This window comes from Chelon labrosus (assembly GCF_963514085.1).
Source record: "Chelon labrosus genome assembly, chromosome: 11".
Lineage (NCBI taxonomy): Eukaryota > Metazoa > Chordata > Actinopteri > Mugiliformes > Mugilidae > Chelon > Chelon labrosus.
The window spans coordinates 12,549,551-12,610,402 of NC_140344.1; the positions used below are offsets into that span (position 1 = coordinate 12,549,551).

The following is a 60,852-nucleotide window of genomic DNA, read 5'->3' on the forward strand; positions in this document are numbered from 1 at the left end:
CTCAGAAACTGGGGGAAACTCTGACAGGAAGAGGTCTGGCAGACCCAAAGCCACAACTGAATCAGAGGACAAGTTTCTGAGAGTTAACAGCTTGCATGATAGGCGGCTCACAGGACACAGCTTCAAGCACAGCTTAATAGTGGTCGTAGTAAGCAAGTCTCAGTTTCAACTGTGAAGAGAAGACTTCGAGCTGCAGGTTTGACAGGACGAGTTGCAGCAAGAAAGCCATTGCTAAGATGTCAGAATAAGACAAAGAGGCTCGCCTGGGCCATGAAACACCGCCATTGGACTACTGAAGACTGGAAGAGGGTATTATGGACTGATGAATCAAATCTTTGGTTCATCACGCAGAATCTTTGTACGCTGTGAAGTAGACGAGTCGATGGTTCCACAGTGTGTGACATCATCTGTCAAACGTGAAGGAGGAAGTGTGATGGTCTGGGGCTGTTTTGCTGGATCCAGGGTCGGTGACTTGTACAGAGTGAGAGGCACCCTGAACCAAAATGGCTACCATAGCATTCTGCAGCGCCATGCAATACCCTCTGGTATGTGCCTAGTTGGTCAGAGGTTCATCCTACAGCAAGATAATGACCCAAAACACAAGTCCAAGCTATGCCAGAACTACCTCAGGAAAAAAGAACAAGATGGTAAGCTTGAAAACATGGAGTGGCCAGCACAGTCTCCAGACTTAAATCCCATCGAGCTGGTTTGGGATGAACTGGACAGAAGAGGGAAAGCCAAGCAACCTACAAGTGCCACACGTTTATGGGAACTTCTGCAACAGACTTGGGAAGAACTTTCTGAAGAATATTTGATTTCTATTGTAGAAAGAATGCCATGAGTGTGTTCAGCTGTTATATCTGCCAAAGGTGGCTACTTTGATGAGTCAAAAGTTTAGAATACATTTTGGTCTATAAATTGATTCCATGATTTCTTTTTCAACTCAAATTTCTTATTTGTTCTATGCTTTCATTTCAGAGTGCAATGAGACACTAAACTGAATAATAATTTTCAGTAAAAAACTGGAAAAAGTGTGGTGTTCTAAAACTTTTGACCGGTAGTGTACACTCTAAGAAACATCATTTGACTTATGAATGCAACAGCACTGAAGTATTGACACAAAAAAAAAAAAAAACAGCAGTTTTTTCCACAGCACACAAGATTGTTTTATTCCTTATGGCTACATATCCAAGAAATACATTATTCGAAGACCAGAACAGACTTGAAAGACAGCTTTTTTTTTTTTCCAGTCGTCAAGTTCACAGTGGCATCTGTTTGCAATGATATTTCTACTTGATTGTCCACATAGAGGGTTTATTTCAGCAGATGGCTAAAGGAAAACATGCTGCTCTGAACATTGCATATTTATCTAGAAGAGTGAGGTAGCACTGTTTCAGTGTTCACTTGTCCAAAGCTTGAGGTCACTAACGATACATTCTCTGCATTTATACAAATATAACACAGCAATATATTATGAGATATAGTATAACAGCTATCAGTCCAGAGGGACATTCCTGAGAAATTACTTTGAGAAACTTTCCAACGTGGGAAGTCAGTTGAGGTAATTGTTGTATACAATATAGCACATAATGTCTCTCACATTCTGCCTTTTGATTCATAGCTGACATGAAATAGATGCGTAGTTTCAAGGCAAAGCCAAAAGATTAAATATAGAAGTGAAAGAAAGCCCAATATTAAAGATTCCAAACAACCTGCATCCAGTTTCTTTTCACTTCCATTGGATTCTTAAAAAAGCTGCAGCATTTCTGTGCAATCTGATGGTGTGGATATTCCCAGAAAGCTGCTACTGAAAGGTATAAACCAAATGTTTACCAAGAGGGACGCAGAATGGTTTCAGCAAACAGTTACAGACAGGATCTACCATACTGAGCTAAGGCTTTTTGGTCTTCATTAGCTCCACTTTGGCAACTACATTGTTCTACTCATGGCTATGTGAAAAGGCAGCTACTGAACTGTTTGATAATCACATATAACTGTAGCCGACACCCAAACTGGTGTAGCACTGATTCTCAGCACGCAATATTCTGCTCTAAAGACACTTAAACAAGCCTTGTAAAGGCCTTTAGACAAGAATGTCACTACATTAGAGAAAGTCTTCTAACAGGCACTAAGGTAAACTGGTCTGAAACTACACTATAGTCAGTGTGGAAGATTTGATGTAAAACATGAACAAGAATAGTTTCAAGCACATTATGCTGTCAATGCAATAGAAAGACAATGCTGAAGAAGAAGAGTGGCTAGCTTCCTGTGTTTCCCTGGATGTCACCACAGTTATGGTATGGTATGTGAGGTATGTCGTGTAATCATTTTGCTCAGAACAGATTTGGAAGCCAGTGCAACCTAATTTGGTCCTTTGGAGGAGGTGGAGGATGAAGAGGAGGGACTGTGTGAGGAGGAGAGGGCACTGAAAGCACTTGTTCCCGCCAGGGTTACGGTCTGTGACGACACGGGAGGAGTCGACTTCTGAGCAAACAGCGTTCCTACAGCACAGAAATCAGAGAAGAGGACGAAATTAAATGAAGTGCAGCTATCGCAAAGGCATCTTACACTATGTTGACATAAATTATACAAAAGAAGGATTGACCTGAATCATGAATCCTGCTTCTGAACCAACTATTGTCAGTGTACATATTACTGTGAACTTTGTTTGACGTGCACCACAAAGGAACGTCTTGCACCAAACAAAATCACAAAAAGACCAGAAGCAGCTTTCTCTTGAGAAACTTCGAGACTCACCAGAGTAAACGGTGCCATTGACCTCCACAGATACACTGATGCTGGCTGGTCCATTAGTAGAGATACTGAGTGACAAATCCTGTTTGTTTTCTGCAAGAGGCAATCACAAGATCCTGTTAATGGACCGTCCTAAACATAGCACATAATTAGCATCCCTTAAAGTTCAGTGGGGATGAGGTACCAGCAGCTCACCGTGCCCATTGTTGAGTTTGAGGTTCATGGGATTAAAGTGAGAGGCCATAGCCAGGAAGTTTTGCTGGAGGGCCTGCTGCATGAGGCGCTGCTGCTCCTCCGCGAGCCGCATCATTTTCTTCTCTGGACCGTCGGCTGCAGCTCCGCCCACTCCTCCTCGCTCCAGCCTCTCGCGAAGATGCTCTAATGTGGCAGCTTGTGTCAGCTGCTGCTGCTGCTGTCCCATGGTCAGAGCCATGGGCAGCCTGGGAATTACAGGGGTGGAGGTCTCATCTGATTGGGATAAGAAAAGAAAATTAAATATATAATGAAATCTGAAGGGCGCAGAGCAAAAGAGTTCAGGGATATTACGCTTTCTGTTTAAATAAAATAACAGATCTTCATGATATGCATAAAAAATAGTCTTTTGTAACTTACATTAATACTGAAATGAACAAAATAAGCATATAATTAATTATGATTATATATTGCAAGGAGATTTAAACTCCGAGAAGCAACATGTATCCTATGATGCCTTGCAGAAAGTTGAGGCTGGGTTGAGGTAGGTTTTCTGACTCACTATGACTCAAAGAGAGTTCAACAGTAATATTGTTGATGTTAACGGACAAAACAGATTTTTAAAGTACAATTCTTAGAGGCACATAAACACATAAACAAACTCCGGCATACCTGCGCTTCTCTTTAGGTTTGGACTAGCGGATGAATTCATGCCATTGTGTGTGGTCGGCGTGGTTTGCATCGTGGGTGAAGACATGAGTGCGTGTGGAGCAGAGCTCGGGGAGGGAGAGTAGCGGTACAGGCTGTTGGTGTAGCTGGGACGTCGACCCTCCCTGCGGTTACTGTCGATGGCGGCCTGCAGCTCGCCTGGAGAGCTCAGACCTTTCTTCTCACACTCAAACGGGTACAGATACTTCATGTACCTGAAAAGGAAACGTTTGATATGAGTCAGTCACGCAAACTTGCAGATTAGTTTTTTTAGAAATCCATACAGTATTCTGGTTAATGATGGTGGAGGTGTACTTTGTGTCATGCGTCTGAAAGGTGATGTGCATTTACAGAGGACTTCTGTGGATTTCTTAGTAAATTCATTTTAGACCCATCTAGTAAACGTATAATTCTTGGTCTGGTCTCCTAGAAAGGCTTTCCACAAGTCCTATGTGATTTTTCCACATCAAACTGAGATTAGTGAATATACGAAAGAAAGAAAGTTACGTGTGTCCCATTCCTAAAAAAAATTGCAATACTGTACCGCTGTTATTTACTCTTGTAGTGGTCTGTTCAGACTACTGGTGAAAGTGTCAACCTGTCGTGTGTTTTACCAGTTCATTTTTAAACTAATGTCTTCTTAACAAAGTAGCACACCGATATACACAGATTAAAATAATTTATATAGAGAATGTGCTGATGCATTACATCTTTTCTTGGTTCTAGTTAGAGGAGTTTCATTTATCCTAGATTTCACCCAACTAGTCTTTGCATTGTCTCCGTTTAGTTCACATCCATTTCCCCAATGAGATCACCTAGGGTGGTGTATTCAATGCTCCCGGATTTGGCACAGTAATCTAATTAGTCTGATGCAGTGTTTGCAAGTTTGGGATTAGAGAGGTCGACATCCGTGAAGTTTATATTCAAATGTGTGGGATAAATTAAAGGATTATCTTATCTTAACCTAATTTCAAAATTAATTTGTTGTTAAGATTTAAAACCTCTTTACTTTGTCTTGTTATACTGGTCGATGTGTCACCTGGATAAGCCCAGTTCATCTAGCTTTCCTCTGCTAAGTTCACCTCTACGACACATAAAAAAATCTTGACATTTTATTTAGTTTGGAATGACAACGCTTATTAAAACGTCACCGTCAGATTCATTCATATAAACCTGGACTAATGTTAATAAAATTACAACTGCTGTGTCGCGATTTAAAAAAAAAAAAAAAAAAAGATTTAGTTTGTTTTCATGCACAGCTGATTTTAATATTATGCAACAGGTACGAGGGAGAGAAGCTCTTTGTACGCGGGCCTGTGCTGACTCAAGATATGCAAACATTTACTTGAGGTTTTTGAACTCTTTTTTCCATTCTGGGCCAATGATTTACAGACATGTGAAGAAAAGCCTGAATATCTGGAAACAGCTCCACTCTCTGTAATACATCCACACCTGTGTAAGTGTCACCATATCCTCCCCCTCCCTCTGACGTTCAATAGTTACGTTCTGTTCTGTCGCATTAGAATATCTGTTTTGAATATTGAAATAAGCAGGGCTTGGAACTAAACATACATTGAGAGGAACCAGGTGTGGCCCAGACAGAAAGCAGGACAAATCTGGCAGCTGTGCCCCTTCAGAGGTATAAAAGAGCTTCTCACAATATGATGACCGAGTTGTATCCAATTATCAGCATCTTCATTATGCATTTTATTCTTATGGTCGTCAGCTTTACGACTGGCAATGTGAGAGGCACTTACTGTGTGCGGAGGGTGAAGGCTGCACTGGTGATAGATGTGGGCAGGTTGAGACCTTTGGTGATCTCCCTCCAGATCTTCTTGTTAATAACCTCCACCAGGCCTCCCTTCTCCGTCACAAGCTTATAAAGCCTGTACAAGTCCAGCACCTGTTTTGCCATGATGGGGATTCGGTTCACAGGAGTTCCTGGATAAATAAAAGTATAAATGTAAGCACAATGTAGCAATATCTGTTCATTTGTACTACTGAAAGATAATTACAAAGCAAGACTGGCCCTGTTAATGCTCTATTAAAGAGAGACAATGACTAAGGGGAGGACAGAACACACCTGGTGGCCTGAGGTTAATGTCAGGTAATGTGGCTTAGCATGTATAATCTGCGCGGACAGACTTGTCCAATGAAGCTTATTTCGAATGGAAGGGGGGTGGGGATAATTCCACAACAGCAGCTTTGCTGCTGCATTGATTTGTACATAAGGGGTAGGTGGGATTGACTGCCAGTCCCAGGATTGACAGCTCAACCTTCCATCCTGATTTGGAGAAAAGCCAATTAATGAAGGAGGCTAACATGCAGTCGTAGAAATAAGATTACTGTGGGCTTAAGATAAACGTATGCCACACACACAGATTTGGACATGAGGAAACATGAGGAAAGACGATGTCCTGCTGCATCTCCTTCACTTGCGCTGGGATTTATTTTAATTGGACCTAACTAATCTGAATGTCTGTCTCCAAGATACAGGAGCAAACAACTCAAGGACTGACAGTATAGACTGTGTAAAGCGCATGGTACTACAATCACACATTTGAAGTTAAGTTGAAATAATTCAATCATTTAAAAAAATAAATCTGATTTCCATGGATGTGAAAAATATGTGGTGTATAATGTAGGTTTACACTAAAATGACAACCATTATAATTTTATCACTGGCATTCAAACTAACTTTGTCACCATGTTACTGTCTATCCCTTTCTGTAAACAGATAATATAGTATGCCTTCCCAGCTTTTAATCCATACTGATGAAGTATTACAATATTTATTAAGACACATTATTCATAACTGCATGTCTGTGATGACATTCCTGAAATAAATGCTGTATTAAGTTACTGCTAACGTAATTTCTGTAAACCCTTATCTGAACATGAGAAATGCTAAATCATCTGTAATCTGGCAGTAGCTGACACATTTAGAGATTGCTGCTAAAGCAAACAGAAGATTTCATGCAGCTTTAACTGGCAAACATGATGAAACCTTTATTATGAAGTAGTCACAGCCAGTGCAATGTCAGGGAGCTTAGCGCATACTGCTATTGTGTCCACAAAACAATACAACTGTGGATTTTTGGCATTATTTGACAGTTGATCAGTAATGGGAATAAGAAGTGTAGGGGAAGGGGAACATGAATGACAAAACTCAAAGTTCAGCAAAGCCGGAAGAATCTGAAACTCACCTCGTTTCTGCATAAAGACAAAGAGTTGATCAAGAAACTCCTTCCGCTGCGGGTCACTGTCCAGCTCATAAAGCTGCAAGTTGAGACGAGAAAACATCAGCAAACAAGCACGTCAACTGCCACTCTGTAATGGTTTCAGGCATTTTAAAATCATGTTTACATGTTGTTGTCTACAAAACCTACTGACCTTGGCGAAGTCCCTAGATGGTTCTCCTTTTACTTTGCCTCCATCGTTGTCCTCCGCCCAGATGCCACTTCCTCTCTGTACATAAAACCACACACACACAGAGACAGCAGTCAACAGGTTGTCAACCAACAACACAACATTAGGAGTTAATATCCAAATAAAATAAGAGAAACATTGGTTCACATTTTGCTAAAGGGCTCTGGGTTTTGCATTTCCTCCTCCTAGTTGCTAACATTGCTTTGTTTGCAGTAAACAGCCGGTCACTGTAAACATCTGCTGGCGCTGCTGTGCTTTGTATACATTACCAAATGTTTTTACATTATTAATGTATACACAACACAGCAGAAGATGTTTTAACTGTGTGAAAGAGGAGAGTAGTGAAATGAGCCGTGCTCTTTAGGTAACTTTGTGTGACACGTTATTCCTTCTTTACCCGTCCTCCCCCTCCTCCCCGTCCTCCTTAACGCGACTGTTAAAGGTTAAAAATGTGAGTCGAGGGCAGTGTGTGTGCAACTGCGTGGAAAAGCCTGCTGAGAGGTTATTGTCCTGCTAACGACGTGATGACACAAGGATGAAAATGAAAGTTGAATGGTCTCTTTGCAATTCATTAGATTATGGTTGTTTTCTTTTCTAATACCTTCTGATCTCGCAAATCCTCCGTTTCATGTCTGGTGATCTTGTTGCAGTTTATAAATTGCCATTACTGGTTTGTATTCTGTCGACATTTGGGGGTCAGTGCTTGTGTTTTGTATCAACACATAAAACAAACGGTTATTTTTTATTTATAAGAATACCAATAACTTTCCTTTTTATCAATCCATCTATCCATCTGCACATTTTATTTTTTTGCTTTAAACGCATGTCGCCCTTCATTAAACTCTTGATCGTGCGTCATGATCTGATTCAGGGGTTATTAACGATAACATTTCATCCACTGCAAACTGATCATCGCCATTTGGCTGCTGGCCAACCGTCCCTGTGTTTACAGTAAAACACAACTCAAACTGCCAAAGCGGACACATAATGAACAGCTACACAAACGCGCAACCGCGGCGCCTTTTGTTGGAAGACGTAGCCCACAGAACTATCGGAGTTCATTAGAACTGATTTCAATCTGGACGTCATTTATCATCGATAACCGTATCAGCGCGTTCACACTGAGATAAGTGCTTACACTGGTTTGCAAGTGTACTACTGGCACTGATAGTGGGAGACGCTGCACATCTTCACCATTTATTTATCTCTGAACTAACACGTTAGCTATTCCAACTTTTATCCATTATAAGATTGTTAGCTAAAACTAATTCTGTCTCTCTATCTGGTTGTTCTAACCCTTTATGGAAAGCAAAATATATTTTAACCATTTATCTATTACCAGCTTTACTGACAGGGGTTAAAAACCACCCACCTAATGGAAATCTATGTGCTAAAGCTCAATTATCATCACGATATCCAGCTTTTTTTTTTTTTAACGCCACAATCATTTCACATAAAGTATGCACGTAAGCCACATCTTGGGAGATGTTGAATCATCCTCGCCTGTGAATCACTGTAATGGACCCCTGCTTCCTATAGACGACTACTCTGTGTTTCTCAGTTTTCAGTGGTTAAACTGGTTATTGAATGTATTCACTTGACACACAGCTCGCCCCCCAGTCGCAGCAAAGCTGTTGACACGTCTAATGGCTTCAGCTTAGAGCTTCTAATAAAGGATTTCTGCTCTTCCTGCAGAAAGCCTATTGAAGGTAGATAAACATCTCAGTCTTTTCACCATCGAAACGAAATAAAACCCTTCCCCCCTTATTGATGAGCAAGTGAGACCTACTGTGGATCTATTAACAAAGAGCTCTCAGTTAATTGCTCACAGAGCTTTCACACATCCAGGCCTGGGAATCCTGATAGCATTCAGTATGTAGGTCAGGAAAAGGTTTCTATTGTTTTGTTAAAAGGGCGACTTTTTACAATGTGATTTTATATATTTAAATTTAAGACATTATCAGGTTGATGCATATATACAAACAAATCATGGAAATCTCTTATTTTAAGCATTCATGATAAGAGATAAATCTGACATTAGAATATCATGTTATAGTAACAAAGTACGTTTAATAATGAGCTTCATCAGAACCACCCAGTAGCTCCAGCAGGGCAAAAGTGAAACCGTAACCCTCTCCAAATTTCAATGTAACGGCAGGGGGGAGGAAAATTTAAATTAAAATTAAATTATTGGGGCCTGAATCACACAGCAGCAAGTCAAGATAATTTATCCGGCCCCTTGCTGTGCGGTGAACTTGGATGAACAGAGGCTCTTTATCCCTACACATGCCACATTTAAAGGCTTACAGTGACCGCACACAGCCATCGAACAATGGCTGCCCAGCAAGGCGAGGTTTGAAAAGCTTGTCAAGACCTTCAGCGATGTTTCCTTGATGAACCAGACAAAAGAAAAAAAAGCTGAAGACGTTGCAGGAGGAGGAAACACTTTTGGGTGGGAACGAGTAAGGATTTCAACAAGGCACAGATGAAACTCTCATATCAAAGTTCTACATTTTAAAAAAAAGAGAAACCTTACAAGCTGCACTCCAATTCCACAGTAACGTGTTAAGATAATAATGTCACACAATCCAGGACTTCCCAAATCTTGACACAACCGGGTCACAGCAAACACCCCACGCGCATTTGTTCTATTAATACCAAAACATTTTACACACAGCGTTATTTCCCCCAACATATCTCACAACCCACTACTGTGCTTTAATTAAAAACAGAAATGTTCTTCACTGCTCTACGTTCCGTGAGCCGGCTCGAGAAAAGGAAACACTCTCGCTGCAGTGGCCATAAAATGTATTGATTACGCGCTGTGGAATGAAGCTGCCATTTAGCGTTGCCAGGCAACGGTTAAATTATGCAAAGCTACCCAGAGAGCTACAGTAACGCCAGCACCCAGGTGTCGTAAGCTTGTCAAGATTTAAAGAATATTCAACTTTTTCTCTTCTTGAACGTGTGAAGTGCAGCCACTTTTCCAAAAAGTGAGACAAAGTGGAGAAAGAAAAGCAGACGGAAACAAAAAAAAGCACCTCCTAAATAATAAACAAGAGGTGTGTAAAACCCCTGATAACCATACCAAAGACCCATTCAGCTCCAGTGAAACTACTGTATGTAGTAGTAACTTTATGGGTAGCTGTTTGCATGCTGGGAGGCACTAACCCAGCTGTCCCTCCACCCACAGGCCTCATTAATCATAATGTACTGTATTGACATGGAGCCCTTTCAAGGGAAACATGCACACAGAGGAACCAATCAGATCGGCCTCCACAAAGAAGCAAACAAATCCATAAGGAGCGCCTTGATTCTTAAACCTCTGCACAAGAACATTATTATTAACGCTGGGTTTGGATCTGTTCTTTACGACTATATTCATTCATGTTCAAATGGAGAGTGGTGGATAGAGGCTTACAGTAGTTAACCTCTGAAGCCAACCATGTCCATAAATATACACTGCAAGCTAGTTCATCAAGCCGCTGGTCTCATTTTAACACAATCCTCTCTCAGGCCTGAACCGGCTTCTTTGAAGAATGAGAATTGGATCACAGCCAAGACCAATTAGCTTGACCAGTGGCACGAAAGGGTTTTTTTTCTATAATATGAGACGTGTGGTGAAGGATGGCTAGAGGAAAGGCCTGCCCAGTAATTAAATGCTACCGAGTTTGGGCATCTTGCCAAAAGGGACACGCTCCTTCCTCCCAGTGTGAGAAAATAGGAGGAAAACCGGGAAGCGGAGAGCATGACACTCAGCAGGAAGAAGCCAGCGATTAATGAATAAGAGGCAGAACACACACACAAGCTGTAGCGGACAGTCACAGATGTTTGCGTTCTCTCTGTGAAGAGGAAGTAATGCGCCGACACCCGTAAATCTGTGTTAGGTTCATTATAAAAGGTCATGGAGCCAAAAGAGATACAGAGGATTTGAACATATTCAAAAAAAAATAATAAAAAAAACTCACAGGAAACTAAACTAAACTAAAAATGGCCTTTGATTTTGAAATCAAAAATAACATACCTGTTTCAATGGCTCATCATAGCCCCAGTCAGCAAAGCCATTTGGTGATGTGAAGGCGAGTTGACCCGCAGGAGACATCAGGTTCTTCTCCTCGTGCTCTTGTTTTACTGCTGAAGGTGGAGATTCAGACATTTGCTCCACAGCAGCTGATGGAGACGTGGGGTAAGGCTGGAAGGGGAAGCGTGAAACCTGTTGGAGTCCAGGCTTCTTTGCCTGATGATGAGACCCATTCTCCTCCTCCTCCTCCTCCTCTTCTTCTTCTTCCTCGTCTTCCTCCAACATCTCCTGTCCCTCCTCGTCAGAGTCTTCATCCTCCTCTTCTGGGTCCATTCTGCTAAGATGGCTGCTCAAAGCTTGTTGGACCGCTTGGTAAGCCTGCACGTCCGCTTTCCCGAACAAAGCCGAGTCTAGTTTGGAAGCAGAGGCTCTCGCCGCAGCGGCCTGTTGGGCAAACAGGAGCTGGGCTTGAAGAAGGTGTTTCTGTTGAAGGTTCATCTCCATTTTGGCTTCCTGTTGTCTCTGCAGCTGCTCCATCACCGCCTCCAGCTTCACACCAGCAGGACTGGACTGTGGACAGCCGGCTGAATTTCCTTCCTCTGATAAGCTCGACTATGGACAAAAAACAACAACAACACCACACAAATCACCAAAGGTTTAGAGATACATTGCAATATTCTACTTCACCAGAAACATAGTGATTGAGTGATTTTATTTTAAATTCTTGCAGAAAACAATCCAATAAACAACAGAAACTGAACTCAACAAACACAAAAGGGCTCAGAGAAGTAAAGTGAACTTGTTGTTTAAACAGCTGGTGTAGTGTCTGAATAAAGTAATACATATTTGTTTTTGGATTAGAGTTGAACCTTTTAAAGGGCAGTCTGAGTCGGTCCCTGCGGGCGCATTTAAGGTGGACAAAGTTTGTTGGTCTGAAGCAGTGATAAAGGAACAATAAATTAATCCAGACTACAATAAAGTAGATATGTTAAACAAATTTCTTTCAGTAAAATTCATTCCTTAGCCTAGATTTGTTCAAATCTGCTCCAACATGGAAGAACCTATCAGTAGGTTATTTCACAAGAATCTTTGGTTTCGTACGTGGAAAATGATCTTTATTTCACAGAGCGGATAAATGCACACCTCAAGCTTGCATTACCTTTGAAATGTTCAAAAACTACATTCAAAACTTTTAAAATAATCGCAAACGCGCAAACGCTCTCCGTGTCCACATTAATCGCCACTTGCTTTGTTACTGTAACGAACACGAGTGGGAGCGCCACCAAAGAGTCGTCGACACTCACCATTTGCGCCTTCGAGTAATTCATCATCGCCAACAGGTCTTATCTAGTTTTTCCTGCTTTCCTACGGCAGAAGCAAATCGCATCGCATGACCAGTGCCTCTTTCTGAACGGAAAATGAGTCTTCTTTTGATCAAATGTGACTTAAAAACCCCTGCAGTGTGGAGGCCGGAGGGATCGGAGCTGGAGGAGGGGTAATGACGCTCTGCGCTCTACCTCCCTGGTCACTGCGCATGGAAACTCAAACATCTTTGATTGTCTTTGGCCCACACCCCCCAACTTGGGTGAATGAAAGCACCGCCCCGTGCGTAAAGATGGTAAAGTGTTTTTGAGCTCACATTTCTGTGGAACTTCCCACCTACCTCAGAAGGAAACCCCTCCCCAAAGTCAGAACCCATTTCCACAGCTATTATCTTTACAGAGGTGACATGACCGCTAGTATAAAAATAACGCACAATCTTGACAAGAGCTGCTTAATTGCGGTTAAATAAGTTGCCGCAGCAGAAACAGAAATGCTCTTCTATTTAAATGTAAATAAATAATCAGGTCAATCATCTGGTTCAGTGAATCACTCAAAATTTCCAAGATCCGTAGATCAAGGTGGCAGCAACATACGAATATCACTAACTTGTCATTTTGCAACACTCGGTATGAGCTGGTTTCCAAGAACCAATTCAACACAGTTTTTTGTGAATAGAAGGACAGACCCAGGCAGTTCAAGCAGGAGAAGTAAGTTCCCCCACTGGGAAGCTAAGACGCCGGACTCTAGCACCATCTGCCCCCTTGGTGAACATCTAATGTGCTTCTATTCTGAGAAGCAACATTCTCCGTGTGATAACTCCGCTTTCCTGGGAATCAGTGGAATCAGTGGCCACAGGTCCTCCCACTAATCTATTAAAAGCCAAAGACGCACGCTGTCGACACGAGCTGCTTGATGACAGGATGTGAGCAAAAATCTGTCAAGAATTTGTTCTCACTTGGTGTAGATTGAGAGAGTTCAAGGGGTAAACTAAATTAGGACAAGAATCACAAATGAAAGAAAGAATGCTCCCAAAAAAATCCTCTTGTAAAATACACAGATAAGCCACACTATTATGACCACCTTCCTAATATTGTGCCTCCAGAACAGCTGTTACTTATCAGAGAATGGACATGGCCCCTCTGAGGGTGTCCTGGGGTCTCTGACAACAGAGTGTTGTTATTTGGGGCCTTTGGATCCTATGGGTTGAAGGGAGGGGCCTCTGTGGATCAGGCTTGTTCCAGTGCATCCCACAGATACTTTATCAGTTTCGGATCTAGTGAATTTGAAGGCCAGGTCAACACCTTATGTGTTCGTGCATGTGTCTGTCTGTCTGCATCCTGCTGGGGATGGCTGCTGCCATCAAGGAGTGTTATTGCTATGAGGTGGAGGTGCCTGGTCTGGTCTAGGTGGATGCTACATGTCTAAGTAACATCCACATGAATGCCAGGTCCAAAAGTTTCTCAGCAGAACATTGTATTGGCACAAGCTGGCCAAAGTTATTTACTTCACCTGTCAGTGGTTTTAATGTTGTGGCTGATGGTTGTAAGATGATGCAAACTGTCTTTGGCATTCTAAAAATGATTCTTCTCATAAAAACACAGCTAAATCTTTACAGACAGAAATGTCCAGCTGACAGGTATCAGCAGTCATCTGAGTCTGCTAGAAAGTGATTTATTACTGTAACAGGTGTCTTCCCTATAATTTACAGCCATTAAGACGTAGAAAGAATCTAAATTAACTGAAGCATGTTCTATCATGTCGGCCCATTCCATGAAAAAGTCTTTGTACATTAGTTTGTCTCTTTTCTCAACCAAGATACTGAAAAGGGACAAAAGAGCACTTGAACACTTGAAATATGACTTGTTGATTTTGTGTAACTGGTGAGGTTTGGATCCAAATCTATAAATAATCTGGGATTAGCTATTTTAGGTTACAGTATCCTACAATTTAACACAATTTAATAACATTACGCATGACTGAAAATACTATAAGCACTCTGAAATTACTGTGGCACTACTGATTACATTTTCACCAGAGAAGTTTTCTGCTTGTGTTTATAATGAAGCTAGTTCTAACTTCAAATGCCGTAATGCATACAGGTAGTAGATTATTTTAAAATTACAATATTATATTCGCAACAATTCTCTGCAAAAAATGTCCATTGATTTCAATAGCTTCATGATCCAGTCTATAAAAGAAAAATCTCTGAACCCAACAAGTCAAATGAGCTTCAGGTAATAGTTCACATATGTGTTATAACAGAATTACACCAGTCGCCATTTGAACAAGTTTATTTTACCATCACGTAAAGTTTCCCTGAAATGAAAACAGATGTAATGCAGACTGAGTACAGTATAATGAGCTTTACATTCATGCGACAACGCTGCTCCCTGGTGGCAGAATGTGAGTCTTACAAGAAGATCTGAACACAATAGGACATGTACCATTTGGTGATGCTGCTCTTGGTTAAAGCAACCTGTAATGATGTATTGCCTCAATAGGTACTTGAACTAATAGAATATTCCAATATACTTGTGACACTCAAAGATATATTCTCCTTTATTATGTTCATCAATATTTTACAAGCAAAAGAACTTAATAAAGGACAAATTAAATATCACACGCATAATGAGGAAAACATGTAAGTACAAGGGCTGTATGTCCTGGGTGTATCCACTGTGGTTAGATCTGAAACAAACAAACAATATTTCTATTAGACTTCCATTTATTATACAGTGAAGAGAACAAAACATAACTGATGAGAATTTTAGTACCTACTTGTCTACACTTTGTCAATGCCAAGCTCTTCGGGTGTAGAGATGCCAAGCTCGTTCAATACAGGCCGCAGCTCCTGGATCACGTACGGGTAGATGTCTTTATGAGGGCCGGATTTGTCCTGAGGAAATAAATGGTAAATCCCATCAATTGTTCACTTCTTACTACCAGCTATAAAGATCCTGGCTGGCAATAGTCCTCAAGGTCCTTTTCTTCTCACCTTGACAGCTTCCAAAATTCGGATGGCGCTGGCCAAGTCGTTTAATCTCCGACAGGCTCTCAGTGCAGCCTCAAGGATCTTTGGCTCAGGTACCAGGTCATACCCGATCAATGTGTTCATCCCTGAAACACAGAATTAACATTTTAGAAACTGGAAAGTAGAGACAGAAGTCTGCACTTTACAACAAGGCACCTTTTATTTGAAGGATGGGTAAAATACCTTAATAAGACCAAAAACAAAAGCAAACCAGTCTCACTAAAAAGCAGCCTGACATAATGAATCCCATCCTTCTGTAACACAGACCTCTCTACATGAGGCACACAGTTACATGTTCTGCTGTCTATCTTGAGTTGGTCCCACACAAATCATCCTGGGGGGGAAAAATAACCGCCAGTGTGCTTTTTAAATGCAAAACTATATTTGTAACCCTCGTTTCAAAGTCTTTAGATTTCCAGTAGAAGCCGGTGGACCCAGAGAGGCATGCGGATTGAAAAATCATAAATTAATGAGAGAAGGAAGAAAACGCATAGAATAACCCTTTAGTTTTTCTCATGATATAAGCTGACCTAACAAACATAATAGCAAACCAACAACACCTGCTGCACCTACACATGTAACAATGACTGAAACTCTAATCATATCCTCTGTTGTGCTCATTTCCTCGTACGTGCTCAGACTGAAAACAGCCCTGTGTAAATAAAAAAAAAAAAAAGTGTGCTGCTTAAGTTAGCAGTGACCTGACGAAATACAACCCCAGAGGAATTTACAACGCGGTCAGACTGAATTTCATTACTAAGGTATCACGGCATTGATCATTATGACTGAGACTGGCCTCAACCATCAACTAAATGGCTCTTCTGACTATGGCTGTGCATAAACCACCGACCTAAAAAGTGTCTGAAACATTAATTACCGGAAGAAGACACTGACTGGTTACCCAGACGAGTACTTTTGTTTTATATGCTTATTCCTTGATTAGACTGTTTCTGTTTTGAATGACATACTGTGTTGAGGTAAAGCATATGATGCCTCCATAAAATAAGGTATTTTATGTATAATACAAAAGTACTGTTTTGGTATCTACACCAAAACTCAGGTAAAAATCATGTAACAGAATAAAGCTGGTATTTAAACTTGGTCTTGGCAGTGTGTGTCCACCTCAGAACGGTCCCTTTACATTGCCATGGTACACTGTCCAGTAAACGTCCTCCAGTAACATAGTTAGTCCACACCAAGCTTTTGATCTATAATGGAACAATGTACGCTGCAGCAAACTTTCACAGCGTCCGTTAGAAGTGCATGTTTTCCACATATTCTCGATCGTAACTTCAGTTAGCTTGCATTTATTAGTCACACGTCACATGTCACACCAAAATAGCTCTAATCTCTTTTGATTTGACACCTCTTTTGACCCAATAGATGACTGTTCACGGCAGGGGTGCCCAATACGTCGATCGACCGGTAGATCAGGAAGGCAATGCGAGTAGATTGTGTGCCAAATGTTTTAGATTGTAGTCTTATCATTTATCTGTTGGACCTCTTTTTTTTTTTATTGCAACATACCCTCAGTTCAGCAGTTCACATCCGCAGCCATGCACAACTTCGACAACAACAACTCAAGACTACTGCACAGCAAAAACAAATATATATAGACACACACTTTTTTGTAAAAGTAGCTCGCAAGCCAAAAAAGCGCGTTCACTCCTGGTTTTCAGTGTCTACAGTCACACAATAGCCAGCGTTTGGCTGGTGCACAAAAGGTACCTGCTCTCATTCTGTCGTATGAAGCTCGAGCCAATTGCACCACACTCGACTGTTGAGTGGCGCATTGAATAAAAAAAATGAATGAATGAAAACAATGATATGTGGGTCGAAAGGTGGTGTTTCTTCCCAGAACGACAAGTCATGTGCGCTTACAGTACCGCGGCACTAAACGGGCGTAGCTATGGCGCAGGGGGTTACGACATCGAAAGCATTTATGCCTGTGCACTGCTGTGTCCGTATTGTTATGTATTTACGCCACAGAAACAATAGGCGTGTAAGTGTAAGCCTGGTGCTGTACTTGGGGAAAAAAACTGTAAAATACTAATGTTCTGTAGTATTATTGTCAAATTTGAAACCGGACTAGGTAAGACTTCAACCTGTGATCACATTGTGTTTTCCAGTCCCCACCACCAAACTACAGTCTTTTTGATGGCAAATATTATTGGAAAAAAATATGGCAGCTAGGTTAGTATTAATATAAATTCTAACAAGTTAACAAATCAAACTGTTTATGCACTATACAGCAGCAATACCATAATTTGTTTAAACTTGCCATAAGGAAATCACACCTCACTGACTTGCTCCAAATCGCAAGTCAAACCAAACCTCTAATAACTGACAAACCTATGTTGACTCAAGATAAACGCGTATGCCACAGCTTTTACTTACTGAACTAGTGAAATCAACTTCCTTATGCCAAGCCCTAGAACTATTGTTCGACGTGACGTATTAAGCCGATTAAGCCTCAGTTTTTATGTGTATCTCCCCAGTTAGTCAGCATTATTGTAATCCATAGAAGTACCTTTTCTCAGCTCCCATGCGTCAATGTCTTGCTTGTTGAAATAAGTGACCCATCGGGCGTCAAACTCCTCGTCCGTCTCCTGCTTCCCATGAGAGTAACACCTCGAGGCCAAGACGGCTGCAAAAACAAATTTTTTATATCAACTCATCAGCAGTAAAAAAAAAAAAAAAAAAACAGTACCTACAGTGGCGCCTAGTGTTGAATAATGTTGAAGGACAAGTACAGACAAGGATATATCTCCATTGAGAGAAGTAGTAAAGGACAAACAGTGTCTGGTAATGTAGTTGGATGACTGCCAGAGTCCTGACACCACCAACATTACCTCCTGCACGTAGCAGGTTGAAACACTCTGACATTACATAGAAGACACTTGGGTCAAATATGCTTAGGTTATACTTAAATGTTTGTGTGAATCAGAACATTTGACCAATTTAGACAGGGATCATTTAAATGGACCCTGTAATACTTGATATGCTTTAATTTAATTTCACTTCCTTACACTTAAAAACAGATGCTAACGCAGCAAAAATAAGATCTGAGGCCTGTTATTGTCACTGTTTTCGCCAGACATTCAAGACTAGTTGGCTGAACACTGCTTCAGTCAACCAAACCTTATTAGCATGTTAGCGAGTAGCATCAGCGGGACAATCATAGGGCCCCGGACTAAGCCTTCCAACCGGGTCACGGCAAGGACACAAACGCCACCGAGCGATATACCGGGGCATTTTAGGAGCACTAGACACTCAGGTTAACTAGGTAATAGCTGCATTGAATGAACGTATATAGAACATGACTTAAACGTTAAAATGACTGACTGTGCGCAATGTATTAATAAATGAAAGCTACACCGGCTAACCTAGCTAGCTTAGCCTGTGCGGCACCGCAATGTGCCGACAGTCACGTTAGATTTCCGTTAGAACTTAGCTCTGCCGGTTTCATAAGCTATTATAAAAAAAAATACATTTTAAAATGCGACAATAGAATCAACACATACCTTGGCACCCTGGTTGCGTGCGGGTTAAACTCCGGACACCGGAGACCGAGAGTCGGACGGCGGCTCTGAACATGATGCGGGACAGCCAGCTACACAGACCGGTAAGAGATTTGGCAGGAGGAAGCTAGTGCTAGCTGGGTTAGCCCGTCACGTACGCTATCTCCTACTGCGCATGTGCAAACTGCAACTCATTGATATCATTTCCTAACCTTGACCTACAGGTTCAGTAACTTGAAGTGTCATTCCTTTTGTTTATGGCTGTCTTCATTTTACGACAAGTTAAACTTAATGCATAAATTATTATTGTCAGTAAGACCTTTAGTAATCACAAGATATAGTCGTTTGGAATGTTATAGAACCTGATGATTAACTGCTTAAATACATAAATGTGAACTATCCTGTGTATGAAACCATTGTTTTCCCCTTTCACTGTCTTCCACAAATTCCCACCAAAACTAACACCTTGGTTCAATATGAATTGGCGTCCAATTCTGTTCGTTAGTTAGCCAATTCGCCAATTAAAAATGTATGTAAGTTAGAGGTTTGAACTGGCCCTTTTATTCACGATTTAAATTAAAGATGCACACATACTTTTCAACACAGCACAACACTGAAAAATCATAGTTGCGATACATTTCTATGACAACTTTATTTTAAGTAATTATTATACATGTATATATACGTTATTTCCCAAAGTAGAAAGCAGAGTAAATATCTATATGCAGACCCTCGTGTTGATTATTACAGTGACTGTGACCAACCTTGTGTAATATAGTAATTTTTCAGATATTTGATATCAGAACAACCTCTCATATTATTAATATAAATGTGCAACAACACATGTATTAAATGGAGGCGGCACAGTGGCATGGTGGTTAGCGCTGATGCCTCACAGGGGGGTGAAGCGTCAGTGCGTCAGCGTTCTCGCTCTCCGGGTACTCCGGCTTTGTCCCACCGCCCAAAGACATGCTTGTTAGGTTAACTGGTGATTCTAAATCGGCCGTAGGCGTGCATGTGAGTGTGAATGGTCGTCTGTTTCTCTGTGTTAGCCCTGCGATAAACTGGCGTCACAGGACAAGCAGTTACAGAAGATGAATGAATGAATGAATGTATTAAATGTACAATATTGTAGGTTATGAATTAAGGGAATGTTGATATATTTTGTTTACTTCAGTAGTAAAAAAAGGTAAAATATAGATGTATTGCTTCCTTTTGTAAATCAAAATGCTGTTAAAATACACAATAAACTCATCTATTAGCAAGCCTCATGTAAAAGTTCTGATATTTCCCATGAAGTAGTCAGACATTCAGTGAGGACATACACTCCAGTCATCCAGACAGAGTCTCTTGGCTGTGTGCTGTGAGGAGGGAGCTGTCCTGAACAGACCTCTGCGTCTCTCTGCATCCTCTGTGGGAACACTGAGGATTTGTGGGGGCTGGTATCCAGGCTCGTGGGGATCCAGAGGGTCTTTAGAGAGCAGAATGCAGATGGCAGCGACTGTCCTATCCATGCTTATGCCTGGTGCTCCCTGTTGGGGACTCTCCCACACCTCATTCACTGTCTTGTAGTAGAGCTTGGACACCTGGTACAGCCCGTCCACTTTACGTTTCAGGATCTCCACGCAGGTGATGGTCTTTGTGACTGCCCTACCTGAGCCAGAGAAGATCACCTGTCTCGATGACGTCTCATTGTTGTCTCTTCCCTCCCCTTGCATGCGGGCCGTGGCAAACCGCAGTAAATTGCGGATCTTGCTTCCTTCTTTTACTCGCATATGCAGGATGTCCGCTGCAAGGCCCGGAATCGGATAGGGGCTGCTGTCCTCTGTGCGGCTGATTCTCCTCAAGTTGCTCTGGCCAGGTTTTGGAGTTGAAGAATGGAAAGAAGGAGCGAATGAAGTAGGCTGATGTTCCATTATAGCGCTGTCAGCAGCATTTGAACTCTTCATGTGACCCCTGGGTTAAGTCATTGCCTAGAAAGCAATAAAATAACAGTAGAGACAACTATTTCTGAGTCTGGAGCCTGGGATTATTTGCATATCTCTGATCTGACGCACGTTTCTTCTTTATTTTGTTGAAGAGACCAAAGATTGCTCAGCTTTGTAATCCAAACTTGTCTTCAATGCTGCATTTCCATTTTATCTTCTGAGCACTGAGATGACAGCCAGCAGAATGAAGGGGCATTTTCTTCCTCTAATCCCACTGATGTGAAGGAAAAGATGTCCTTGCTCTATTCAGCACTGAGGACAGCTGATGCCAACAAACACATATGAGGCTCAGAGAGATCCATGTAGAGTGGGACATAGAGCTCTTAAAGGCACATGCAACATTTTGCCTCATTTAATAATGTCTGTCACACTCTCTAGTTGTTGTATTGTTAAAGGCTTAAGGGCTAAGCATTTGATTTTGTGTGGTTGCTTGAGTCATTTGGATGAATTAGCATGAGTGAAGGAGATTTAACACGGCATGCAGCTGAAGTAATTATTTACAGAATTACACTTTTGGACATTTTCTTGACTTTCTTAACAGGCCATTTTACAGACATTTGACCAAACAACAAGCTCACTGTGATAAAAGTACAAAGAAATATTAGAAATAACTATCACAACATACACTATCACGGGTTTCAAGCCAATCTCCCCTCCACGCTATCATCACAGAGCCATATGGTGCCCAGAAATGTCTTCCTTTGGGCTATTACAGCAACTTCACAGTTCTCCTCCCTTCAGTACACAGCCTGCTGGGCTGACCCAGAAAATGCTTCTCAAGTTGTGCCTCCTTGGAAGAAATGACACGTACAAGGACAGTCATAGCTTGAAGCTGCTAATATTTGCAAGACCTGCACAAAACCGCAAAACCAGAACTCTGTATCCAGACTGAAACACTGTTGTTGTTTTTGATCTCTTTGGAGAAAGAAACTCGTCCAGAGGAGGAGGTCAGGAGGCAGCTGTGGGGCCCATATGGAACCAGTATACTGTTAAAATGATGCACTTCTGCCTCACAGGATGATATGCACCCCTTGTTATTCACTGTGAACAATGAGCACAAACATGTGGATCTCAGCGGGATTAGCATTGTTCACAGCATATGATGTTGTTGACATGAAGGTTATCTGTTGTCCATGTATGTTTATTAGTTACATATTTAGACAGTGGCTGTAATCCACTGAAAGCTGGCAGACGCCTGTACTAAAATAACTCTCTTTTTCTTCTTTGGGAGAGGTTTTTTCCAAAGTGTGATCACGTGATTATTTTTGTGTATGACTGCAGTGACACATCTGGTATGTCTTGTGATCATGAGAAGAGACTGCAACACTGTTTCGTGTGCATTTACTCAGGTCCTGTGCTTAAGTAAAATTTTGGGTTCTTATTCTTTAACTGAGCCATTTTCCTTCCACACATCAAAAAGGGAAGTATTGTACTTTTTACTTCACTTTATTTATCTTTTGAACAACATCTTTTGTTCCTTTACAAATGACAGAAAATTATTTCTGCTCATGAAACATATAAAGAACTTAAGAGTAACGTATTCTGTTATGAATTAAATTAATAAACTGTTTATATGTGGTATATAATATATTGCTGAAACAATTAGTTGATGAATCCGTTTTTCAGTTGACAGAAATTAAGCTATTTTGATAATCATGTAGAGCATTTGTGATGGTGTTTTTAACTCTTTTAGAATTTGTAGAAAGGTAAATCAAAATAAATCGAAGATAATCTGCAGAAATAATGATGATTAAGATGTTGGTTGTATCCAAAACAGTTCAAAATGAGGTCCACCTCAACAACTAGAGCATATAAGGAATAATAATTGAATATGTTGTGTGACAGTGTAACAGTCTCAGAAGACTTTTACTTCTAAAACTTTATTTTCTAGATATAACTGAAATCCCTTGAATAACATTTTCAATACAGGACTTTTACTTACAACAGAGTACTTTTACAGCATGGCACATTAGCTCTCCGCTGTGTGTCAGTACTGAGAAGGCCCCTCGTTATGTCCCCATCTTGTGGTAGAACACACATGTCATACAAATGATAGAGAGATTTTAGTTTCAGGAAATTCGCATTAACGTGTTCAAGGAAAACAAGTGAAAATTCAGTCGAACTATAGAACAAGATTAGTGAATATGGCACAAATTTATTTAAAAATTACAAAACAGTTACAAAATATATGCGTGTAGCACAGATTTATGACGCCGGGTGGACACAGATTAAGAGTGCAACAGACTGTAAAATAGGGCATAAGGCACAGAAGCTTTTACATGATGCAGCAAACCAGCTTTATAATACTGCCCCCCCCCCCCCCCCCCCACACACACACACACACAAACAGAACGGTCTTTTCTTTCATTTGAGTGAGTGTGTTTCACTCGAACAAAAGCTTATGAATTTAATATCAGGCATTGTTTCATGTTGTCAAACCAGTAGATGCCTAATTTAATATATTTCAGCATAAAAAAAACAAAAACCTATTCTCAGTCAGTGCTTTTTTATAATATAAATAGTTAAAGAACGGTATGAGTATATTGGTTTTCTCAGCATGCCTTTGAAGCAATGACTTGTAAAATTTCCCTCTGGATATTCTCTTCCTGAGTGTTAATGTCGACATCTCCCACCTGACCATTTTCATACCTGAGGAAAACAAAAGCAGACGGCTGCAGACAACTGAAATATATTGTATTGCATTGCATTGAGAAGAAGGAAATGCTTCATGTGTTACTTACACAAAGAGGAAACGTGTGCACACATGGTCGGATACTGGACATACCCAAATGTTTCCATGTTTTTGAAGGTCTTTGGAAGTGATCACTGTTAACACACACGCAGACATCTTTTTATGCAAACCTCACACTCTACATCGTGAAATAACGACACTTTGTGACTCTTTGCTATCTCATATTTACCCTCACACAGTGCAATGCAATTTAGGTTGCTGCTTTGCAGAAACCTGGCTTCCCCCGGCTGTTCCTAAAACAATAAGAGAATGTAGAGGATGAGACTATGAGGTGTTTTTAATGTGCTTCTATGTTGAGGTTGGAGAAATGTGAACAAGAACCTGACCTGTTTGATTTTGTTTATTCTGTTGTATCTCTGCATGAGTTCTTCTTTGGTTGGTATCTGGTGTTGACTTTTACCCATCTCTGAAAATAGAGGATGGAGAGGTTTTAAAAACATGTTAGACTGAATAAGCACTGGCAGTCTGTAGAGTGATCATTAGTACTTTTATATACAGTACATATGATCAGAAACAATGTCAAAGTGTGTATTCTTTACCAGAATATCCAAAAGATATGCTTGAAATAGGACTCAAATAGATGCCTTTCCCATACGCAGCTCCATGAACCTTGAATTGAAAAGAGGACATTAAAAGGTTTAAGTGAATTCACCACTTTAAAATCTTTAGGATTACATAAACGGAATAAAAGAAGATATAAATGTTGGAAGACTGCTACCTGTAATTTTGTGTAAGAGGCATTAACCAGCCCATTTCTCAAAATGGAGTGCCAGTTTTCAATGTGCGAACCACTGAAAGAAGAGAAAAGTCTTTAAATAAATAAAGCAGGGCTCATGTTTTGTTTATAAGTGCTGATATGCGAGTGTAATATAAATTTCTCAAATCAAAACGCTTTGATTTTACTAACTGGAAAGCAAAGGTGCTGCCATAAAGTTTCCTGGCGGTTTGAAAAGAAGCCTCCTTGGACGGGGGGCTGCTGATCAGCAGGAACTGATGCGGCGTGTGCATAAACTTGAGTTGCTGTTGTGCAAAGAGATAGCAACAAATGAGAGATTATTATTATTAATAATAATAATAATAATAATAATAATAATAATAATAAATCTATGTGTATGTAACTGTAACTAGTCTGTTAAACCAGATTTAGACCGAGGCATACCTTGTTCAATGGAAGCTTGACAATGTGAGATCTGTTGCTTGCTAAGATCCTGTTGTCAAACATACAAACACACTGGAAATTAATATGAATATACTTTGATTTTAATGACTTCTGATGTTGATAATATAGAACTCAAAAATAAATGCTAGTTTAGCATGTGTCTCTCACCACTGTAGTAAGGGATGAGCGAGAGGGTCTATCTTGTCCAGCTGCTTCTTCATCTCAGAATATGGACCCTGGATAAGATAAAATATAATTTAATCATCTAATATAATTAATGCCGTCATGCTGTCAAACTGTCATGGGGAACATACAGCAGTTTATTTTCAGACAGAATAATCAGACGTCAGTCTCGAAGTGTAGGGTTTGATTTAAACTCAGTCACCTGTGCCGTCCTCCTGACTAACAGGACACTGTCCAGAGCTTTCTGCAGCCTGTCGTAGCTCTTCCTCTGTCGTGACAAAAGGACATATGATCGACACAGTGAACGATCCAGGACAAATCATCACAGTAAAAACTTCATGTTCAGTGGATACCTTAGGACTAAAAGCCAGAGTTTTGGGGTTGTTTGGATCAACAACAGAAGGGTACGGTTCAAAAATGAGGCTCTTGCGTGAAGACTGAAGGGCAGCTCTGCACATGGCTACCAACAGGTCGATCACCTGCAAGAGCAGAGATTACTAGAAATACTCAACTCTTTCACTGAGATCACTGTGTGTAAAAGTGTTACTGACCTCTGCACCGGTGGCAACCTCTTCTGTAGCTCCAGACATGACTCCCAGCGTATAATAGGAAAACACACACAGCTCTCTGGTGCAAACTGCTGGCTACACAGCAAAAATCTGACATTGTAATAACAGTCACATGCATTCTCATTTTTTTTTTTATTCTGTTGTTTTCTTTGTAAGAGGTCGTACCTTAAGCATGGGGCCATTCTGAAACAAATGCCGCTCGTCACAAACAACACAGTATTCGTTCAGAGCTGGGATTCTCTGCTCAGCGTACCTCATTATCTGTAGATACAGTGGAAAAAGTAATTACAACATTAGCTTTTATTCTGTCTTTCAGTCTGGTAAAACCAAAAACTTTACACTTAAAATTGCTGAAAGTCCTTGTTTAGCTATCTTACAATATTTATTAATATTAGTATTAATGATTTCAAAATAAAAGTCCAAGAAAGGAATTTGAAACTCTTATCTTTGATATTTCTTGAGTTCTTCTATTAAGATCATGTGTAAAATCATAACGATGCAGTTTTGTGTAATCTACTGAGATGTCCTACTTAAAGGGGAACTACTGTTTTTTACAACCTGGACCTTATTTCTGGCATAAAATATGGTCGTTTACTCACCCATATAACTTTTGTGTAATTTGTATTCTTTCCGGAGAAAATTAGATCAGCGTATATCCATGGGAGTGACTGGGACACTGAAATGCAGCCTCTAAATAACGCATTATCCGCCGCGAAACTCGTTCATTTCACCAATATTTTGTTATCGTATGCTAGTACTATTCCCCGTTGAGTCCAGAGTTAGCTATCATCCGGGGTTAGTAGGTCAATCTACAGACCCCAGATGATGATAATGCGTTTCGGTGCCCCAGTCACTCCCACTACATGGATATACGCTGATCTAATTATCTCCCGAAGGAATACAAATTACACAAAAGTTATATGGATGAGTAAACGATCGTATTTTATTCCAGAAATAAGGTCCAGGTTGTAAAAAACAGTAGTTCCCCTTTAAATTGTGTGTTTGTTTGTTTTTTACTATTTGAACAGCACTCAGAGTAGTCCTACTTGTAAGAATCTGACGATTTTATACTTCTACAACAAATACATAACTTGTTTGAAAAACAATTTCTTATTTTTATGCAGAAAAAATTCATTTCGGTTACCTCTCTATCAGATCAGGACCAGGCTTTACCTGTACCAAGAAGCCGTGCTGCAGAGTCGGTGTGGCCTTACAGTGCGCGATGGCCTGGGAGGTGAAGAGCATCTCTATCAGCTGTTTGGTGCTAAGCTGTGCCGATGATTTGACAGCTGAGACCATCACCCTCTTCGGAGGAAGGGAAACAACTCTGTTAACCCTTTAAGAGGTAGGAATAAATCTTACATGGAATTCAGAGAGCATCCTTACCTTTCCGCTGGGTGTGTAGGTGAAGAGCTCCCCGGATGGATTCTTGATGGTGTAGCAAGTCGTGTGATTTGTAAGACGGCTCAGTTTCAGTGATGGTAAAATTATCCTGCCCCTCCCAGATGGTTGTTGGCGCTCACATGGCCTGTTCATTATGAAGACAAAGTGAGTATAAATATACATCCAAGAGCAGATTAAATCATGAATTAAACAGCTGTTATTAGTTCATCTCATACTTTGACAGCGGTAGCCAGATGTTGAGTCTCGCACGGAATTTCTTGATGGTCCCACTGGGCCTGAACCAGCTGTGTCTCCTCTTCTGTCGGACTACAGTGCTCTCATTCGTCAAGTGCTTCCACTCCCGAGATATGAAGACTGAGAGAATACTAGGGAACAGAATTCAATAGTTGGTCTTTGCGCAAACAGTAGCTGGATCATGGTTCCTGTACCACCATGCATTTAAAGTGTGAACACTCACTTCTGCAGTTGTTTCCCCAGACTGAACTGATCAGCATTAGATGGCTGAAAGACCTCCACCGATGGTGCTGTGGTGAGAAACATTTAGTCAGATGTCACATTGATTCAAGGAGAACTTTGTGTGCAGAAGCATTGTCGGTGCTCACCAGGTCCGTCCAGATACTGAGACACAGAAAAGTGCAGGCGGATAACGATGGGCTCTGATCTGTTAATCCTCCAAGCTTCGGCTGTTTTCTCCTGCGGACACCAGGCAGTGTTTTCATACATAGCAGGTACACGTGTCACATTAATGAACGTGTCAGTATGATAAATAATGTGCAGTTGTGGTCTGAAGTTTACATATACTTGTCAGAGACACTGTGCTTGACCCAAAACATATCGGTTTGGCTTCTTGTGTAAATACGATGTGTTTGTGCCACAACAAATATATGAAATATAGAATGCTGGGGTTTATCTGCGCGGAGTTCTGTTCCTGCGTGTGTTTTCTCCAGGTGCTCCGACCTCCCATAGTCCAAAGACATGCTCGTTAGGTGAAGTGGTGATTCTAAAGGGGCCGTAGGTGTGCATGTGAGTCTCTGCATTGGCCCTGTGGTAGACTAGTGTCCTGTCTAGGGTGTACCCCGTCTCTCGGCCAGTGACACTTGGGATAGGCTCCAGCTCCAATAAATAATGGATGAATTATAAATATAGACATGTTCATCAGATTGTGCCTTATCTTCCAGTTGATTATGATTTTATGGAAGGTCAATTTTCTGTTCTTATAGGACTGAGGTTTATTAATCTTTATCCATTGGACTGATTTAGTCACAATAACAAGAGTTTGTACAAAGTAAGTAGAGGCCTTTTTACCACCAAGAACAGAGGGAATAAGATTACTCCAGAAATCTTCAGGACAACATCAAAGTGTCAGATGGAAAGTTAAGTCTTGGATGTGAATCGCATGTCCACATAATAGGACAACGATACCCACACCACAGAGGGGGTTATGGGACCGGCAAACTCCCTTCCCAAAGTCCATACCTCAGGTTCACTGGATATATGTGGACTGCCCTCAAAAGATTAATCCATCATCGTAACTATACTATATCTGCCAAGAACTGTGGTCAAGGATCCAAGCAGAAAAGTGGTAGAAGCTGATTGTTAAGAGGTATTCAGTTCAATGCTAGCTTTATAAAATGATGAGTTTTAATCCATCAGATCTTGTTGTTAACCAATAAACCAAAATAGTGAATGTTGATTTTGGAAAATTGTACAAAACCCCCAGTACTGCCGTGTTACACTGGATAGGTAAGTCCATAACAAGTATATGTAGACTGTTTATTGCAGTTGTGAGCAATGTAAATTTAACTTACGTCCAGAAAGCTGGCATTGATGTTTAAGTCAACATCCAAATCGTCAATGGAGCTGTACTCCCTAAGATAAAGACAACAGGAACAACTGAATCTCTAGAAAATAGAAATTCATCAGATATCCCTTCATTTTAACCCTTTACAGATTAAAGAACCATATTTGGTAACTTCAGCACACATTTTAAATTGCGTCCCTGTGCCTCTCAGTGAGGTTTAGACGTATGTGGTCTGCAAGGTCCACCTCTGCAAGGAACCATATATGGTAACTTCATTGACTTTGATGAAAATATAAAAAGTATAAAAAATTTGAAAAATTTCACAAAAGTAAAAAAGTCTTCTTATATGCTACAATAACACTCTAGGGTTGACATTTTGAGTTTCCAAATATTTCAGTGAGTGCCCTATAAAGGGTTAAGACCACAATAAGGAAAAAGATGTTCACCTGACAGAGACCGCAGAGACTGAATACAAAGTCCTGACTGCCTCCATGTCTGCATCAAGCTGGGGGTGGTGACACAGGTCACTGGCACAGCTCTCCTGCTGAGACAAACACTAATACACTTACCTCATGGTCCAAATAGCTCAGCACCACGGGGTGGTGGTGGGGGATTAAACCACTCTCACATTTTCCACCACAATAACTAAGAAGGAGGCTATTATTCCCATTATGTCAGGGAGGGCTAAAACTTTATCTTGTCACCTTCTACTTAGCATTTATGATCCAGTATACATGCATTTACAGAAATGCATAACATACAGAATTTGATATGACATATTTTATACATTTATAAACTGCTTGTTTTAGCATATCATTCATTAGCTGTTTATGGCTGATTTTGACACATAAGACCTGAATTTAAATGTGTCTATATCTGCCTATACATCCACACTATCATGTTTTAAATCATTTAAAAACAGTTTCACATTAAAGAAGGACTGTTCCTGATATAATAAGCCCAAAGATCCAGTAACATATCACAATCTATGCCTTTAAACTGTAATTAAATGTGCAACAACTCCTGTACTCTAGGTAGTTGTCGCTGTTGTGCTCAGATGTTATTCAAGGTGCTACAGAGTCTCGTAGAAAGACTGAAATGGATGTTTACTTGGTTTCCATACGGGATCTCGTCTGAGTCGCTGTCCTCATCACTGCGGCTTTCCGTCCACTGTGGCCACTCAGTCTCCTGTTGAGTTAACAGGAAAAGCTGTCAATCAAAAGATCATCTCATTCACACAGTTAATTGAGAGTTATATATAACCCCAGCAAAGTCAGATAACCATGCTGCAGTTTTCAACAAAGCATCTACTGCACATTTAACTGGAGAATAAATTCATCATCAGTTCATCTACTAATTGATTAATTGTTCAGGGAAAATCTATCACAGTCACCAACAATGTCTTTTTAGTTATATCCAAACTTTCTGAACATAATAAGGCTGTTTGGAGCTTATGGACTCACCATGTGTTCAGTTCTTTAGCTCAACGCGTTCGCTCCACTGTGACTGAAACAATTAAACACGGCGCTGGAGACAACACAGACGACTTCATCAGTTCAACTTATTTTGAGTAAACAAAATCAAAACGTCTGTCTCATAAAACCAGAATGTGTGTGTGTTAATAATATGGCACAAAATAAAATTCTTACCTTCGCTTTATGAGCTTCCACATATTTCAAACAGAATCAACATTTAAAAATAACAATGTCAGAAGCAAATATTCCTGTTGGATTGCTCAGCTTGCTGTCTGGGTTTAGCCGTCCTCTCGCCCTCTGGTTTGAACAGCAGGAAGTCCCACATGTTCAGTCTGACTTCTGGGTCACGTGATTGGCTGCAGAGACTGATCACTTGAACCCGGTCCAGAGAGAGGAGACGCTGGGGGCTGTCGCGCCACGACTTTTGCGGCGTGTTTTTATGCATTACTCATTTATCTCTTAGTATCTTGTGTCACCTCTTGTGTGTGGTCATTCATTACAGTGTCCTTATTAAAAGAGATTAACAGAACAGATCCATGTATCATAGGATCCTCCAGACTCTTGGAAAGTCTGGCTGTTTGAGATCCTGATAAGAACAAAGATCCCTGTTGGCAGACTTGAATGATGGCAGTACGGGTGATGTTTGGCATTTATTAGTCTTCCTGTCTGTCTGCTGTGTTGCAGCCTGACCTTAATCGGCAGTTACCCTTGTTAGCAGTCGCCTGCTGCTCTGCAGTCTGGCCAGATTAGGCACTTCCAGGACTGCATACATCTGTGCAGGTCTTCTCTTAGCAAGTGCTTTTCTCAGGGTAATCCACTTAGACATGTGTGGGTGTTTGTATTTTTATGGAGGATGGGCACAATATAACGAATCCCTGAACTTTATTCTATATATAGACATGTTCATGGCTGTCTGTGAACAAGTAAGGATATAAAGCAGCCAAAGACAAAGCATCTGCCGTTCCTGCTCAGCTGAGTCAACCAGTGTCAAACAGTGTTGACAGAACATCATGAGCACCACGAAGGGATTATTTGCTGCAGGGCTATTGATTTAGATTTTGCACTTTTGTGCTGGATCCACCCCCAGTCTCATTTTATACATCTACTGTTATATCATAACTCTCAAGTTTTATCTGTTGAGCCTGCAAGATAAACACACAACAGGTTCACTGTGAAGATCAGATTTCCACGGCAATCACTTCTTTTTGATATCTGCTGACCTGCCGCGTCTGTTGATGAGAGAAAACGTTCAGCATTGAGAATTCATCAGGATGTGAAGTGAAAGAAATCTGTAATCAGTAATTCACAATCAGAAATACACACGACAGAGGAAAAAACGCTTGAGACAGTTCAGCCGGTTTTCCACAAGAGAGAGCTGCTGCTGAGATGTTGAGAGAGAGAGAGACAGAGAGAGACAGAGAGAGAGAGAGAGAGAGAGAGTCACAGCCATGTGTCCCAGACTGTACTTTTGACATGTTACTGGACGTTTTCTGTATGAGTTACATTTTTCTGAGCCGATTCTTTTTTTTATTCATATTCTGATTGCACTTAGTTTCGCTGTGTGAAATCAGTACTTAAAATCCTCTTTAATTTTGTGCTCAACACTTTGCACCAGCTAAGGGAGTTTGTTCATTTAATACACATTATTTATGTGCAGATGTCTCAACATGGAGCCAGCTGAAATATTTCTGCTTAACATTCAGTCTTTAAATAACCGTTTCATTGTCTTATACTCTAAGGGCAAGGTTCTCGTCAGGTTAAACATGGTGTAGTTTTATATATTAATTAATTTCACAACATTTTATCTGCCTTATTAGAAAATTAAGACTCCAGCTGTGTGGTTGACTCAGGGTTCAAAAACTGAAAAGGAATGACATACACAAAGTGAAAAAGCCGGATGATATTAAATGTGCCTCTCTGCAGAAATGTACCATTGGTATCAGCTCATCTGCTGTCATCATTTTCAGCTCGACTGCACCTTCCCTATAATACTGACACTCCATCACAGCTACTGAAGCTCTCGAGTGCTGCAGGAATGCCAACATCCCTGCTGAGCTCATAAAACATTTAATGGACGAATGATTAAAAATATATATATGCACACACATGCACACAGAGAGACATATACATATATAAATGGGATGAATTGTTATCTTCAAATTAAAAGATTATTATTAAAAGATTACTGAGCATCCATAGAATGAATTGCTGACATACACACACAGTTCATAAACTCACCTATGTTAGAATGTTGAATGTGCATTATTAATATGATTAATACTAGAAGATTATTAACGGGAAAGTCAAAGAGAAACCTCAAAGGTCCAAATGAAGTGTTGGCTCTTGTAGGTCTTTGCCCCACTAGATGAAGAAAGTTGAGTATATTTTTCTCAGTTGGTTCATTTAAAGATTTTGTTGAGTTCAAGTAAAAATTAGAACAACAGATTTGTCTAAGAGAGTAAAGGCTGGTGGTCAGAGGTCAGAGGTCACAAGTATTCTATTTATATCTATATATACAGTATATATATATGTATAGGTAGGCTACACCTGCAGCAATATATGATAATCACTCAATGGGCCTTCAGATGAATAAGAATTAAAAATAACAGCAGAACTCAAACGAATAATAAAAAATTGTGGTAGCAGAACTTTTGAGCAGAAGAAGGTGAGTGCATCATGATAAATACACAGCATATTTTAAATACATAGCATTGTCACCCGGTTTATGCGTTTATTAGGCTTCTTTATCTTTATGTTATTAACATGAATAAATCAGTATTAAGTTACTGTTACTGATGTCGAGTTCATGATTAATTACCAGCGGAGAGCTCTCTGATCGGCCAGGCGAACAAATCTTGCACCTGCGCCATATCTAAGTCGATATTTGACAGCCGTCTGTGCTTTTACCAGAACACATGGCTTTAAATTTGATACGAGTGAGCATGAAAGGTGACGGAAGTATACCTCCATCTGGCTCTTTAAACAGCGACTACTGCCTCGACCGTCGCGCCCTATATTCTGTGCCGCCGGGTGGTGGTCCCTCAGGAAAGTAGTCCCGGTCACTTAGGGGAATAAAAGCTGTCGCTCCAGCCCGGACCAGTTACCGCCTTGGTCCCTGCAAAGTTCAGCCAGTAGGTGAGTCACAGGAGGCAGACTGAATTATATGTTTGGAATAGTTTAGAGGAGATTTAAAATATACTAATATGCTGTATCTGCTGTGGCACTTTGAAGTAACATCGAGAAACTGTTCTTTTGGTTTGCATATGCAGTTAGTCTATGAAAACTCAACTTTCTCACTGTCTGACAAATTTTTATATAGTTCGTTTATCTATGTATAATTTTGTGCAGCTTTCACACTACATTCAACAAAGTTTTATACTATCTCAGATGAATGATACCATAGGAACTCAAGTGACTTTAGGTGTCCTGGGTGCCTGATAGTTAGGGGGGTAAACACTGAACAACATTTTTTTCCGGTTAAATCTTTGTGTCAAGAAACCTTTTTAAATGTTTATTAGACTCTATACATAGAGAACAGCTCCTCTTCTTTGGCTGCACATAAACTACTGGAATGTAAGAGGGTGCAGTAAGTGCCGCTGCTGCAAGACACTTAAAAGTAATCCATACTTTCCATTCACATAATTCAGATATTTTTCAGTTTCTCTTCATTCACAGTGTCTGAGTTGGCTGCCACATTGTTTTGTAATATTTTATTGTCTATTTAGCATCTTCTTGGCTGTGAAAAGCTACTGTGTCACCCTTTCCATTTTTGTTGATGGCCCCTGAACAAAATCTCCTATATAAACTATAACAAAGGAGACCCTAACCTGTCAATAGGAACTCATTGGTCATCTGTCTCGTTCTTTTCTCTGTCTTCATAGGACTTTTCTAAAGACACGGATCCAGTCATGTCGAAGCCAAAGGATGCAGGCTCTTCCATCATCAACACCCAGCAGCTGCCTGCTGCCATGGCGGACACCTTCATGGAGCACTTGTGCCTGTTGGACATCGACTCCGAACCCGCCGTGTCTCGCAACACCGGCATCGTCTGCACAATCGGTCAGACACGTTGCCCAGGCCCATTGATCTGCTCTCTGTGCACTAATAATCCAATGATTAATGTCTGAAATGTCTAGCGGTAAACGTCATATTTAGCCACCGTGCCTTTCTGTATTCATTTGATGTCCCGTTGTAGGACCTGCCTCCCGGTCTGTGGAGATGGCCAAGGAAATGATCAAGGCTGGGATGAACGTTGCAAGAATGAACTTCTCTCATGGCACACATGAAGTGAGTTAAGGATTAGAAGTACTCTTTGAGTTTTTATTTGCGTTCACTTAAGCTTCATTTTAAACTACCTAACCGTGAAATTCTGATCCCATAATCCTAAATGATTATGTCAAAGCAGGCGCTTCAGCAGCAGCTTTCAAAGGCACCTGCTGTAACATCACTGATTAGGGCATTTCTAATGGTGTAACAAGATAGAGTTTGAATCCAGATTGAACAGCATAGCAGCAGTTGAACCTCTGCAAGTGATTCAGTGAGGATTTACCCTTTACAGCAGCAGGCAGAGTGACATTACCTCTCGTGGCCTGGTAACTTTTTTTGTAATGTGATCTATGAGCTTGTACTTGCTCCTTCACTGCCGGGTCCATGTTGTAGCTTGTGAGCCAGCTGCATTGCGGCCAGTTCTTTGGCCGACCTTATACTACTGACCCCTCGCCTTTAAAAGTCACGCCTCTCTTTTCCTTTTTCACTGTCACCTGAGTGGATGAGCCATGAAATCCACCATCAGCTGTTGTACGAACACCCACGTTAACATTTGAATCCCAAAAGGTTAAGAGAAGTGTTGTTTTTCAGTGTCGCTCACCTCCAAGCAGCCTTCGAGTTGTCGTGAGTGGTAGTTCAACGTTGATAAATGAAAGAAATGTCTCAATTTTAGGTCAGGTCGTGATCACAGATCCCGAAAGTCACAACAAGGTGAATATTTGATTTGTTTGGAGAAGGGGAAAAATAAATTTGACCTCTGTCTCATTGGTGTGTCAGTTGTCAGCACAGCTATAAATAGGAGTCGCCCTCACAGCAACAGCACGACTAGAAGGCATGTAGAGAGGCCGCAGTGTCTGAGCAAGGACAGCAGTCAGTATCCACATTAGAGTTTTCATTTCTCACTTTGTTTTTTTTTTGTTGTTGTTTTTACAATGCATTTACTACATCCATGAAAATGTCAGTTTTATGCTTATATGACATTAAGTTGGAAATCAAAAACAGTTGCTCCTGTGTAGACTCAACTTATTGGGAAAGTATTCATGATAGTCAGTGTTGTCTATTTATGTACAGTGTAACTGTTGTGCTAAAAATGCGTTGCAGTTGTCTTTCAGTTCTCACTTCATATAGTTATGTCATATAACCAATGCTATCTGCGTGACCAGGTTTGTCCACCTGTTCTTGTACTGACATCATTTTAGTTGACACATTTAGAGAGGAGCCTTTGTCCATTTAAATAACCCAGGGTATTAGAAATCCTTATTTTTAAGTCCATTTTCTTGTTATGCTGTGCTAGATTTACAAAGAGGCTTTCAGAATAATCACATTTGTTTATTACACAGTACCATGCTGAGACCATCAAGAATGTCCGTGACGCAACTGAGAGCTTTGTGTCGGGATCTGTTGACTACAGACCTGTGGCCATTGCTCTGGACACCAAGGGACCAGAAATCAGGACCGGACTTATCAAGGGCGTGAGTACCTGCCAAATTACCAAAGCCCAGATGAGGCCATTTTTGATTTATGGAGAATAAACAACGTTCTGAAGGTTTTCCCGAAGCAACTCTGTTCTCGTCCTCTTTAGAGTGGCACAGCTGAGGTTGAGCTGAAGAAGGGTGAAACCATCAAGCTCACACTCGACGACCAGTTCAAGGACAACTGCGACGAGAAAGTTCTGTGGCTTGACTACAAAAACATCACCAAGGTTGTGCAGACTGGAAGCCACATCTATGTGGATGATGGTCTGATTTCCCTCGTTGTTAAAGAAATCGGTAAGCGCACGAACAATCAGGTTTTTTTTTTTCCCATCTTGACCATCTGTTTTTGTGCCTAAAGCCCACTTGTTCACCATGTTGTAGGAAGGGCAAGCCTCTCCTAGTGTTGCCACCATGTACTGGAAACGTCCCAGTGCATGTACAAGTAATAAGAGCTGTAGATTTTCTCTACTGTGGGACACAAAGCTATTAAACACACTTTGTATTTCTCTGTGTTTTGTGTTCAAAGGAAGCAACTACGTGGTTTGTAACATCGAGAATGGCGGTACACTGGGCAGCAAGAAGGGCGTCAACCTGCCCGGAGCTGCTGTTGACCTGCCTGCAGTGTCTGAGAAGGACATTCAGGACCTGCAGTTTGGCGTGGAGCAGGGTGTTGACATGGTCTTTGCCTCCTTCATCCGTAAGGCTGCTGACGTTCACGCCGTCAGGAAAGTGCTGGGCGAGAAGGGCAAGGACATCAAGATCATCAGCAAGCTGGAAAACCATGAGGGCGTGCGTAGGTGGGTGGATTACCAGCAGCCATGGCTGAACCTGCACAAGTCTCTTTGTTAAGCTTTTTTCTTTTTTTCTTTCTGTTAGATTTGATGAGATCCTGGAGGCCAGTGATGGCATCATGGTTGCCCGTGGAGACCTGGGCATTGAAATCCCAACCGAGAAGGTCTTCATCGCCCAGAAGATGATGACCGGCAGGTGCAACAGGATCGGCAAACCCATCATCTGCGCCACACAGGTCAGTGACAGCCTGCGTACGTGAGAGCACACATAAGGGTAACCTTTTCCAAGGAAAATAGGTTTTGGATACATGAACACGCCATGATGCCATGTGTCTTTTTGTCCACATTAAGATGTTGGAGAGCATGACCAAGAAACCCCGTCCTACTCGCGCTGAGGCCAGCGATGTTGCCAACGCCGTCCTGGATGGCAATGACTGCATCATGCTGAGTGGTGAGACCGCCAAGGGAGACTATCCCCTGGAGGCTGTGCGCACACAGCACATGGTAAGGGTGTACCTTGTTCAGAGCATATGTCCACAGTTTAGGATTTGCACGGTTTGTGTGTTTGGTTTGAGAACTCTTTGTTTGATGCAGCCACAGCAGCTTTGTATATTCAGTCAACTCTGTCAGTGTGTCAGTGACGAAGCCTTTAGCCTCAGTATAAAAGCAATGAGACATGAGGCATAAGAAGTATGTGGTGCATTCACCGTGGGACTCTTAGCTGCTGATGTTGGCCGATAAAAGCTCCCAAATTCACACGATCCAGGATCAGCTTGCTGTTTAGTGGAGGTGTCTTTTTACATGAAGCGCTATTTGCACTTAAAAGAGAGAGAAACTGTGTTCTTGTTATTGTGATATAAGTTTTTTTTTATTATTATTTACTGCAATACATTAGCCTTTTTTTTTATATATATATAATTATCATTCATCTTGTGTCCAGCAATCCAAAACATTTATTATTATGGGTTTCAATATGATGCATCCTCAGTTTAGTGAATGTCAGGGTCAATAACATGTGAATATACTCTACATGTTCATATATATTTAAATATAAAAAGAGGACATGCAGCAGTGGCCTTAACATGAATGCTTAGGTTGAAAAGTTGCGTTTTCTAGATCATGTTGAATGAAATGAAAAGCAGCGAGGACACCGTGAGCACATCACTTGCGTAATCTTGGGTTTTACTAACAGCCTGTTTAGTATTTGTTCCACTTGCTTTGTGTATCCCTGTTGCATCACTCCATCCATCTGCTACCAGAGAACATCTCTTCCTGTCCTCTGTATTGTGCTTTGACAGTATCGCTCAGTTAGCATGTGTTTGAGAATCTGCAGTGCACAGCAACAGCCCCTGGACGCCATGGCTGCCGCTGTTGTTTAACCTCAAGCCTCAGTGTGCTGCTTTCAGGTATGAAGAACTCTGCACTAAGGTTAACTGCCCTCATTCTTACGTCCTTGAAAATACTAACTAACTTCTGCAGTTAAAACTAGCCGCGTGACACCACTGTGACCGTGTTACCGTTTTTGTTTTCTCATGCTCAGATTGCCCGTGAAGCTGAGGCGGCCATGTTCCACAGGCAGATGTTCGAGGAGCTGCGTCGCACCTCTCACCTGACCCGCGACCCCACAGAGACCGTCGCTATCGGCGCCGTCGAGGCTTCCTTCAAGTGCTGCGCCAGCGCCATCATCGTGCTCACCAAGACCGGCAGGTGAGACTTCCAAGAACACGTCCCCCCTCCGCAGATATTCTCTGCAAAAGCTCTGAGTCATATTATCCTCCACGTCGCCCACTGCGAGCGAAGAAACTGTGCATTATATCATCTCCCTGCCTCCGCTCAGATGAAGTGTGCCAGCCTTCACTGCACTTTAAAATCTGTGTTCCACTTTTGACCTTTTGAGAACTGAACCCTGACATTTTACAGGTTAATTTTAACTCTATCCATTTGGGATTTCATCCTCTCAGCACATGGTACAGAACAGTCAGTTCGTAATGATAACAGCTTAAATAAAGTGGCTGTACAGTATACTCCATTCTTAGTATGGATGGTAATACGTCCTCTCCGTTCCTGTGACTATGTGAAGGGATGCCCTTGCTTTGTATGATCAACTCTACAGCTGCCTTTAATTCTACGAAGCACTTTAGCCTCTTTCAGCTCATTGTCTTGGTTTTCCTGTAATGTTTTGGTTCACTCTCACCAATTTAGCAGAATTTAGCAGCTAAAGAAAAAAATACTTTGAGGACTTGATACAGTCTTAAAGATTAAAAAAAAACAAACAATAAACTGACATTCATTTATTTTATGCAATCATAACTTCACATGAACAAAAATGTGGTTCTGCAACCTCTGAAAATGACTCTTATACCGTTCTGTGTTGAGTTTGTCTTTTCAACTGAGAACGTCACTTTGACGTCACTTTGTAATTGTACTCGTTACCTACAGGTCTGCTCACTTGCTGGCGAGGTACAGGCCCCGGGCCCCCATCATTGCTGTTACCCGCTGCGGTCAGGCCGCCCGCCAGGCTCACCTGTACCGTGGTATCTACCCTGTGCTCTACACCAAGCCTGCCAACAACGTCTGGGCTGAGGACGTCGACCTGCGCGTGAACTTTGCCCTGGAAGTTGGTGAGTGACAATGTTTTGGGAGTTTTTTGTAAAAATTAGACATATATCTTATATCTGTATAGCTTATGGAAAACATACATGAGTCACGAATGCAACTAATATTACATGAACTGACCTTCTCTGGAAGTTTCTCATATACTAAATAAAAAAGGCAATGTACATTCATAGAAAGAGTTAAAGTCTAAACAGAAAGGATCTATGGTCTGTAGACATACGCCAAATAACATTGTATATGAAATTACACAGATAGGGAAGACAATTGTGCCACATTGTAGCTTTGGGTAAACTTGAGATTTTCATTCTGTGTGAACTTTAAAGCCTTCATCTTCATCGTTTTTCTTGTTTGTTTCACTATTTGTAGGCAAGCACCACAAATTCTTCAAGTCTGGTGATGTGGCCCTTGTTGTGACCGGCTGGCGCCCAGGCTCTGGCTACACCAACACCATGAGGGTGGTGCTGGTGCCTTGAACTCCATCAAAGGACATTAGTAACCACCGCCCTTCCCCTCTTTTGTAACCAGACTTCCCTCCAAACAGGACTTTGTGACAGTTTTCATGAAAGTAAAACAGAACCCGGCCACCCCTTCAAATGACTTTTGATGGCGTCGTCCTCACACTGTAACTCCTGATTCCTGTCACCAATATGTCCAGTTTATTTTCTAGATCCTGCTGCCAAGAGACAGATTTAAAACATTTTAGTGGCAACTCTTCTGTCCCCTGCCTGACACAGTTAGCTTGGTGAAGTAAGCGGTGACTGTAGACCAGATTCAACACAGATGTTTAGTTTTCTTGGGTTTTGGTTCTCTAAGTGTCCATGGAACAACACAAATATGTATTGTTATCATTCTCTCCCGTGTTTCTTGTAGACTTGACGGTTGGTACATTGTGTCATTGAGGTGAACCGGCATGACTGGGTCTCCATCCATTAAAAGGAACTACTGGATCAGCTGTGTTTGTCTCACTCACTGTAATGAGATAAGACCAAGTTGGAAGGTCACTGTTGAACCACAACACTATCTCAGCTAACATGATGCTGTGCCGTAGATCCTGTGTTCTACTTTGACTCCTGTACATTTCATATAAAAAGAAAGCCAGTGGTATGACACTGACAGAGCCCATTCGGATGTGTAATTAATGACTGTATTTTGTTTACTTTCAGCCTTTAAGGAGATTTTGCTAATATTCAATCATTTTGCTTAAAGGGGAACTGCCGTTTTTTACAACCTGGACCTTATTTCTGGCATAAAATACGATCATTTATGTGTGTAATGAAGTGCTGAAGTGCGGTGCCCCACTTCAGTGGGAGTGACTGGGGCACCGCAATGCAGCCTCTAAATAACGCATTATCTGCCACGAAACCCGTTCATTTCACCAATGTTCTGTTACAATACACTAGTGCTATTCTCCGTTGTCCGGACTCCAAATGACACCACAGTTATATGGGTGAGTAAATGATCATATTTTATGCCGGAAATAAGGTCCAGGTTGTAAAAAATGGTAGTTCCACTTTAAGCAAAGTCTGGATTGGAGGTATTTATAAACTTAACCATAAGAGTGCGGTTGTCAACACTGCAATTTTCATACGTAAAGTATTTGTTTACGTAGCAGGACAGGTCTGCTCAAATCCAAGGTCAGTGAATGTAAGACAAAGCCTTGTATAAGAAGCTACTGAGAGCCTTCTAAAATAGGACACTATAAAATGAACAATTCTATGGAAAAACAAAACAATCAAGAAATCAAATGAAAAAAAAAATAAATTGATCCCATTCATGTGATTGGCTGCTGCACTGGTTTGAATGAACTAATTATATAACTGGCTCTATTCTGGCAGCTTTGAAATAAAAGCTGCTCAATAAACAACAGCAGAGATGATGCATAGGATTACATTACACGATTATTCCTTTCATATTTCTTAATCATCATTACCGATCATTTTGGGTCGCAAAAGAAATCTAGAAAGCCCCAGTGAGTCGTCTTTCACCGTTTTTAATCCATGAATATTTTAGGTCTTTGACATGCAGAGAGGATTTAGGTAAAAGCTGCAATACCTCAATGGGAAAAAAAATGTGTAGACTGTTATATGACCTTCAAATAAACAAGCTCATCTAATGGAGTCATTACAGAAGGAGCATTGGGTCTGTCCGCTCTCATCCTGGACGACCTGAATTTTTTCATATTGATCAATATTATTTTATATTTATTTACTCTCTAATCCAGCAGTTGTCACTCTGTGAACATGGCAGATCATTTTCTTTGCATTATTATCCTACTATTTGAATGTTGGCACCAAAAAAAACCAACAACAACAAAAAAAAACAACCTTGCAGGTCTCAATTTATAATCCGGTTTAATGTGTGAAACTTTTTTATTAATCAGATCCTCCTTCCTTCAGCGCTTCGCTCTTGAAAAGAAATCCACAGTTTGGACGAGCATCATCGATCAAGTTATTTTATTGCATTGAATTCAGTAGCTAAAATAAAATGTTCCTAACATACAGGTGATGAAGTCGTCAGATATGGTGGTTAAAAGGCAGCAAAATAAGAAATAAATATATAAATAGATGAATGAGTGACACCTTGTCTCCTGCGCACACCTTTAAGTTGAATGCACTAGAAATAGTCTCAAACAGTCTCAGCAGATGCTGCTGGCAGGTGGTTGGAGGAGAATAGTAATGAAGGATTGATCGAGCCCATTGGCAGTAACTGTCTAGTGACTGATGATGGTATCTCTTTCCTCTGGGGGGAGGGGGGGGTCAGAGTCACAGCAAACCTCGGGTTCAGGGACCAGGCAGCTGAAGCCACTGGACAGGATCCTCCAATGGTTTGACCTGCTGGCCGGCTAGCTGCTCACAGTTTGTCGGCGGCTGCAGGTCCAGAAAGAGAGACGTGCCATCCAAACACATGAACGTATTGACAAGTAGAAGGATTTAAAGAGTCTGGTTTTAAAAAGCAGTCAGTGATACACGTCTTATTGATTCAGCATAGCATCACAAAGCAGCAGTTGTTCAAGAACAGATGTCAAATTTTACAATCAAATATTGTACAATGAAAGAGGTAAATATGCAGCAATATGACCCATCAGGGTTTCTTGTTAATCATGTGTCCGAGTCACTGCTTTTAGCCCTTTGACTGGTGCAAGAAACATTCAGATCAATCTCAGTGCATCGCTGGTTTCAGGACGTTTGATTATCCACAATTGCTTTATGAAATTCATTTCCCTTGTTTTAATGAGTTCTAATTAAAATCAGAATCTCACTCAGTGACACAAGTGCTTCGATTCACAGTACCTTTGTATACCCATATAAAAACACAGATTATTGCATACTATGCCGACGGCACACAAACCTTGGCTCAGCTGGATGTTCTGCACCAAACTTACTGTCAGACTGACATGAGCTGGCAACAGTCGATTGGTTGTTCTGCAGAAAACCATCATCACCTTCATGTTCAACGCATTCAAAGTCAATCCTCCCACTCAGACAGACAAACATTACATTCATTACCCAGTTTTTAACGTGATCTGGTTTGTGTGACCCATTTGGGTGTGCAATATTGCTGAAAAGCTATCTTGGAAGACATGCCATCATTGAACCTTTACGCTAGGTGATCTCTGAAACGAGCAAAGTGCACAGTCCGTCTCTCCTCACATATCTTGAGGGGTAACCCTGCATTCAGCAGTGGGAAAGAATATAAACAGAGGACAGCGATTTTTGGTTTCAATTATAACTGAATACAGTTGTGGAAAATGTTTCAACTAAACAGGCGTAGCTGAGAAGGATACACAAAAGTGCCTGGACAATGGGGTTTTAAACAAATAGAACAAATCACAGAGTGGGGTTAGAATATAATACATAGAATAATTGTTATTTTCATGAGTGTTATATATACCTATCAGTATGTTTTTGATTTTATTACCATATCCAAAGATGCAATATCCTGTAGAAAAAAATTCTGTCCATTATCATCCATGATCCATTCATTCTGATTAAAAATGAAACCACTGATCTCCAATCTGATTAGAATCACACACCCTCCTAGTGTAAAATAGAGTAGCAGTGGCTAAAACAATGCCAAGAGGGAGAGGAGCTCCCTTTTGCTCAGGCATTAAAGGAGGGTGTGTCTGAACCTCACAAGTTGGAGGGAAGTTTGGACTGTTTGTGTTCGTTCTTCAACATTTTAGCAGGGGATCTAGAGCGAGGAGAGTCACCAAGGGGCTGGTTCTGAGGTTCAGGCCCTGAATGTGTCCGACTGACAGGAGTGGCTTGACCAGGGATTGGAGTGTAGGGTTTACTGACAGCCACGGGGGAGGAGAAGGAGGTCGGTGCCCCTGGTACCCCCTGCGAGGATCCACTCATGGCCAAAGGCCTTTCCTGGTGTATAGAGCTATGAGAGCCTGAGATAGTCTTTATTTCCTGGGTAAAAAGATCCACCGAGGACTCAGCCCTCTGTTTGAGGGTGCAGGCCACCCTGGCAGGGCCTGAGGTTTGGAGAGTTACAGGGCTATGAGAACCTGTGGTGCTGGGGGGCTCACTGTGGTAAACTGTCCGTCCCCTCGCAGGGCTCTGTTTGTTAGGACTGTGGACAGGAGGCGTGTAGGAAGGCGAGGCCTCACCAGAGCCATACTGTGCCAGGGAGGCGAGGGCAGAGTGCTCGGGGAGAACCTGGGGTAGGAAAACAGACTGCAGTCCTGCCAGGCTGTGCTGGGCCAAAGAGGCTGCAGCCCCAGCTCCAAATGCAGACACTGGCTGAATAAATCCAGTGGAGGACTGGGTGTTGGTGATGAAGGGAAAGTGTGGAAGGTTCAGACCACTGGATGTTCTGCCTGCTCTGTCATGACTGGAACCCATCTGCTGCATGGTGGCGTGAGAGGCTTGCTGCAGCTGGCTTAGTATGGGGCCGACTGAGCTGGAGATCAGAGGGCTTATGGTGGAGGCAGAGGCCGGTGGGAATCTCCCGACCAGCCTTCCTGGCGCCCCCTGCTGGAGTAAACCTATTGGGTGAGGTGGGGTGGTCATAGCACCATGGAAGGGCTGGGAGTGGAGCTGAGAGGAGCAGGTGTAGGAGACGGTGGCCTGACTGATGGGGAAAACTGAGGCCATGCCGGAGTGGGGAGGATGAACCAGAGAGGTCAAGGGCTGCAGGCTGCTGGTGAAGACGGGCTTTGATGTCAGCGTGGGAGTCTCCACTCCACATCTGAATTTGGTCAAGCCGGCAGGAGAGCCGGGCCCTGAACCACAGCTGCTGGAGGTGTTCCCTCCGACATGTACTCTCTTTGGATGGCTGATATGGTCCTTCATCGAGCCGGAGCTGGGTGCCAGAGGGTGGTGGAAGAGAATGGGAGGTAGCTGGGAGTGGTGGGCCAGGGCCAGAGCCAGCGGGGTGGTAGCAGCAGCAGCCTGGAGCGGGGCCTGAACCAGCGGGGCCCAGATGACCGGAGTAGGTGACGGAGGTGCAGCGGGAGGTGTGCCGGTTTGGATCAGCTGCGTGCACTGGGCCATGTCACGATCATGCTGCACTATTCTTTGGATGATCTCAGTCTCCTGAAAGTTTAGCGTGCCAGAACTCTGATGATGCTGAACTTTATGCTGAAGGACAGAGTTCCTCTTCCCTGTTAAGAAAAGAGAAGATCAAATTATTTTCACAAACAAGTGCATACTACGTGTTATTAGAGCAACCAAGGGGACCAAAGACTATAAGGTTTAAACATGACAGTAATGCTTCATTAATAAACATCATAGTGAAGAATACATGTTATAAAAGGACAAATGATACTCCAATAGAAAATTTAAGCCAATATAATCCAAAATATATATATTTCTATATCTATATTTCACAATATTACTGTCAAATCACAAATTTCTAAGGCAAACCCAATCCCTGATTATACTGTGACTTAAACAAGAAGAAGGAAATAAAAAGCTGAAAAACAACATATTTCAACATATGAGAGTTGAAATAGAGACATTTTAATTTTACAATGGGTTTAGTTTGGTTAACATTTCAAAGATTTACCAAATGTTTTCTACTACATTTACCACGAGACTCTTATGTTTAGCTAAATCTGAAGAAGATCCCAAATATTAACGACGATCTGATTTGTATAATGTGACTGCTCGGATTTGTGATTATCTTGAAATAGAAAGAAATATCTACTCACTCACTCACTTTATTGCTCTTACTACATTGGGTGAATGGCTTGGTTGGAGGCTGTTCTTGCCAATCATTGCCACCACCAGAGTAGTTGGCTTGATATTTTTATTTAAATCAATAACACATATGAACGAATTGATGATATTCATAAAGTTTATAGTGATTATTCACCGCAACTTCAATTAACTGTAGTTACTTAAGCTTGGTACAGCCACTGTAAACATATCTCATACCTTTATTAGTTTCTATTTTATATTGGGACCTTTTCTTTTCTTGTTTCCACTCCTAATTTGTATTTTTGCACTGTTTGTAACACCTAAATCTTCTCTTGGGGATCATTAAACCTTGTCTTATGTTAAAATATAGCTGCACTCCCGCAAACTATTTGACAGTCAACTCACCGATGCGGTCCAGGCGATCAAGAGCCACGGTCTCAAACGCCCTCCTCATCATGGGATACTCCTCCAGCACTTCATTGAAGTTGTCCACTGACAGGGAGTACAGCCGACAGTAGTTATCTGCTCGCACGCTGGCTGTCCTCCTGCCTCGGGTCAGGAGGCAGATCTCTGCAGGGAAAGAATGGGCGTGAGAAGAAAGTTAATGCTTTTGTTCCACTTCCTAACAAACGTCCTGCAGAGTCCAAGATCAAACGAAAAGTAAGGCATTAATATTAGGTTTTATATAATCATATAATCACCCCTCCTTCTTGTACATGTTATGTGATACACTGCTACAGAATGTGTACCTTTCTTTTAATACTCACAAAGAAAGTTTAGAAAAAAAAAACAACCAAAAAAGAACAGTATTATTAGTGTGAGACGATAAAACACGAAAAGACTGATGGATTTGAACCCCACAGATGGAGCACTTAATGCAATTTCTGCAGCTTACAGTTTGTCCTGACCTCATCTGTCGTGCCAGATCAGAAAAATAAAATAATGCGCCATTAAAAAAAAAAAAAAAGAAGTAGACATATTTTTCAGGACAGACATATTGAGGATATACACACACACAAATATACTCATACGCTCCGTCTCTTTTCTCTGTCCTCTTTATCAATTTAATCTATTTATTACACAGGACAATACAGCATTCCTGACATTTATTTTTTTATTTTTTTTTAATTATTATTATTATTTCCACATCTGTGTGTTAAGCCGTACTTCATAACATCAAGCCACAATATATGTTTCATTATCGACATTATGATTAATCATTAAAATGTGGTTAGAAATCATTTCTACACTTTGGTATGAAATGATTTATTTATGCTTGACATTTGATGATGACATTTCCCTCTGCACAGCTGGACACGGACAACGGCAGGTTGAGACGGCATTAACAAGGAAACAACAAATGGAAAAGTTGGGGATTTCAGCTTTAAATATGATGTGAGCAAAAGGGAAAACCCCACAGATGGAATCAAAGATCGCAAAGCTTTGCTCCTCTTAGTCCCGAGCCCTTTTAAGGAGATGATGTGGACAATTTTCCCCCAGCTGTAATAGTCAGGGAAGTTAATCTGCTGAGTGCCTGAGCTAAAGAAATCAAAACAAATCTTACAGTCACCGCTCCTTTACACTCACTCAAACTGACCCCTTTTCACTACAGAACGTATTAGCATACAGTGTACTCAGCAGGATGTGTGTGGGTTTTACCTCCGAAGTAGGAGCCATCAGACAGCTTGGTGTCTTGGCTGCTCTTTGTCAGGACGCTGACGACGCCATGCTGGATGAAATACATCTTCTTGCCGATGGTTCCTTCTCTGATGATGTAGTCGCCCGGCTGGAAGACCTCGAAGCGCAGCTTGGTCAGCATGGAGGTCACAAAGTTGGGATCGGCGTTGGCAAACAGGGGCATGGAGGCCACCAGTTTGCGACAGTTGAAGTTGATGATCTCCTGCAGGAGACACAAATAGGTGTCATCATTTATGTTTTGCTGAGGCACGGCCTCCACGCGTGTACAATCATTATAAAAGCAGGGTGGTTAGCGGCTTAGCGCTCCGCTAATGAGGTTCTCTGTCCTCATAAAGTCTCCAGCCATTACTAATCAGATTACACGACTATTAACATCATCATGCAAAGTAAGGCTGCCATATTAGATTACATAAATAATTAACAGCACGGCATTTACTACTGAGGACATGAGAATAAAAATACATTTGTTTTAACTGCACTGAAGCAGAATATAAACCTTAATAAATAAATTGTAACAGGGCATAATGTAGCTGTATGCAGATTCAAGGACAGTGCTTGCGTTTATTAATACAAAGTACACATTTAACTATGAAAAATAATATTTCTCTTACACCATCCTTTACTCATGTGTGCCCACGGGTGGAAGATACATTAACAATGGCACAGCTCTCCCTCCAACCACACTATCATTTATGAAATGTTTAATACGTAAAATAGGGGGATTTGAAGTCAGCTGACCTCTCGCAGCGGTTCATTCAGCTCCTCCAAAATGCTCTCCTCGTCAAACATCTTTCCCTGATAACGGTGCTCGTAGTAGTCGTGGATCCTCTGCCGCATGTCGGCAGGGAGCTTGTGGAAGGACATGTACTGCTCCACTTGTTTGTACTGCAACAACAATGATTATTAACAAAAGCGAGTAAAACCATTTGACTGAACAGTAACCGCCTTTGTGTCGAAGGCGAAATGCAAAGTCATGTCAAAATGAATATATTAAACTGATTGATGTGTTGGCTCAGAGGTGGACTATAATGTTCCTCATTATGTTAACAGTCAACTGTCAGGCCATCTGTGAAACCTGCCCACAGTGCAATGCTGTGACTCTGCCCCATCTGACAATTACAGTTGCGCTCTGCAGGCTGTGGCTAATAACATTAACAACTGTGCCCTTCAGCAGTGTTCTCTACCAGCACAGCACCATGTATGGTCAATGTACCCAGCCTATGTATGCCATTTCCTGCTGCATTGCTTTTATTAACTCTCTGCAATGTTTTTATAATTTTTGTGTATTTGATTTATTTTTTTTTTTTTCATGTATTTGAAAGCTGAAACAGTAGCTGACAGTCACAGTCATTATTTTTTTCTGTTCCTCTGTCCTTTCCCATTTACTAATGATATCAAACTCTGGGGCATTTTCACACCTAAATATTCAGCAGACCTTTTGACTGTAAAGGCTTATGCCACCTTTAAAAGGAGGTTTAAAATATGCGTTTCCAAACAAAAAAGGTGGGTTTACTTGACGATTCATTCCTGGATAAAATGCTTTTTTCACTTAACATTTCAACCAGTGATTGAAGAATTATTCAGACCTTTTACTCAAGAAAAACAAGATGCATCTCAATGAAAAACCCTACATTCGAAATCTGAGAAATAGCAGAAGTTCTGCAGATATTAAAAGTCTGATTAAAAGTCTCTTGGATCTAACAAAAGAAATTTTCCTTGACACCCACCTTTTCTTGGTACTGCCTCCTGGAGGAGTCCAGAGACTGAATGAGTGCAGTCGCGTGCCCCACAAACATGGCAAAACAGGTGGCGCCCACGATCATGCTGAGGATAGTGAGCCACACGTCAGCCATGCCGATGGGGGGGTACAGGCCGTACCCGATACACAGCATGTGGCTCATGGCCTTGAAGAGGGCATAGGAGTACTGCTGACCCCAAGTGTCATTCTGTAAGGGATGCGGAGGAGGGAGGGGAAAAGTTTATCAGCATCCACAACATTAATGCTGCGTCACGTCTGATGGGGAGGAGGAGGCCTGTGTTCTCCAGGTTTGTCTGCATGCAGCTGAGGGGCTCACTTATCACGGTTATTCTTATGGAACTGGTTTAATTATTTGAGGTTCTGTTGTACCTACTAAAAAACATATACACCGATCAGGCATAACATTATGACCAGCTCCTAATACTGTCTAGGTCTCCCTTGTGCCTTCAAAATAGCTGTGACGCATCAATGGACATGGCCCTTCTGAGGGTGTCCTGTGGTGTCTGGCAACACAGTGTTGCCTTTGGACCCTATGGGTTGAATAGAGGGGCTTCTGTGGATCAGGCTCGTATCAGTACATCCCACAGATACTTGATCAGTTTGGGATCTAGTGAATTTGGAGGCCAGGTCAACACCTTGTGCTCTTCTTCATGTTTTTTTTGAGTTGTTCCTAAACCATTTTTGTGTGTGTGCCTGTGTCTGGCTGCATCCTGCTGGTGATGGCTGCTGCCATGAAGGAGTGTCATTGCTATGGGGTGGGGGTGCCTGGTCTGGTCTAGGTGGGTGGTACATGTCTAAGTAACATCCACATGAATGCCAGGTCCAAAAGTTTCCTATCAGAACATTGAATTGTCACAAGATGATCAATGTTATTTACTTCTCCTGTCAGTGGTTTTAATGCTGTGGCTGATAAGTGTATGTAATTACGGGTGAGTAAAAGGACCTTTTTAAAGGTATTATGTCTCCTTTGAAGGCACATTTTCATGTTATTATATGGTGCAATATATACCTTACTTCTTCTACGAGAAAGCCTTAGTGTGTCTGTGACTGCAAACTACTGTCAATGCATGTACGAAGCTTTTGTGTAAATATCTCCACGCGATCACAGTGTAGTTTTGGGAAGAATGCATTAGGATGCCGTCTGACTCACAGTAATCCACTTACCACCATCTTGTTCCTGGTGACCCAGCAGTCTGGAGGGAAGTCTTGCAGCATGGGGACGAGGAACTGCAGACAGCCGTCCCAGTGACACAGCAGCAGCATCATGCCAATCAGGTTCATGATACGCACCATAGCGCTGGCCAGGTCATACGTCATGTGGAAAACCTACGACGCAGATTATCAGCATTAGGGGAAAGGAAACATCCCAACACGCATCCCATCTTTGTAAATACAATTTTAACTCTCTGTCATGCAATCAGAGGATTTGAAACATATAGCAGGTGCTGTGACTAAACAAGAGCACACTTAATCTACTACAGACCACAGCAGGCTTTTTCACAGTCCAGTAACCATCTGCAACAATAATGGAAGATGAGGATGGAGCTTTACGTGATATTATGAAAATAAGATAATGCAGGAAAATATCCGTTAAGTGAGATGATTTTGTTCAAATGAGTGCACGCAAAAGGAGATTCAACAAATTAACTCAACAGCAGCGTTATGCTGCTTTTTGAAACACGCACAAGTTATTAAACACAGCGGTTAAACATGAGAAGCTTCAGAGACTACTACTACAACTAACAAACTTCATTTGCAGTTAATCTGGTAAAAATATAGCATCGCACATTTTTAAAGGTACTTCTGTAAAAAGGCTTGATTTCAGACCATCATAAACCCTTTAAAGTATCCATCTAATTCTGAGCAATGAGCTTGTGTGAGATCTTAAATTAAGTTGTCCTCGTCTACCTCTTCCCACTGATGGATGTAACGAATGAGTCTGGAGAGGCGCAGCAGCCGCAGCAGACTGAGGATCTTTGTGAAGCGGACGATCCTCAAAGCCCGAGCCGTCTTGTAAAAATCCGAGTCGATGCGCGTCTCTACGATGAGGAAGATGTAGTCCACTGGTATGGAGGAGATGAAGTCCACCACAAACCAGCTCTTCAGGTACTTTATCTTGATCTGCTGCGGGTCCAGGATGATCTCCGTGTTGTCCTCCTTGACGATGCCCGTGCGGAAGTTCAAGACCAGGTCCATGAGGAAGAAGGTGTCCGACACCACGTTGAAGACGATCCAGGGCGGCGTGTGCTCGTCCTTGAAGAAGGTGATGCCCACGGGGATGATGATGAGGTTTCCCACCATCAGCAGCAGCATGGTCAGATCCCAGTAGAACCTGAAAGACACAATGATGGACAACTCACACCGTCAATAACATCAGGACAGTATCTGTAAAGTTTATCAGACACAACAAAGGCGAGGAGACCAGATATGTCAGCAAAATGTCAATACAGTCTTATTTGCAATGTGCTCTGTATAAATACTTTCTGGTATTTATACAGAGCACATTGCAAATAAGACTGTCCAGGTGCCTGCACTAGGTGACGTCACACTACCATCAAGTCCTTTTTAGACTTCTAAAAACAGTCCAAGATTATCGTATTTTATAGGCATTGTATCCAAACAAACAGCTGTTGATTTGAACATTCACCTCCAAGTGGTTAAATATTTCGTTTTATATGCAGTGGTAATATGTTCCGGTTTCTAACACAGCAGAATCTAAACAATCAAATGTTGATCAGAAACTTTACTCACCTTTTACAGAGCTAAACACTAAACACTTCTTCTGAAATAATTTTTATGTCTTCATTAGAGGTTTAAAGGTGCAGAGGTCATAAGAAATAAGGGGGAGGGAACTGCTGAAAAACATGCCACAAGCACCTCAACAACCCAAACCACATCTTGTCCTAAAGGCAGGTAGGTTTGAAAATCAATTAATTTGTCTTTTTCTTTATTAAAAATGGAAAATAACTGCTTCTTCCAGCTTCTAAAATATGAAAATTTGATGCATGTCTTTGTCAGATAGTCAAACAAATATGTCCAGGTTTTGGAACATTGTCCAGCTGAAGGGATTTGTGCCAACTGAGAAAATAATTAGCAGATTAACTCATAATTAAAACGCTTGCATCCCTTTTAAAAGGCAGTCGATAGTTTGAACTTTGCGGTTTGTTGTCTTTAAAGCCGTAAAAACAAAACAGTTCGAGGAACAGATTACGAATAGAAATCGGTTTTACGACTGGGTGCTGTTCAGTTCACACAACACTTTAAAAACAAGAGGCAGGCATACTGAGAATGTGACGCATATTCAAAGCAATTCGGGACACGTCGGAACTGAAATTAATCTCTGTGAAACTTGCAGTCTCAGACTGTGCCTCGGTAGATTTACTGTATGTCCTAATGAGTTGAGACAATGCAAAGAAACTGCCTGCACATAAACAGAAACAAAGAAATTGATTGATTCGAGAAAATAGCGGTGGTTCTCTAATTTAATTCAATACTGGGCTTTTGGCCATACGGGCAAAAAGGAAAATGGGTTATTGGAATTCATCTGAACGGCTCGAGAGGAGGTATTGATTTTCACAAGTATCAGCAGCAGTGTGTTTGATTCCTAACTGCATGAAAGAATTGGCTATTAGTTGATTACAGTAAAGTCACAACATTTAACTTTACATATTTTCACAATAATCTCAATCAATGTCAGTCCCATTAGTGATATTTGATACCATCTGTTGCTAGATATCTCTACTCCTTTGGTTTCAGATACTGTTCTAAAATGATCTGTGCAATAGTTGAACAAGGAACAAAAACCTAATTAATATCATCACAGGAAACAAACAGAAGTATGCAAACATCCACACAACGGACAAGACGTGGAGAGCGCGTGTTTGCCAGTGACTACCTGTGTAAATGAATGCGTGATGAGACAGTGCGCTTGTGTGTGATTGCACGTCTGATCTATTTCAGTGAGCTAAATAACAACTGATCGATTCAGCCTGACACACCTACAGGGTCAGCACAAGCTGCAGAGGGGAGGGGGTAGATTTACAGGGATGCAAGCATTACAACACTTAAGGCTGCTCGTGGGGTGTGAAACAGTATGCAGTAAACTCTTGCTGCATTCAAGAGAACAGGATGTTAATGTAAAAAAAGAGAAGAAAAAAAAAAAGAAACCTGTTTGAAAAACCCGGATGAACAAACACCTCACAGCCTCATTAACGGGTAGAATTTAAAGCTTAAGTCACGCCTGACTAAGTGAATATGTGAATGAATGTGAGGAACATGTAATGGTGATGATGGTGTTACAAACAACATCACAGTGAGACATCTCTGAGCCTCAGGTGTTACCGAAATTGTAACACTTTCTGGGCTTTAATGAAGACACAAGACACAACTGGCAGTTAACCCGTTAACGTTCACTCCCTTTAAATAACTACAAAAGAATGACTAAAAGCTTGAAATGATTTTACTGAGAAAATAATGTGCAGTTTGTAGCGATCAACATGCATGTACCCCTGTAGATGGCAGGGATGCAATTTGGTTTAGAAATGTGTCGATGCCACCAGTTTGTTCAGAGTTCAGACGTGTGCAACTCCACCTTTCTAGTTCACTCACACACAACCTTCACAGGGGAACATCACAAAAAGCGGGAACGAGTGAGGGCACGGTGGGCATTTGTTCTAATCAGCTTTCTGTTGTTCTCTGCCAAACAAAGCATTTGCATTTCTCTCTACATCTGCCCGTTGTCTCTGCAGTGACACACTGGTTCTAATTGCACTTCCCCTCTCTGGCTAAATCCGCCGTTATCTCCTGGGAATCCATGTCATCTCCAGAAGTCAGCTCCCATCAGCCAGATGTTAAGTAGTTAGCATTACTGCTCTGCACACGTCACTGTGCTGCAGAACGCTGGAACAGCTGGAACAAACAAATATTATACAGTTTTTTAAAAGGTCTGCAAGGGGACAGTGCATTATTGCTGTCCCCTTGCAGACCGTTCTTTTGGGCTCCATGAGATAACTTTGCGTGCGGCATTCAGCCCAAAAGATCAGAACTTACTGGTGTAATCTAGTGTTACCATCAAAGTAAAGCTGACAGTTATGGAGTCTATGGACCTTGACTGGTCCAGACAGGACTCTTGCACCATTTGGGTCAGAGTGCAACAATGTTAAAGAGCATGAGAGCACAAAGAGACGGGAGTTACAAGCAAAGTGAACACAAAAAGGCTTAAAATGGTGAAAGGAGCTTAGATCAATCAGGACAGCTGAAAAGGGGATCACATTTGTACTAGAGATACTTATCTTTCGCTGCCAGAGCACAGCTGAAGCACAACAGCCTGCATGCAGCTCAGTGGCTTAACACACACCTGTACCGTGGCTCAGGCCCACCAGCAATCATATTAACCATATTTACAGAGTGTGCCAGTTCAGTATGTCTGCTGCTGTATCCACAGAAAACCTTAATAAAAGACAGCAGTTACTTATGTGAGAAACAACACATACTGTGCTTGTAAACAGAAACAAGAAGAAGATACATGTGTTACACCGTAGTGAGCGGATGCACAGTGGTCATGGAAACACACAGCATGTCAGCTCCCAGTTGTTACAGACATCAGGGGGGTTGAGTTAACTTGTTTGCAGGATCAGAACCTGCAACTCTGGATTCAAGAAGGATCTTAACTGCTGCATGCATCTGCAACTTAAAATGGGTTCTGCAGAATAAAGCATTCACCTCAAGAGGTATGCAATAAGCACTAAAAACCTGCTCTTGCTCAAAGCGCAACCCAAACCGAGCATGAAGTAATGACACCTCATACACAGAGTTAACAGCTGGGCGTCCTGATTCCCCCACAACATCATTTTCATTACAATCCCTCTTTCTGCGTTTCTCTCTCTGTGTTTTGCGGCGTGTCCCCTCCCTGTCCACACCGTCTCTGCTCCATTAGACTAATTGTGCTATAATAATCTCCACTGATGTGTGCTTCTAATATCTTGAATGGTCATGTTACCCTATTTTGATTACCCCATTTCCAAGCCCCTGCTGCACTGTCTGTAATCCACTGCCCTCGCTAAATGATAAAAAAAAAAAAAAAAAAAGTGTAATTCAGATGAGTGGAAAAAAAAAAACCTGCAGTGACACACATCTGCGTACGACTGACTGGTGAAAATATGATGACAGTGAGCCTCAAGGTTAAATGTCAGGAAAATCTCTTGATCGTGGCGATAAGCAGAATCCCAGTTTCCATGCAGGATGCAATGAAATGCTGCAGCATGGCTGATAAATTAGTAAATCACAGGAAAGGCTTAGTTTGCTGCACAAAATTAATACACAAAAACTGGTTGGTTATAGATGTGTATGGTCTGTTCTTCTGGGGATAAAACCATGCATGGACACATCGCTAGGCCTAACAATAGAGGGGCTTATACCCTGCATATGTAAGAACAGTCATTGCCAAATTATAAGAGGATTTTGCACGACAGTCGAGTCCTTTATGGTTCATCAAATCTGTAAGAATGGCTTGAGAGATATGTGCAGTCTTTTTTCTTTTTTTTCTTTTTTTTTGGAAATGATCATTTTTCAGAAGTTAAGCCATTTATCTAGTCAGCGTGTGTGCAGCTTACTGAGCCACATTCAGCTTATGATACACCTACTCTGGACAAGTTCACACTCCTGATCATCATGTTGCCATCGCTGTAGTCAAAGAAAAACACCCATTGTATGCAGGGGGAGGGGGTTGTGTGTTCATAGTGGCATGTGTGTTCATGTCATGTTCATTTTTGTCTCAAGTTTAGACATATCCAAAATGTTCAGTTTTAAAACATCTGCAGTCCAAAATGAGAATCAAATGTGTGACAGGGTCACTGCAGCACTTACTCTGCTTGTAAAGGAAGGGGTTTCTGCACGTAAATTACCTAAAATCACTGTAGGGGTGGATTATCCAGAAGCCTGCAGACTTTACCCGCTCCCTCTCATGCTCCACGGCCCTCTCACTCCCCAACATCCGCAGGGAGAACTTGTTGACTCCCGGCTGGAGCATCGCGCCAAACTGCCGGTGCATGAAGCCGGCTTGGTACAGCCGGTCATCTTCTGGTAATATCTGCTCGCTGCCCTCCAACTTGATGAAACTTGACTGGTCAAACACTGACGGTTGCCCGACTGCGCCAATCAGCTCACTCGTTTCCCGCTCCTGGGCCCCGGGGCCGTGCTCACCGGGGAAACTCTCGGTGACAGCGGCATCAGCTTCGGGGATGAGGCGCCGCTGCTCCGCTGCGTCTGACCCGGGAGGATGGCGCCCGGTGATGGAAGAGATGCTGCCCCTAAAAAAGCGACAGTCCCCGTTCAAGTTGGTCTTCACAGTAATGTCCCTGTCCAAGTCTTCGCTCCTGGCCTCCTCAATGCTCTTGCAACTGCTTGCAGGAGACGGAGAGGACAAATGTTTTAGCCGAATACTTTTCCTCTTGGTGTCCTTGTCGCCGCTGTCTCCTTCGTCAATCACAAAGGGTTTTTGCCCAATGTTTTGCGGCAGGCTGTAGAGCCGTTTGCGCATGGAAGACTGGAATCTTTCCATTTTGCACAAGAAGAAGAAGAAAGAAAGAAGAAGAAGAAGAGAAAGAGGTGCGCTCTAAGGACAGCCCGTGAAAACAGAGGGATGAATCATGAATCTCATACACTCGGGGTGCCACTGGAGGGAAAACAGTGACGGCGCATCCGCAGGACAGGTCGTATCTTCTCTGACACTTCGGACGTGCCGCTCTCCTCCGGTTCAAACATTGAGATGCGTCAACAGTACGTGACCGCTTCAATCACACAGTCATGTAAAAGCGGCCAACGAGAAACGCATGTTAATCCAGGTAAGCTCGCTGAGTGCAGACAGGAGCGCATCAGGATGCAGCATGCTGAGCGTCGGACGTGCCGGAGTGGGAGAATGCTGCTGCTGCTGCTGCTGCTGCTGCTGAGCTCCTCAATGACAAAGCATCATCTCCACCTCCCCGAAATATCTGAGCTCTCTCTCAGTGCAAGGTGCATGCACACATGCACGCAGCTGGCTCTGGCGTTCAGGGGCTGACATCACTCATCCATAAGCCTTCCCGCTTCCTAATAACAGGGATATTGATGGAGCTAATCTATCGAGTTGCCATAGGAGCCAGGATGGCACATGCGCTCACCCCGCCCAGTCAGGACAACTGGAGAGGAGGATTCAAGGATGCGATCCAGCCTTGGAGTTACAGTCCACGAGTTGAGAGAAAGCGACGGGATGTTACTGTGGTCTGGCCTCATGCTAAACAATCAGTAGTGATATTGTGCCTAACAATATGTTTAGACAGTGAACTGCCACTTTACACACCTGTATATGTGTTAAGGCATGAAAGATGGTTCATAGCCGTTTTCACTGAGGTGATATTAAAACTGGAAGATAATACAGACCTATAGTCAAACTACTCAAGACTCACAACTAGAATTAGTCAATCAAATCTGAAAAGGTTAATAAAGTATCATACCCATCATGGTTTTTTGTTTTTTGGTCTAGTAGGTGACAGATTCAAATAAGAACATGCATTTACAATAAAAAAGGAATCCACGGCTACACATCCCCACACTACACGACAAATTCTGATTAAACTTTAACCAGGCAGCTTAACTGTATGAAGAGTTGTGCATATATTACCTGTGTTCATGCTGGGTTAATGGAAATTTAGATTGCGGGGTTTAAAGATAAAACTGTTATACCAATCTACCACCTGTTCGGCAACATGTTTTATTAACCGATTACCTTTTCAGTGATAGAAAGGAGTTTGTTTTCTTTGTACTGATCAACACGACAAAGTAATATTGTGAAAGGCTGTTAACAGTTGGCAGCATTATAATGTTGTCTAACATTTTTACACTTGTTTCGAACATATAGGTTTTCATACGGCACACAACAGCAAACAAGGGGAAATGTTAGTTAGTTAGTTAGTTAGTTATAAAAGTTGGTTTCCACTGAAGTATTTTCTCAGGAGACAGTTCGGCTGATAGTGGTAGAACCATTTCTTTTTATTTCCCTCACCAGTAACATGGTGATATAAAATAGCACTCACTGAACAGCACAAAATAAAAATGATACCTTACAAGAACACACCAGTAGTCTTAAAACAATCTGTGTTGGCAAATGCATGTGAGTCTCCTTATGAGATACCCAGATTATAGCTTTACGCTGTGTGCCATAGTGCATACAGTTATACCCTCTTAACGTTGATGCATTGTAGGCTTTCTTTCTCAGCTAGATGCAATATTGAAATTTTTTTTCCAAGTCAGGTGTCATCATCACAGGCTACTGTTTATTATTGGTGTCGCTGATTCATGTGAGAGGATGTCCTCTTTGTAAATCCTTTGTGGTTAATTCTTACATTAAACGTTATTTATGTCATTTTAGACCAAAACAGTCTAAAATCTGAAACCCTTGCTGTCTTTGAACCATCGTGTGTGTAATTTTCTTGCTTAGTTTGATATGATCAGTGTCAAAAGGGAAGCTTAAACTTCAGTCACGTGCCACATGATGGATAAAACCATATACTGCCATTAAATCCTTTAAAACTAAACACAGACCACAGTGTATTTATATTATGTTTAATGTAATAATATTCAGTATTACGGGTTCTGTTTTAATTATCAAAAGAAGCCTATTTTAATTAACTAACTCAGTTTCATTTGTGTCAAATTGCTCATTTGACACACAGACTGCTGTATTAACCTTTAAACGTATAATATAAATCTCTGCATTAAGTTTAGAGGATAGATTTGCCACTAAAACAATCCACTGGCCTGTTTGAGAACTAGTCCATCTGACCGATTTAAACTACACCTGACATCTGACAGATTAATCCACACACAGAGAACAACAAATCATTCTGGTCAAAAGTCGTGTTCCTTCTTTCCGGCGGCTGGCTTTTTTTCTTTTTTCTCTCCCCAGGGTTCACAAAGTCACAGATGTCTGTCTGCTCTAGAAACGGACTGATTTTATTACCGTTTGAATCCTGTCACGTACTTTTTTTTTTTTTTTTTAAAACCGGCTCTAAAAGTACGTGACTGCTCCAATCACACAGTCGTGTAAAAGCGGCCAACGAGAAACGCATGTAAATCCAGGTAAGCTCGCTGAGTGCAGACGAGAGCGCATCAGGATGCAGGATGCAGCATGCTGAGCGTCGGACGTGCCGGAGTGGGAGAATGCTGCTGCTGCTGCTGAGCTCCTCAATGACAAAGCATCATCTCCCCGAAATATCTGAGCTCTCTCTCTCTTTCTCAGTGCAAGGTGCATGCACACAGGCACGCAGCTGGCTCTGGCGTTCAGGGGCTGACATCACTCATCCATAAGCCTTCCCGCTTCCTAATAACAAGGATATTGATGGAGCTAATCTATCGAGTTGCCATAGGAGTCGGGATGGCACATGCGCTCACCCCGCCCAGTCAGGACAACTGGAGAGGAGGATTCAAGGATGCGATCCAGCCTTGAAGTTACAGTCCACGAGTCGAGAGAAAGCGACGGGATGTTACTGTGGTCTGGCCTCATGCTAAACAATCGATAGTGATATTGGACTGATTTTATTACCGTTTGAATCCTGCTGACATATTAATCCAGGACACGGCATTACAACACACACACACACACACACACAACAATACTTCACTATTCTCCTGCTGGTAAGAGTTAATGCTGAAAGTACTGCAGAGAGCATGACAGCATCAGTGAGACCTCAACACTGGCGCTTCAACAAAATAGCGCCCCCCTTTGCCGTGCTGCTGCCATCACAAACGTAATGTGCCGAATGTGCTGCCCACTGCTGTTGGAGAATATCACACGAAGACGATTTCTGCAACTGTGCAACTCTGTGACAGAAAAGATTCAAAATGTCTTCAGTGGATATCTCTTTGTTTTAAGAGGTGGCTAAACTGAGTGGTTTGAGATCCAGACCGAGGTGATTTAATACTCTTCACGTGACTGCCATGTAAAAATTGTTCATTGCAAACGATCCATGCAATTACATCACAAACAAGAGACTTGAATGTTTTGTTGATTTGCAGGTTTGTCTGGAACTCCAAGTACAAATTCCCTCACAGCAAATCACCACCAAACAAAAATTGATGTCAGCCCCCTTTAAATAGGCTACTGGCTTTAAAAACACCTTACGGGTTGTTTTTCAAACTCACAAATACATGTAAAATCTTCTGTCTGCTACTCCTGTCTCTGAACACAATAATCACATCTTAAACTGAGGATTCAAGACATTTAGTTTACTGAGTGCACATTGTTACCTCCTCTGCTCTGCCCTCCCCCCAAACTCTCACTAGATGGCGCTGCTCTCCACATGCTTTCATTTTTCTGCATCCATCCGGCAGCCAGTGTTTGCTCAGTAATCTTGACTGAGTCTTGCAGAGAAACAAACTCAACAGACACGTTTTCATTTTGGAGCTTTTTATTCTTAAAAATGACTCGGGATCTTGGAATTGCTTCACATGTGTCGGCTCCGATGTGGGCTCTCTTTCACCGCCTCCCACGTCAGCTCTTACTGATAACTCATGCAGCCGTGTAGTATGCTCTACGGTGATCCTACTAGTTTAAAGCTTTGTCACAGGGAAATCAAAAGCTGCAATGATTTTCAATATATTGATATGGATAATAATTGCATAGGATAATAGCCATGCTGTACAATACACATAATTATAAAACAATGTGTTAGAATGATTAGTACAGATTTCCTAAAGTAGGTTTTATACAGCTTTTCATTATTCTCAACATTTAAGTGCATCATATAATATGGAT

General features: G+C 41.6%; 6 protein-coding genes across 7 annotated transcripts; 1 reads left to right on the forward strand and 5 right to left on the reverse strand.

Moving 5' to 3' along the window:
- Nucleotides 1-1,148: 1,148 nt before the first annotated feature.
- On the reverse strand, nt 1,149-12,605 carry LOC311495722 (AT-rich interactive domain-containing protein 3B-like). The gene is made up of 9 exons (XM_084555283.1): nt 12,409-12,605; nt 11,108-11,716; nt 7,048-7,122; nt 6,861-6,933; nt 5,412-5,595; nt 3,619-3,869; nt 2,950-3,222; nt 2,758-2,847; nt 1,149-2,501 (listed from the first exon to the last, which is right to left on the reverse strand). Exons 1-9 carry the CDS (start codon nt 12,433-12,435, stop codon nt 2,362-2,364), a joined length of 1,722 nt encoding a protein of 573 aa, XP_084411409.1. The 5' UTR covers nt 12,436-12,605; the 3' UTR covers nt 1,149-2,361.
- A 2,098-nt stretch (nt 12,606-14,703) lies between these two features.
- Nucleotides 14,704-19,127, reverse strand: LOC311495263 (cytochrome c oxidase subunit 5A, mitochondrial-like). The gene is made up of 5 exons (XM_084554658.1): nt 18,983-19,127; nt 17,989-18,105; nt 15,423-15,544; nt 15,206-15,323; nt 14,704-15,115 (listed from the first exon to the last, which is right to left on the reverse strand). The coding sequence occupies exons 1-4, from the start codon at nt 19,053-19,055 to the stop codon at nt 15,210-15,212; spliced, it is 426 nt and encodes a 141-aa protein (XP_084410784.1). The 5' UTR covers nt 19,056-19,127; the 3' UTR covers nt 14,704-15,115; nt 15,206-15,209.
- Nucleotides 19,128-20,185: 1,058 nt separating this feature from the next.
- Nucleotides 20,186-20,895, reverse strand: LOC311496190 (ribonuclease P protein subunit p25-like protein; the record flags this gene model as incomplete). The annotated part of the gene is made up of 1 exon (XM_084555952.1): nt 20,186-20,895. The coding sequence occupies one exon, from the start codon at nt 20,893-20,895 to the stop codon at nt 20,290-20,292; it is 606 nt and encodes a 201-aa protein (XP_084412078.1). The 3' UTR covers nt 20,186-20,289.
- A 2,624-nt stretch (nt 20,896-23,519) lies between these two features.
- Nucleotides 23,520-31,082, reverse strand: LOC311496191 (protein mono-ADP-ribosyltransferase PARP6-like; the record flags this gene model as incomplete). The annotated part of the gene is made up of 22 exons (XM_084555953.1): nt 23,520-23,616; nt 23,709-23,793; nt 23,889-23,952; nt 24,046-24,125; nt 24,259-24,328; nt 24,438-24,510; nt 24,627-24,739; nt 24,879-24,927; nt 25,047-25,114; nt 25,264-25,329; nt 25,415-25,540; nt 25,613-25,705; nt 25,796-25,891; nt 26,804-26,935; nt 27,017-27,158; nt 27,250-27,399; nt 27,492-27,558; nt 27,637-27,727; nt 28,843-28,903; nt 29,282-29,376; nt 29,946-30,023; nt 31,017-31,082. The coding sequence occupies 22 exons, from the start codon at nt 31,080-31,082 to the stop codon at nt 23,520-23,522; spliced, it is 1,962 nt and encodes a 653-aa protein (XP_084412079.1).
- Nucleotides 26,911-40,654, forward strand: LOC311495978 (pyruvate kinase PKM-like). Of its 2 annotated transcripts, none has more exons than XM_084555680.1 (11): nt 26,911-26,975; nt 34,192-34,369; nt 34,506-34,597; nt 35,917-36,048; nt 36,159-36,345; nt 36,578-36,848; nt 36,928-37,078; nt 37,194-37,346; nt 38,383-38,549; nt 39,282-39,463; nt 39,825-40,654. In XM_084555680.1, the coding sequence occupies exons 2-11, from the start codon at nt 34,219-34,221 to the stop codon at nt 39,929-39,931; spliced, it is 1,593 nt and encodes a 530-aa protein (XP_084411806.1). In that variant the 5' UTR covers nt 26,911-26,975; nt 34,192-34,218; the 3' UTR covers nt 39,932-40,654. The 2 variants fall into 2 exon arrangements, with proteins under 2 accessions (XP_084411806.1, XP_084411805.1); XM_084555679.1 differs by lacking the exon at nt 26,911-26,975 and adding an exon at nt 33,426-33,445.
- Nucleotides 40,655-43,355: 2,701 nt separating this feature from the next.
- Nucleotides 43,356-56,622, reverse strand: LOC311496015 (potassium/sodium hyperpolarization-activated cyclic nucleotide-gated channel 3-like; the record flags this gene model as incomplete). The annotated part of the gene is made up of 8 exons (XM_084555740.1): nt 43,356-45,069; nt 46,013-46,177; nt 47,267-47,507; nt 48,044-48,190; nt 49,033-49,251; nt 50,229-50,390; nt 50,973-51,396; nt 55,967-56,622. The coding sequence occupies 8 exons, from the start codon at nt 56,620-56,622 to the stop codon at nt 43,589-43,591; spliced, it is 3,495 nt and encodes a 1,164-aa protein (XP_084411866.1). The 3' UTR covers nt 43,356-43,588.
- Nucleotides 56,623-60,852: the final 4,230 nt, after the last annotated feature.

What these genes read in the sequence shown, in the direction of transcription:
- LOC311495722 (XM_084555283.1), bottom strand. Translation starts at nt 12,435, where the DNA reads ATGATGAATTACTCGAAGGCGCAAATG. An exon ending in GCCTTCACCCTCCGCACACA is followed by an intron (nt 3,870 to 5,411) that starts GTAAGTGCCTCT and finishes TTTCCTTTTCAG; the next exon opens with GTACATGAAGTATCTGTACC. An exon ending in CAAACTCAACAATGGGCACG is followed by an intron (nt 2,848 to 2,949) that starts GTGAGCTGCTGG and finishes TGCCTCTTGCAG; the next exon opens with AAAACAAACAGGATTTGTCA.
- LOC311495263 (XM_084554658.1), bottom strand. Translation starts at nt 19,055, where the DNA reads ATGTTCAGAGCCGCCGTCCGACTCTCGGTCTCCGGTGTCCGGAGTTTA. An exon ending in CGCATGGGAGCTGAGAAAAG is followed by an intron (nt 15,545 to 17,988) that starts GTACTTCTATGG and finishes TCTGTGTTTCAG; the next exon opens with GGATGAACACATTGATCGGG. An exon ending in GAATTTTGGAAGCTGTCAAG is followed by an intron (nt 15,324 to 15,422) that starts GTGAGAAGAAAA and finishes TTATTTCCTCAG; the next exon opens with GACAAATCCGGCCCTCATAA.
- LOC311495978 (XM_084555680.1), top strand. Translation starts at nt 34,219, where the DNA reads ATGTCGAAGCCAAAGGATGCAGGCTCTTCCATCATCAACACCCAGCAG. An exon ending in TCTCTCATGGCACACATGAA is followed by an intron (nt 34,598 to 35,916) that starts GTGAGTTAAGGA and finishes TTTATTACACAG; the next exon opens with TACCATGCTGAGACCATCAA. An exon ending in CTGTGCGCACACAGCACATG is followed by an intron (nt 37,347 to 38,382) that starts GTAAGGGTGTAC and finishes TCTCATGCTCAG; the next exon opens with ATTGCCCGTGAAGCTGAGGC.